The following is a 72,089-nucleotide window of genomic DNA, read 5'->3' as shown; positions in this document are numbered from 1 at the left end:
ATTCCAACGAGTTATAGAAGGCATGTTCAAAGTCTAACAGGGAGAAAGAGTCATGCTATGAGGCCTCTGTCAGGATGTGGTCAGGAATACATTTCCCACCCGAGCCAGCCTCCTCCCTTCCTGATGGTGGCTGTGAATGGTTTACCCCATGTCGCGTATCTGTCCCCACCATCTGTGATACTGTGTACTGGGTGTGCCCTTTACTTCTCTGAACCTCAATATTCTCATTTATAAAATTAGGACAATTTATTTGCAGTCCCAATTTCATAGTGTTTTGTAAGATGAAATGAAATCATCTATGCGTGGCTCAGCAAATGATTTGGCAATATTTTCTACTACAAATTTTTCTTTTTTTTTTTTTTTTTTAATTCCTAAAATTTTCTCCTCCTCTTGGATAGACAAATCTGCTCTCTCTTCATGCAGGCGGTCTATGTTGCATTCTTGCTCCTGTGATTTGCTCAGAGTATTTCTACTACCCAGTGTGTCCTCCCTTCTCTTAAGAGCACCATCTATCTTTACTGCCCAATTTAAATCCCAAGATCTTCATGAAACCTTCCTTGATTATTTCAGTCCACATACAGAGACTCACAGAGCAGTACTGAGGGTTGAAAGCGCTCAGGCCTCAGAGTGCACTCCCCTTCACAGCTCAGCAAATAGAGGCTGACAGAGCCTAACCCCTCTCTCTCTTTCCTCATCTCCTACTTACCACTCATCCGTAGCACCCATCATGACACTTAGTCATCCATTGCCTCTGTCCCTTCTGCTTCCCATTGAAAAAAAAAAAAAAAAAAAAGCTACTTGGCTTTCAGATCTCAGTTCAAGTAATTTCTTCCTCTCCCTAGAATGAACCAATTGTACCAGTTGTTCTTTCTCATAGCTACCTATTCCTCCCCTTGGCAGGATTCATGGAAAAAGCAATCAGGATTTTCCATCTCCCTTACTCTCTGGAATAAAAGCTGCTATTGTTTAAAAATCAAATGTTTAGCCCAGTCTGTTGGTGCATGTGTATAGTCCTAGCTATGCCAGAGGCTGAGGCAGGAGGACTAAGATCAGCCTGGGCAACTTAGTGGGAACATGTTTTAAAATTATAAAGGGGCAGGGGATGTTGCTCAGTGGTAGAGTACTTGCTTAGTATATGCACAAGGCTCTGGGTTCAACCCCCAGGACTCCCTACCCCACCAAAAAAAAAAAAAAATCAAATATTAACTGGGTGCTTAGATGCGTATTATGTGTACAGTAGGATGCTGACCATTGGTGATTTTTATGGTGAGCTGGATGGATTTGGTCCCTGCCTTCACAGATTTTATGTAAGGATATGGAATTGAGAAAATTGAGACTGAACTCCTAGAATTTTCAGGAACTCTCATAGACTGGAAGTTACTTAAAAAAAAAAAAAAAGAATAAAATTGGCACTCCCCCTACCCTCCCACCACCATATTGAAGCAAAATAATGATGGGTTTCTACAGTCAAACATAAGCTGATAGAAATATCTCAAGTGTTCCAGGAAGCATGCTTTTGAAAATGTTTTTGAAATGAAATACCACTTTCTTTAGGTGTGGTTCCTCTTTCAAAGCACAAGAGTCAACATTTGCTTTAGTCTTAGTTGTCTAAACTGCTCTAATGCTTTGTTTCACAAGGTAGAGCCTGGTTCTTTGGTATGAAGGTGCCCTCACCCCTGAGCACCTGAGCAGTTATCTTTCTTTGTTAACTAATCTGAGTATAAATAAAGCCCTATGTTGGAAGGTCAAAAGTTTCTTTTATTTAAAGAAGCCAAAATCTTGTGGAGTGGCACTAAATTATAAGCATTCAACCCATTTAGGGTGAGACTAGCAATTTTCTCAGCTTCTAATGGTCCACTTATGGGGACCTCCACCTCGGCTTGTCTGAAAATACTCTCTTTAGAGAATAGAATGTCACAGCATCCTGTCAATGTTCCCACGTTCCCATTGCCAATGGGCATTTCTGCTTAGCTAACTCTGCCGATTACTCCGTATCAATAGGTCCCAAATGGAATTATGATCTGTATGCTCTCTTTTTATTCCTAATATCTTTTAATGACACTTCAGAGTTAGAAATCTGAGATATACTCTTAACCCCTTATTCAAATACAAAGTCCTGCTGTTTTTAATCTAAATGTCTCTTGAATTGGCTTCCCAACTCCCTTCCTGCACCGTTCCTTCTCCTCCTGCCATCCCTTCTTCCTCTGCCCTGGCTCAGTCTTCATACCTTCATTACCCTTGTGTGTAATGTAGCTTCCTAATTTACCTCAAGCCTTCACGCTTGTCTTTCTGAATTCCACAGCTCCACCCCACCACAATAATCTGCTTGCAGTTCCTAGCTTGTCACTTCCCCTATTCAGACCCCTTCAGTGGTTTCCAATTATCACCCAGCAGTTTTTCTCAAGGAGAGGGGGTCGTTTGAAACGTTGGAAGGGACAGTTCATGGTAATGACTGTAGGACATTAAGCATTCCTGGCTGCAGGCTACTATATGCCAGTACCTACTCTCACCCCAGTCATTATGATAACCAAAAGGTGTACACATACATTTCCGCTTTGCCCTGGTACTGACCCTGTTGATAATTCGCTCTAGGAGAAAAGTCTGTTCTTCTTATGGAATACAAAGCCCACCAACACTGCCAACACCTGCCCTACCTAGATGTCTAGTCTTCTGTACCCAATCTCACACTTGATTCTCTATCACAGTGACCTGCTCTGCTGTTCCACAGGCCTGATGGCTCCTCCAAGTTCCTCAACCAGTTGACTCCTTCTTGTTCAAGACTCAATTCAGGGTCTACTTCTAGAAACCTTCCTTGAATGGCTTCCTTGCTCTCATCTCCCTGAGTGCCCTTGTTACAGATCATGGGCCTTCCAAGAAACTGAGGCAGCACAAAGGCTCCCCTTCACCCTGATTTTTTTTATTTTTTTGGTACAGGGATTGAACCCAGGGATGCTTAACCATTGAGCCACATGCCCAGCCCTTTTTATTTTTTATTTATTATTTTGGGGGGATATTGGGACACTGGTTCACTGAGCCACATCCCCAGCCCTATTTTATATTTTATTTAGAGACAGGGTCTCACTGCGTTGCTTACTGCCTCACTTTTGCTGAGATTGGCTTTGAACTTGTGATCTTCCTGCCTCAGCCTCCGGAGTTGCTGGGATTACAGATATGCGCCACCAAGCCTGGCTATCATCCTGATTCTTGAGATCAGGCCAGAAAGATTCTAGACATGTCACTCAGAGTAACAGGCATGAGTTTATTAGTAGGTATAGAAAAGGGGATAAAAGGACACTCTTAAGGGAGAGAGTGGGTCTTCTCAGAGAGGAGAGGGATGGTGTACCCATCCTGCCCTCCCTATTGGGAGTTCTAGGGAAGTTTCCAAGTCTGACTTTTGACTGACAGCATGGGCCACCTCCCAGAGGGAATGGCATGGTGCTCAGAGTTGGAGTTTTTAAGGAAATTAAGTCCCCTGTTGTTGCTTTAATTTTCTGCCCCTTTAATCCCATTTAGTTTTCTTTGTGAGGGTTTTGGTGTTTTGGCTATCAGGGAGATGAGGGGTTGTTGACATAGTTTCCATGATAATGGAGGACCCTAGAGACTTTGTTACATGAGAATATGATGACATGGACCAGAAATGGTAGTGTTTCCTAACTGAGACCACGGGAGATTTTGATATACCATTTCCCCATCTTCCAGGTGTTTGTTAGATAAAGCTACCTGTGGGCTTCCCCCGCCCCCCCCCCCCCAGTTCTCCTCATTGTCCTTCCCCTGCTCACCCATTCATGGCTAAGTATCTACCTAATAACCTTCCTCTTGTCCCTGTCCCCACTCCAACACTGAGTGGCCAAGTGCTTCTCTGGGTACACCCTGTTCCCCAGGAATACTATCAGAATACTGATCACATCAAGTCCCAATGGCCTGAGGGCTCTACTAGTGTTTCTGGGACACATGTACCTTCCAGCCACATCCCTCCACCCCCTCCCTGCCTCATGGAGGCATTTGTTGTCTGTATTCATATCCTAGAGCCATGACAAATTAAAATAATCCAAAGGTAGTCTCCCACAGTTCAGGAGACCGGAAGTTCAAATCATAGTTGTGGCAGGGCCTCTAAAATCTCTAAGGGAGAATCCTTTCTTATCTCTTCAGCTTCTGCTGGCTCAAGGGTTTTTGTTTCTCCTACTCCTTGTCTTGTGACTGCATAGTTCTAATATGTCTCATCTTCTGTGTGTCTCCTCTCCTGAATTTTTTAAGAACACTTGTCATTGGACTTAGGACCCATCCAGGTAATCCAGAATAATTTCATCTCAAGATCCTCAATTACATCAGCAAAGACACTCTCTCTCTCTCTCTCTCTCTCTCTCTCTCTCTCTCTCTATATATATATATATATATATATATATACACACACATACACACACACACACATACACACATACACTCACATTCACACACACACACACACACACACACACACACACAAGTTGTAGTTGGACACAATACCTTTATTTTATTTGTTGTTATTTTTATGTGGTGCCAGGAATCAAACACAGTGCCTCACGCATGCTAGGCTTGCTATCTACCACTGAGTCACACCCCCAGCCCCTGCAAAGAACCTTTTTCTAAAAAAAAGTCTCAATACATATTGGCGGTTAGGAGGTGAATTTATCTTTAGGAGTCCACTTCCCAACCCACCGAATTCTCCAACTGCAGAGACCCCTGAGGGATCATCTCCCCAGCATAGACATGTTAGACATGACATGATGGTTGAATGTCCAGATGAGTCACTGAGAATTTGTTATCTGGTCACGTGGCAATGATTAGGAATACCCATGGCTAAATTCGTTCTCTTTAATTTTCATTTTCCTGTGCTCACACGATTCCCTTTCTCTGGAGTTTTCTTATCTTTCTTTCAGTATGGGGGATGGAACCCTGGGGGCTTCGACCACTGAGCTACATTACCAACCCTTTTAATTTTTTATTTTGAGACGGACTCTCATTAAGTTGCACCAGGCTGGCCTCAAACTTGGGATCCTCCTGCCTCAACTTCCTGAGTAACTGGGATTACTACTGCGCCCAGATCTGAATTTCTTTAAATGTTAATTTTTTGGGAGCCTTTTAAACCGCTCACTGAGTGAAACGTTGAGGTTGATATGGAAGAAGCCTAATGGATTCCTTGTCCTCCTGGGGCCATCCTTCCTGATAGGGAAGACACAATTGCTTGTCATGATGAATGATAAAGGAAAGTGGTGGCTTCGGAAAGGGAGCAAGGTTAGGCTCTGTCAGGCTCAATTTCCTGAGCTGTAAAGAGAGAAAGGAAGGCTGTACTCTGAAGTCAAAGAGTTTTCAACACTAGCTACTTCTCTGTAAGTCTCTGGATGGAGGTCAAAATAATCAAGGAAAGTTTCACGAAGGCCTTGAATCCTAACCGGGCTGTTAAACTAGACAGAGCTTCAACAGGAGGAAGGAAAAGGGGAGGACAGTCCATCCAGAGCAGGGGGGCAAGAGGTGGGTGAGCATCATGAGGAAGAGGCACTTGCCTGCTCTCCAGGGAAGGAAGAACTGGCCTTGGAACGGAAGCTCAGGGTCTGGAGTTCTAAAGGGCAGGAGATCAGGATGGATAGGATCGCAGTTGTGCAGGGCCCAGGAGGCCAGTGTGCAGCCAGTGTGGAGGCAGAGAGCTATTGACAGAGCTTCCAAAGCCGGGAGGAGTAGGTGAGGCTACAAAAGAGCCACTTGTCTTTTAAGGAAAGTGTCAGGACACCAAGAGAAAAGGCTAAAGACCAGAAACCTGAAGCCAGTGAAAGAGGCAGCTGCAGGTGCCCAGGGTATGGAAGGGTGGCACCTGCATTTCAGGCAGCAGGGATATTAGAGACCTGGCGAATGTTTGAATTATTAACTGGTGTATACTTAAAAAAAAAGTCAAATAACAGCAAAGTAAAGAGAGTAGGAGACACCCCAGAAATATGAACCCATGGGAGTTAAGATTTAAAAAAAAAAAAAAAGATGAACTCACTTTGGGACATGTTGTGTTGTGGCAATGTCAGGAGATTCAAATAGAAGTGTCCAGCTGTTTGTTAGAGATGCCTCGTTGCCACCCTGTCACTGTGGAAGCATTGTCTTGTCACAGCCTGGCCTAATGGGCTGTCTCTCTATTGTTCCTGGGAAGGCAGCCTTCTGCTAAAACTTCACAAAGGCATCTTGCTCTTATCTTGAGTGTGACCTTTCCCTTAGTTTATAATATCTACTCCTGAATCTTTTGTTGTGTTAGCATCTATTTTCCACTCTCTAGTGACTGAAGAAGAGGCAGGAGGGGAGGTCAGGAAAGCTCCTGTTTATGTATTTGTTAACTAGATATTTATCAAGCACCTATTTTGTGCTAGGCACTGTGCTAGGCTCTGGGTATCTAAGAATGTGTAAAAGAAACCTGGTTACCTTCATGGCGGGCAGAGCAAGGGCAAACTAGGTGACATGCAAGAAAGGGAAGCTCAGGATTCTGAAGAGTATGAAACAGCGATTCCTCAAGAACTCAAATGCATGTTCATTTCAGCTCAGTTCTTACAGGGACCTCTGAACTGATGCGAGTTGAAATTGACTCATGTTAACTAAACTCATAAGGCATTAATAGATATAAACCTTGTTTGTTAATTTTCATGAGAAATTAGAGTATCTGTCACGTAGGCCAGAGATTGACAGCCCTGAGGTGCTGACTCATGCTAACTAAGCTCCCAAGACATGAATATATGCAAGCCGGCATGCGGGTGTGCTAATTTTCTATGAGAAACAGTCAATCTGTCAAATAGACCAGAGATTGGCAGCCCATCCTCTCTGTGTAGGGGGCTCCCTGGAAAGCTTGATTATCTCAGGGTTTCGTAGCGAGCCTGGGATCAGAGGAAAGAGCAGATAGTTACATGACCTGAAGATTTATGGACCTGAGTGTTCATCTCTTCTGGGGGTAGGCTCAGTGGGCTTGCTGGGGAAAGGGGCAACGAGGGGGCTGAGCCCATGGTAAACTTTATGCGTCTCTCTGCTCCAAAGCTCATTAACCCTTCCGATTCTTATCCTCTCCTGCTTAGGATTGACCTATTTACTGCTTAGCTTTATGAAATCGATCATTTGGGTTGATTTTAGTGATTTAACCCCAGGAATGCCACCCCCATTGTTCAGGTTCAGAGTGCCAACTTTCTGTTCTGCTGTCCTTAGGCCTCTCCACACTCACAAGCTGATTTAGTACCTTGATGTCATGGTCTTGGTGTTATGTGTCATGTTCTTGGTGTTCTGTGTCTCCCAGAGTTCACCTATTTGAAACCTAATCTCCGTTGCAAAGGTGTTGGGAGGTGGGTCTAATAGGAGGTATTTTGGTTAGGAGGGCTCATGAATAAATTAATGCTGTTACCGTATGTGTGGGTTAGTTGTTTCAGGAGTGGGTTCCTGGCAGAACCCTTCCTCTCTCTCATGAGATGATGCAGCAAGAAGGCCTCAATAGGTGTGGACCCCTCTACCTTGGACTCCCAGCTTCCAGAACTGTAAGAAGTAAACTTATATTCTTTATAAATTACCCTGTCTCCAGTGTTCTATTACAGCAGCACTTGTCAGTAACAGCTCTATGGTATTAGGAGAAGCTGAATGCAAATCAACCTTAGGAAGTGGGGTTTTTATGAGGTGATTATAAAAAGGTAAAAAGCATCATTTAAATCATCCTGCCAAGGTTAGAACTCCTGCCCCCCTCTGCTGGTGCAACATCTGCTGCTGGGGTGGGAATATGCTCAGGCTCTGGCCTTATCTACACTGAATACTGCTTAGTCTATATACTTGATGTTGTGGGCAGGTACTGATATGACAGAAACCACAAAGTAGATAAATTATAAACAAATATAAGTTTATTTGGCTCATGGTTCTGGAGGTTGGGGAGCCTAAGATCCAAGAGTCACATCTGTGAGGGCTTTCTTGCTGTGTCAGAACATAACAAAAGGCATCACATGGTGATAGAGCACATGCATGAAGGAGAACTTTATTAAAGGACTTAATTAAAACACTTTATTTAAAGGTAGTAAAGCCATCTATGAGGGCAGACCACTCATGGACTAATCACCTCATAAAAACTCCACTTCCCAAGACCATCGCATTGGCAATTCAATTTCTCTGAACTTTGGAGGGGACATTCAAACCATAGCACTGGCCAAAGACATCCATATCTCATCCCTGGAACATGGGCACATGGACCTTCAAGGCAAAGGGACCTTGCAGATGTGACTGAGGGTCTTGGAACTGGGAGACGACCATGGACTGTCTGGACTTGATGTAATCACAGGTCCACATAAAGGAAGGAAGGAGGCAGATGAATAAAAGAAGATGTGAGGATGGAGCAGAGGTAACACATTAAAGATGCTACTGTGCTGGCTTTGAAGCCGGAAGGAGGGATTTTGTGCCAAGGAAGGCGATGGTCGCTAGAAGCTGGAACAGGCAAGGAAACCAATTCTGTCTTGGAGCCTCCAGAGAAACAAGGTCTTGCTGGCATCTTGATTTCAGATACTGATAGATAGAACTATATGGAAAAAAATCATATTATTTTACACCACTAGATCTGGGGGATGTTAAAACAAGAAAGGCTTTCCCTGTCTCCAAGACCCACCTGATGGCACCTGCCTTTGAATGTCCCCTTGCTCTGCCCACATCGGAGAAACTCTTAGTGTGAGACAAGTCACCTCTGTGTGCAAAGCAGAGGGTCTTATTTCTCACAGAAAAGTGCAGCATTAAAATCCCCAGCTCATTGCTGCCTGTGCATAAGTGGTGATTCCAAACCTGGGACCAAAAATACATTTTCACTGTCCCTGTCACTGTCTGTGTCTGACACAGGCCTCCTGGGGCACTGATGAAGAGGCAGGCTTCCTTTGAAGCTAGTTGTGCAGATCATCTCTACAGGAGCCTAAAGCAAGATGAGAGCCAGGCCCAAGATTCTCATCATGATGCAGGTTTCGTATCAAAATGCACAATCAACCAACTGGAACAGGAAATAATTAATCAGGACATTACAGAGCAGTTAAGTATAATTAATTCATATAAAAGAATGTGAGTGTGCACTTTTCACTGCCAGAGTGATTTTATTTCCCTGCAAATTTAGTTCAAGATAAACAAACATCAGAATAATCTTCAGATTTTTCATGACTCATGGGTTATTTCCTCCCTTTTAGTTAACAAAAAAAAATTATTAAATTCATATACCAACACCTCTAAGTTGATTGTATTCTGGAAAAAGAGATTGTATTTTCTGTTTGTGGTTAAGTGGGAAATTAACTCTGTCATAGAAATCACTTTTCACGTGTGTGTGTGTGTGTGTGTGTGTGTAGGAAACTCAGCACTTGGCGCTGAATAAAACCTGGACAGGGAAATTTTGATGTCTGCCCAAACATCTTAAAAATCTAAGAAGAATACATAAAAAATTTATGTGGTGAAACACCACTGGAGAAAGTGGCTTGATCTCAAGGGTAAATTTACTGATATTGTGTGGGTTTTCCTTTCTTTTTTATCTTTTTAATTTTTCTTTTCTTCCCCTGGAGCAGGGAGCACTTTATAAGGAAAGAGGTGAAAAATCTAAGGCACCATGAGCTGGCTGTAGGAACAGCATTATTGGTCTTCAACCCAGTTCTCCTGTCGTAGACAGGATACTCAAAAAGCCAAAAGGACGTGCCCTGTGAGCAGGGCTTTATATGGATGTTAAAAAATTCATCCGTAGGAATGTTGGAGGGGATATTTTCTCCCCTTTGTGGCTCCAGAGAGCACAACGTGCACTGTCGAGCTGGAAAAATAGAATCAGGTTGGTGTGATGGATGGTTATTGTTTAGCACTGCAGATCTATCAAGGCCACAATAGGGGAGGCAGGTCTCCCCGACAGCTTTCAACAGACCACTGGGCTTCTCTCCCTCTGATGGATTGCTAGAGGGCATTGATTTACTTCCCTGGTTAACTCCATCACAAATTACATGCAAAGGGCTGCCTGATCACCTCAATCCTATAATAATGTCCTATCATGTGATAAATAAGGACCTGCTCTGATTTCTGATCCACTTCGCGGTATAATGATGCTCCAGTTTCTTTTGAGTCTTAATTCTTGCAGCTGGAATCAGTCTGGTTCCCAAGAACTTTACTTTGATGTCTTCAATCTCTACCTTCACTGTAGGACGTGGCTTTCAAGATGAAAGTTATGATCCACCTATGCATTTTGAAATAAATTTAGTGAGTCACAACCGGCATTTTAATGCTTTTTTTTTTTTAAACAAAGGAATAGAATAGAAAAGAAAGTACCAGAATATATCACACACAGCAAGGATAGTGTGTGAAACTTGAGTTTCAAATAATATGTGTGTTATCTGTATTTATATCACACCAAACACACTCGTCTACACACTTGCGGGTTTGTGTGTACTTGATGAAAACTTGTCAAATTGGACCAAAAACGTCAGGAAGCTTCTGCAGTATGTACTGGATCATTCTGAGCCCATGTCACCTCCAGGGTAATGTGGAAAATGGCTAGAGCCCCAAAGAAAGGGGCAGGTGGAGATGTGCTAATAGTGGCTGCACTGGTCCCTGCTGCCTCAGACCCAGTTGAGGTGTCCATGCTCAAACACTGGGTCTTCCTCTGGATGCCTGACACCACTTTCCTTTTTCACTATGTGTGTTCCTGGTGTGAGTTTCTATTCGCTAAATGGACATAACATGATTGACTAACTAGAAGACTGGCAGAATCTCTAAGGACTAATACAGAACAAGAGTGTGTGGGCAGAGGGGAAAACTTGTTGGTTAAGTGCCACAGCTTCTCCGTTGTGCTGGAGTAATGGATCTGCGTGGAAAGTGCTGCCCTGTGGTGTCCTAACACAACCTTGAGCAAGAACGAGATGCAACCACATGCTGCATTTTAAGGTGTCTGTTTCAGGGTTCCAGCTATACACAACTGAACTTGATGCTTTTGTTCTAGAAATTCCTGCAGTTCTCATTCCCCTACTTTGGTCCCCCTTTGGTTAACTGAAACATAAGTATGTATAATGCTTTTTTGTTTAGGTAAAGCTGTGTGGGCACACGGCTCTCACAACACCGGAGAGTGCTGTGGCTTCTCCTATTACTTGGACCAGCTCAAGGAAACTGCTCTTCCTTTAATCAAAGGCATCTAAGACTGAACAGATAGCAGAGTCAATATCTCAGGTTCATTATTTTTCATGTGTATTTGTGGGGGAGTTTTAGTAAATGGGACTTTCATTTCAAAAATGCTGGTTATGACCTGAGAAGTCATCATCAATAGCTCATGACATCCAGAAACAACCAGACATTGGTCATCTCTTGAGAGAATCAGGAAAAATCCATACTACATCTTCATAAACCTCCAGTACTAAGTACCAATGAATGGGAAAGAAAAGAGAAAAGGACACATGTTAAACAACGTCATGGGGATGTCATCAATGCCATGCCCAAGCACAGGAAACTGCCTGAAAAACAAGAAGACCTGCATCCTTTAACATCAATAGCAACAATAAGAACAAAATAAACAGGGAAAAAGACTATTGGACTTATTTAGATGCCAAAGCAAATAATCTTTCAAAAAAGAAAGGAGGGCTGGGCGCAGTGGCGCATGACTGTAATCCCAGCGGCTCAGGAGGCTGAGACAGAAGATTGCAAATGCAAAGCCAGCCTCAGCAATGGTGAGGTGCTAAGCAACTCGTGAGACCCTGACTCTAAATAAAATACAAAATAGGGCTGGGGATGTGGTTCAGTGGTCTAGTGTCCCTGAGTTCAATCCCTGTTACCAAAAAAAAAAAAAAAGATTAAAAATAATAAAGAAAAAAAGAAAGTAAGGGAATATAGTTTTTTTTAAATTATACAAGAATTATTAAATGGATATTTGAATGCTATTAAAAAATTTATCAATACATCATTTGGGGTAGCTGTGATGACTTTTAGGGAAGTGTGATGACGTTATCATAGCTGTTTTCAAAAAGGGTGTCCTTGTCCGATTACNGAAATCACGTTTGCAGTAGGTTTAAACTATTTCCCAGAAATCAAGGGGAATTCAAGCGTCTGAGAGCAGAAAAGCTTTCTCTAGCACAGCCTTCCTTGGCACAGCCATGGAGAATAGAGCTGAAACCTGCCTGTGTCTTTTACCAACTCTGTGACCTTGGGTGTGCTTCTTTTTCTCTGAGCCTCCTGTGCTTCACAAATAAAATATGTCTGAAGAAACCTGCTGTTGTGTGAATAACAGCATACCTAACATGCTTGGTGTAGTTTTTAGGATATAGTAGAAGCTTAAGTTTTTATTCTACTTCTTACAACATCCTGGATTCCAAAGTGAGGCTCCATTGGCATCTACTCTGTGTGGAAGATTTGGACCCAATCTTTTGACTGGTACTTACAGTTAACTGCTCATTTTTTCAAAGCAATCTTTGGTGGATTCATCGTCCAAGAATTCATGAGGGTGATATCTTAGCTCAAGCTGCTATAGCAATATCCAATAGACTGGGTGGTTCTGGAGGCTGGGAAGTCCAAGATGGAGGTGTGTCAGTTCCCATGTCTGCTGATGGCCTCCTTCAAATGGCTATCTTCTTGCTGTATCCTTACATGGTGGGAAGAGAGAGTTCATACCTCTTCCTCTTGTTGTTAGGGCATTAATCCCACCAAGAATGCCCCATCTTCCTTAATTACCTCCCAAAGGCCAAAGGCCCTATTTCCAAAATACCATCACATTGGGAATTAGGAACTTGACATGAATAGGCAGGTGGGAGGGGACATAGTTAGTCAGTCCACAGCAGGGGAACTTCTTGGTTCAGACACAGAAATCCTGGGACTTTCTCAGGATTTTCTCCAGATATGATTCATGCTCAGCAAACAAGCATCTCTGTGGCTCATGTGGCCTTAGCCTGGGAGGCAGGGGAAACTGTGTAGGTACCCAGTACATACAAGGTGCTCATCAAATAGGTTGAATGAGTGACTAAAAAGAAACATTCTAGAGTCCACGTTCTGGGCTATACTTTAATTCCACTAATCTCAATGATGTGAATTTTTTATTTTTCTAGGATGTTTATACAACACTCTCTCCTTAACGTCAGGGGACATGTTCCAATAGCTCTAGTGGATGCCTGAAACTAGATAGCACTAAATCCTACACATACCATGTTTTTTTTTTTTTCTATACATACACACCTATGGTAAAGTTTATAAATTAGGGACAGCAAGAGATTAACATTAATAATAAACTAGAACAATTATAAGAACACACTATAACAAAAGTTTTGTGAATGTGTTCTCTCTTGCTCTCTGAATATCTTTAATAGTGCTCACGCTGCTTCTTCTTGTGATGAAATGATACAATGCTTACATGATGATAGAGGTGATGTGAATGATGTAGGTATTGTGATATAGCATTAGGCTACTGCATAAGGGTTACTTGAATACCAGCACTGTAGAATCACAGTCAATTTGTTAACTGAGATGCCTACTACACAACTAATTTGTAGGTAGTATAGGTAGTTGTATATGCTGAACAAAGGGATGATTCACATTCTGGGTAGGATGGTGCAAGATTTCATCACATTCCTCAGAAAGCAGTAGGATTTAAAACTTATTAATTTTTAAATTTCTGGAATTTTCCATCTATTATTTTTAGATGGGGTTGATCATGAGTAACTAAAACCACATAAAGTAAAACCATGGATAATAGGGATACTAATATATACCCTGCATACATCATGATATTACTACCCCAGCAGAGTGGACTAAGTTCCACTTTAGAGCTAGGAAAGTATTTACCTTCTCCTCCAGCTCTCCTTCTTGGGAACTGGACCACACTTGAGGGCCAGAGGCAGAAAATGGGGGAATGTCTGGTCATCCTCATCCCCAAATAGCTGGTGCTCTCCTGAGGAATCCAGGACCCAGTTTTCACAATCAGCCTGCATTGGCAGAGGCCATTCTCTCAGGCTGGAGGCACCAGTTGGCTTCTCTTCCTGCTGTGCCCCATCTGCTAGATGAAGTGACACCTGAAGGAGCCCGTCAGCCAGCTGAAAACTGGAGACCTGGTGTACGTGTGCATATTGCTCTCATGCTGGGAGGACAGGGAAGGGGACTTGTGGAGGGTAACTTTGCCCTCCCCAGGGAAAAGAGCAAGAAAAAGCACCTTTCCCCTTTCTAGACCCTTTGGGCAAATTATTTACCTGCCTGAATCTGAATTTCCTCATCTCTATGAAAGATGGAGAAGACCATAACAGAAAAATATGTTATTTGTATTCCAAGCAAACTAAAGGTTAGTCTCTCAAACCCTAGCCTTTGAAGACTGATGGATGAGATTCGTTAAGTTTGCTGCAGGTGGTGAAACAAGCAAAAGCTAAAGACACAGAACTCTTGCCAAGGTAAGGCGCCAAAGCAATCCCATCGCAACCTGGGAAGGAAGAAGGTTTGGAAGAATAGTTGCAAACTATCTGCCGATTTCCATCCTCCAAGTTTTCCAGGGAAAGACAGCAAAATAAAATGAATGCCTTTAAGAGCCAGGTAGGTAATGTATATGAGTGGTGCGTGCTAGGGGGTTGTATAGTAAACCTTAGCAATAGTCCTCACTTTCAAAAAGATACTTTCTCCTTTTGTTGGTAAAATGCACAGTCCTCTGGGTATATGTTTTGTTTTCCAACTTTTTGTAGATTTAGGAGCACAGAAATAGTTTTATACTACAAGCAAAACACCAAAATACAGGTTCAAGAAGCAACTGTGGAAAGAGCCATGGAGAATTGGGGAGCATGTCCTCTTCCCAAAGGGGCGGTGTTGTGCAACTCCACCTAACCAACGGGGAAGGGGTAATGTGTGCCCAGTAAAGCCAGATCTTCTACTTTTCCATTTAATAGAAGATGAAAATCCAGATTTTAAAAAATGTAGAATTCCTGCTTTTATTTTCTTTTTTTCGTTTCTTTTAATGAACAGGTTTGTAAGAACAAAATAAAAACTTCCTGTACACGAAATAGAACCAAACTGCTGTGCCTCATTTATACACAAGGTCCCTGCTGAATTTTGCAAAGGCATTCTGGGCAACTCTCCTCATGCTTTGGAATCCTTATGACTGGGAGACCCAGGTCTTTGAACTTGATTTGGGCCTGGTGTCCTCAGGGGATGCCCGGGGCCTGGTTCAGGCTGGACAGAGGTATAATTTCCCTTTTTCACCAGAATTCCTTTCTGGGGTCTTTATATCACCTGGAGGTAGGAGCTAGGGTGCTGGCTTCTTCTGTAGGTCACTGCCTGACCTCTGCCTGGGTAGAGGGTAAAGAAGAAATGCAGTCATGGAGTTCTGACCACTTCATGTGGGAGGGGATGGATGATTGGCACTGGGATGAGCAGTTAAAGAATCTTGGCCAGCTCCTCATTTTATACAGAAATAAAGTGAGATGCACAAAGCTAAAGTGTACAGTCTGGGCCTACAGTTGATCAATGACAGCTGAGGGCTGAGATGCTCTGTCTGCTGTATGGTGTGGTTCCTGCCTCCACTATGCATGCCCAGCCTCTCTCAACCTTCTCCAAGGTTTTATCAGCATTGAATTAACTCAGTAAACTCCAGATCTGAGGCTGGGGCAACTGGGTAAGACCAGAGGAAAAATGAGGAATGTGGGGGAATTTGGACCACTGTTTTTTTTTTTTCCCCCCCTCTGGATATGAGCAGAATCCACACACAATCTATCCAGTGAAGAGTCTGTTGCTTGTTGATAGGCACCACAGGCACGCCCATGGTGCCTATCAGGGACCTACGATGGGTACCTGGGACCTAAAGGCAGATCTGGGGGGTTTTAGCACACATCTCCACAGGTTTACACAGTGCAGCTCTCTCTCTGGCTGCTAGGGAAGCCTGTGCCGTGGCTTTGGGCACTTTTAGCCCCACCTCCCAAGGCCTGCCCCTCCTGGAGACCAGAGGGTTTCTAGGTGCCTGAAACTCAAATAAGTGCACTTCTCATGCCAGAGATGGATCTGTGGGCTTGATGGAATGTGTCCTGGCTTGTCCTGTGATTTCTGACCTATAAACAGCTCATCTTTTTTTAAATCAACACCATTGGCTTCTACCCTTAAAAAAACAACCTCAAACCAAAAAACTTAAAAAATGGGGGAATGTAAGGATTTAATTTTTTTTTCTTTTCCAACTTATGAGTGGGGAAAAAAGGAGTAACATTTTTTGAAAATCTTAGTGATATTCCACTAGGCACTTATGTACTATAGAAGAAAAATCTTAGGCACAATAAAATTGTAGAGTTTATTTAAGAAGCAATTCATTTGGGGAATACCAGACAGAAAGAGGTGTAGCGTTCTTACAACAAAGCAGCAGAGTATTTATAGGGAAAATCCGGAAGCAAAAAATAAATTATTTGATTAGTTGTAGTTTAAAAATTCCCTTTTTTATTTTACACTGTTGGAAATTCCCTCATTACAAAATCATAAGTTAGTTAGTTGCTCATGACTAAGTTTCAGTTTTATTTCTAACATTTTTAAGCATTTACTAAAGATGACCCAAATTAAGTTTTGCAGTTAAAGTAAGGATAAGTTATTTTTAATGTCTTATTGATTTTATTTGCTCAGGAAATGTTCAGGCCCAGTTTGTCTTTTATTTTATTGATTTTTAAATTATCTTTTATTTTTTAGGTCCTGGGGATTAAACCCAGGGGCACTTAACCACTGAACTACATCCCCAGCTCCCCCCACCCCCACCTCCTCCCCCTCACCGTTTTTGGTTTTGAGACAGGGTCTCCCTAAGTTGCTGAGATTGGCCTTGAACTTGGGATCCTTTTGCCTCAGCCTCCAAGCTGCTGGGATTACATGCATGTGCCACTGCATCCAGCTGCCTTTAAATTTGGTTTAACAATACCTCATATTGTCCTGAAAACATTTCCAGAAGGAAATAAAAATGTTTTTAATTCTTATTTTTACTTTTTCATAGGAACAAGTGAAGGGATTGAGGTTCATAGAAAGTACGAAATGTTCCAAATTTCTATACTGTGTCTTGGAGAGCCTGTTGTCTGGTGGATCCTGTTTGGAGTGGCAGGCTCTTACATGGTGTATGGCCAGAACAAGGGCTCAAAAAGTAATTGCTGATAATGCTATTTCCAGGGCGAATGAACCAGTAAATGATCTTTCAGAGAGGGGGGAGGGGAAAACTTTGTGAGATGAAGAAGAAAAGAGAGAAGGCTGCATAATTAACAGTGAAATAAGAAATGACAGTGATTTATATATCATACCATCTTTCTTTCAAGGATTTTGCAGTATTTGACATGTTATCTCACTTGTCTTTTCACCAATCCCAGCAATATTCTTGACAAGTGAGGGGGAAATGAAGCAAGAAATTATTCAGTAAGGGCCAAGCACAACTCCAGGGCTGGGCTCCTGGAGCCTGCTCCTGGCCCGGGTCCTTCTTGTATCCCCTGGGCTCTAGGGAGAGGGCCTTATACCTCGTACCCCATCCTGTCAGCTCCTCTGAGCTTCTGTCATTAAATTCAGCATGGAGGATTGACTAAATTTGGGGGTTTTGGTTAATGGGTAGTTAGAAAGAAAACAACTTTGAAAACTGAGTGTGGGAAGGTATCTAGACAAAGCAGATGGGAAAAGCCCCCTAATGCTGTCTTTTCTACCAAACCAACCTTGAATGTATGCTGCAATGCCTTAGAATATTGCAAGAAATTTAGCCAAAAAGAAGCAAAATCTCAAGTAAATGCCTTGATGGGATTTGTGTATTGCTCTTATCAGAAAAAATAACATACTAATAATTTTAGCTGTAGATATGATATAGGCTTTGCTTATATTGGCCCAATATGGTATCTTTTCATTAGAACCATAGAATAGAAATCAGAATGGAAGTGGCATTAGTCACAATTCTTCTTAGGAGATTTCTATAACCAAACTGGGGAGCCCTATATGTATAAACTGAAAGCCAGTGGAAGTTTGTATGAGACTCTTAAATATAGTTTTGCCACTACCCATCTTAAGAACTCGTCTGAGACGCAGAAGTCTTGATTAAATGCAGACGACAAGATGTCCTGAGTTGATTTTTCTCATTTAACATTAGACTTTCTTGATTTAAGCAGCTCAGTAAGAAGCAAGACATAATTGGGTCTTGCTTTTAATTAAACATACACATATTTATTTATTTACTAGTTCCACTGAGATATTGCTTAATTTTCATTAATGCTGTTGACTTTTTCTTTCCGTAGAACATTCCAGTTAATCTTGCTTGGATGCAATTAGTTGTCCTGTGTTTATCTTGCTGGCTGTGTAGTTAATTCCAGTATAGAACAAAGTGACATATTTTTCACAGCTCAGAACATTTTTCCCACTGAAAATTCGTTGATAATGTCACTCTTCACAGTGCACTTTTATTTTCTGCGTGGAAGGAAGTAAGGAATTGATTTGGAGGAAGAAAGGAGAGGCAGGTATCTATAAAATAGATACATTTGTTAGATTAGAATGGCAATATTCTGAATGAAGGACACAAGTGTCCACTTTTTGATATAATTATAGTGCTGTGATTGACTTTCTGTATCACTTCCTCTTCCTCAGAGACAGATGATGGACTAAGAAAGAACTCTAGCATAGTTATTGCATTTCTAAACACTGAACAGACACAAACAGTGAAGCATCTTTTAATGCAATGTGACATATTGATTCACTACACATCTCTGGCCAAGATGGGAATCCAAGCTCAAATGCTGACAGATTAGGACAGTTCAGCCTCCCTCTCTATGAAAATACATAATACTGTAAGCATTCAGGGCTTAATAGAAAACCATGCCTTCAAATGAATTTGTGGCCCTTAACCAGGTACTCTCCAAATCAAGTTTCTGCACTCCACTCAAAGAATGCAGGCCAGTTAGCTGCATGGTGTTTTATTCCTGTTTGAACTGAGCACCATCCCTGGCCATATGAGTAGGCGGAGAAAAAGTAAATAGAAGCCACTTCCAACTCACAGCATGCAACCAGCTGCCTTTCTCCTTTATTTATTTATTTATTTTTTGGCATTCTACAGCCACTGAAAAGAACTAACAGAGCAAGGCCTGTAGTTATTTCAAAGAAGGGAGGAGGCTGATTATAGTATAACCTGGGATCAAGATACCCCCCAGCTCCATGAAAGGCTTCCATTTGCGAAATAATATTTATGGAGCCTCAATGTTTTCAATATTTTTTATCTGCACTAAATCTATATGCTTGGATTTCATTTCTGTTGGTTATTAGCCTAAAGACAGCTTTAAGTTCTTAATCACAGACTGTCTGGCATGATTGGAGGGCTTGCTCTTAACACATTTTCAGAAGTCTTGAGAATCAATCATTGGCATGAATGAATAAATGGATGAGCTGAGTAATGTTGGCAGGAGTGGGGTTCCAAAGACAGACAGGCTCCTTCCCTTTCACCTTCTTTGCATTCAGGGAAAGAGTAAATAGGCTTATCTGCTGCCTAATGTCATCTTCTGTCCTCCAGTTTCCCTAAGGCAAGTAGGGGGTATCCTAACAGGAATATTGAGGTTGGAACAAACATGTTTATATTTTAGCCATACTTGTTATTTTTACACTCTTGGTCATTTCATGTTCTATTTGCATCTCTGATCATAACTCAACATAGGAAAACATATATTTCAGTATATGTTATGCTCATCTCTATACCCCTTCATGCTAGTTTTTTCTACCTTGGCCTGTGTATAAGAAGAAAAAGAAGTAACTTGTGAGCCAAGTACTGAGCTACTTTATTTGCCTTTTCCCATTTGTCTTCACATTCTATCTCAATTTTTACAAATGAAGATGCTGAGGCACAGAGAAGTTAGCTAAGTTGTGCAAAGTCACCTAGCTGGTAGGGCTAGGGTTCTGGCACCTGCTGAGCACAGTGTCCTTAAGTGCCTGCAGGTAGAGTGGGTTCCGAGGTCTCCTATCAGGATCTAGCAGGGAAGAGATCTAGATGCAGAGGAAGCTACCTTTACTACTAGAAGAAGAACCTATTATCAGGAAACATTGAAGCCCCTGTGGCCTCCTTTCAAGGATAAGAGCAAATGTGTGGGACCGCCCTTTGGGGCACTAGTAACTGGGCTGCTGAACAACACTGTGGCTATTATTGTTTTCTGGGCTGACACTGGGCCCTTCTTTCTCTACTTTCAGGCTAATAATTAGATTTAAATCCCTGACAGGATTCTAACCATCACCCCAGGGGTTCTAGATTTCTTTACTATTGCTTACAAAGATTTCATTTTAAAAAAAAGCCCTTTGAAACTCTAAGTAAGTTACACTCAGCAATAGCTTTTTAAAAAATCTATTATCTTATTGAGTCTTTTGAAGAACACATGCTGCTCTCTCCCTCCTCACCTGGAGAGGCCATACCTTATTTTTAATCTTCAATTGGAAGAATAAAAATACCCTGGAGGAGGGGGGCAGGTATACTCATAAAATGTTTCATCAGCTCCTGTGCCACTGGCAGTTGGATCTGGAAAGAATCCAGGGTCTCCAATGTGTGGGTTCAGGAATTTTGGTTTCATTTTTAAATCTATATTGGTTTTCTGTGTATGGTGAAAATTATTGTGATGGCTTTGTTTCTCAAGGGAAACATGAAAAAAGAATCCTTTATATGAGTAAATGAATCTCTCAACCTCTGTGTCCTGATTGCTTTGAGCAAAGCAGTCAGAGACCAGGCTTTGCTTGAGCCGTTTACCCACACTGCTCTGCTCTCCTCCCACGCCCATGCCCTGGAGCCCACGAGCCTCAGAGTGCCTGTGATCCTGGGAAGCAGTTTCTCTCAGTGGCAAGCGTGACCCAAATGGAACTCTTTAAGTCCTTTGAGGAACAGGATGGAGCCACATAAATAAGCAACAAACTGGCTCAGGTGGGGGTGGAGTGGTAACACCAGCCTCATTAGCACATGTTAAAGCAAATGAGTGGCCTCCCTGGAGGCCCCTTCTCTCAGGAAGAATCTGTTCTGAGGCCTATCACTTCAGGACTCCTTTGTGTTAGGTAGAAAGTCAGCCTTCAGCAGATGGGTGGTGGGGAGATGACTTATTTTAAAATAAAGGGAGATAACTTACAGGAAGGACATCAAACATACATATCAAAGTGAGTCCATAAGTCAAAGGAATGAGAATCACAAGACAATTTTATCAGAGTGAACAAATATCTGAAAAAATGGGAATTGATATGTCAAACCTCCCCCAGCCATAATTATAACCCCCTCTTATGACCAGGTCATCAGGACCGACCCTCACAAAGAAAATTGCTGAGGGCTATACAAAATAACAAAGGACAATCACAAGCGGGATTATGAGAGAATAAGGCAAGAACAAAGGGATCTAAACCCCTTAAAAACCCATGCTCTTGTAAGAGCTGCTGCTGTTTCCCCCAGAGGTGGTCTCCTACTCTCACCCTCTCTAATATTCCTGCCTGTTACTCTGCACAAGTCATCTGAAATCCTTCCTGCAGGATTGCAAAGACCAGACCCTGTGGATTCCTGAGGTCACCTGGGCTCTGCAAACTGGCTCTACAGTGCTTTGGAGATTCCAGCTGCTTTGGAGGAGTGGCAAAAATCTTGTTGGTTTCTCTATTTTAAGTCTAGTCTATTCATAAAATAGAGAGAGACAATTCTACCCAGAACATCAAAAGATAAGATGTGGTGAACAAACTCCAGCCAAACCCTTTAGCCAAATGTTTTTCTTAAAGAAGGTATTTCATACTTTTCCAGAGACACAAAAAATAATACAAGAATATTTAATCTTACTAAATGTGATGCTTTTGAAAAAACTTAACTGGAATTGTTTTGGCTATGACTTCAAGTACAATTCTTTTAGACAAGTAATAAATGCCTCCACGATCTACCAATGGTCTTAAAGAATAAAGGTTCCATCATTTTTTAACCACTTTCTTTAATCAAGAGTAAGAAAAATTAATACTTGATGCTTTCAAATATATTCCTGCACAGGATCCAGGGTATTCTTTTCCATTCCATTTAGTCATAGTCATTACTAGAATAATTCCCATCGATAAGCTAGGCATATCTAAAGGTGTGAGGAGACATGGGTTCTATTGAGCCCAGGATTATAAAATATGAAAATTCAAGATATATGTCTAACCAATCCAACTATGAAGTACACTTGATTAACACTGCAATAAGGAAAGGTTTCTTCAGGTAACCAAATATATGCATCTGCTAACTTGCCAAAGTGAGGCTTATGAACATCACATTCTAAAAACGTCTGGTTGATCTGGGGGTGGAAATTCCTTGGAGAGTGAGAAACATTCCTAGAAAGAGCTGCCTAGGAGGTGGGGTTGGAGGTGAGCCACACAGGGCTCTCACCCAAGGCGGTGGGATAAGCTGTTCCTGCTAAGGGAGGAGGTGGCAGCTGTGGAGAGAGCAAGGGTTCTAGTACTTCCAGCTGCCCTGAACATGCCAAAATTATATTTCCCCACAAAAATCTATTGCATACATGATGATGTATGTACACGTAAGAGTTCACTCTAAATTTAGTGCAGCTTAACTGATACACCCCCCAAAATAGAGAGCTCCATGGAAAATATATACCGTATTTTAAGCAACACGCTTAATTTTTTAAAACAATCCATTTGTTTAAAAGGCTAACAGCTTACAGGATGTTGCTTTAGCATGCTTTAACATGGAGAAATTTCTCTGGCAACCCAAATAAAATCTGGAAACAAAACTATAAGATTTTTTCTTTTTTTAAAGACAGATCTCTGATCAAATATTATTATTTTTTTTTTCCAGTAGAGACTTCCAGAAAGCCTAGTACTACTATGGTACAGGTGATGTAATAGCTGCTCATTAAAAGAGCTGGCAATGTTGTTGCCATTCTGTCATCAAGACTGACAGCAGACTGCAGTTTTCAGACTTAGAAAACATTTATCTCCAAATTAGAAGAAATGCTTACCCGGAGTTTCTCATCATCCAAATTGGGGAACTATACCTGTTTTTTCCCACTCTCAGAGGTGAGAAGTTGCTGCCTGCTAACTACATGACTAAATAAGTACTTGCTAAGTAAGTAGTAGAGTTCTGATCACTTCTATGCGATCCATAGTGCTGTCTTCAACATTAACTAATCAGTCAAATTATCCATAATTTAGGGTTAAATACTTCATTTCCCACTGATTTGATGGATGGATATGTGAGCTTAAAGCTTATGAAAAATAAAGACTGGGTGTGTGAGTTCTGAAATAGCCAAACACTGCCACTCAAATCCCCAAGCTACTGCCAAAATCATGTCCTACCTGGATGATGTTACCATAACCTATTGTTTACCAAAGTTGTCAAACCTGATGCCTTGGGATGGAAAGGGGACACACAAAAGTGAAATCCAGCTGCATTTGGAAGCCTACAGCTCTGTGGGAGTTCTAATCAGGCTGAGTACAGTTCTGTGCAAGAGAGAGCAGTTTTCAGTGCAGGAGGTAGGTCATTAAATGCTTTCTGAACCCCATTAGTTACTCCTGCTGAGAATGAAAACGTCCTCGTAAATGCATAAAAAATTAAATTGCCTATGAGGTAAGGAAAGAGATGGTACTCTGCTGCCGAATGTTATTTTCCATTCACATGGTCTACAATCACACATAAAATGCAGAATCATAGAATATAAATCTGAAGGGATGCAGCACTGATTAGGAATCCTGTGCCTCAAATCTAATGACATCTCAGCACCTAGGAACCATCCCCTATCTTTGCTTCAGGTGAACTTGTCCTTGCCTTCCACCCCCACTCAGCACTGTGTGGGTGCTGCAGATACAGCCTCTACTGAAGGCTAGATCTGGAAGTTAGGCTGGTCCAGTCACAGCAAGTCTCAGTGATCCAGAGATGGCATTGATACAGTCAGAGGCCCTAGGTGCAATCTTGGGTGGACAGGACCCCTTTGTTTTCCTTTCACCCTCTATTCTCCTTGACTAGGAAAAGGTGGGTCTGGGACTACAGTTAGTCATTTACCACTGCAGAAACCTGGGAAGGAAGGCCATATGGAGGTGAGAAAAGTGGGAGGCTGATGAGATACTGGTTCCCTATGATTTGGTTTGGAGGTCCAGAATCCAGTTGTGCATCTGAATTTTTTGGCTACATTAGAGTGTGTGTGTGTGTGTGTGTGTATTTTCTTTCACTTGCAGTAAAAATAATCCTAACAACCAATTAAAATGGATAACATAATAGTTCAGTCCTGGCAGAGGCTTATCTTATTCCATAGGCAATCACAGTCACTGTGGCACAGGCAAGAGGCTTGCCCAGGTCCTCTGCTAGTTAGTAGTATTGCCAGGACTAGAATCCAGGTCTCTTTCTTTCTCATGTGATGTTTTCACTATACCATGGGGAAAATTAATTAAAAATTATCAAATACATTTGACTTCTTACAACTTCTAATTAGAACTTTGCTCCAGCTAAAAGTTTATGTATTGGGTACTACATTAAAAAAAAAAATCTTTGCATTGTTACATAGAATATGGACAAACTGAAGGTATATTAATGAACTAAATTTCTCAGAAATGTTCATGTGGTCTGCTGTCGGAATAGAAACAGCCCAACAAAATAGCTTAAAATGTTTTATTAAGTATATATAATATTACAGGGTAATATTTACAAAGTTATGTCTTTTTTTAAATAAAAAAAGAACCTTGGCAAAGGTTGCAGATATTCAAAGCTTCAAACAGTGATAAATTGATTTAATACATATAAAAAAAAAAAAGAAAAAACCTTTAACAGTAACACAGCTGTAAAACAACTTTGGTCTTTAAATCACTGCAAAAAAATGGCTACTGACAAAGAGCACAACTTTAATTGCTATGCAAAAAAGCCCCCAAGAGAGCATCTAACACATAGCAACACCGGAGTTCTCTTTATTGAGAATGGTTAATGGATATTTATATGATGCAGGATCTACTTCTTAACAATGGCTTTTTGCAAATAATGCTTCATTTAATAAAAACAAAAATGTTTCCCTCTCTCAACAATCTTGATAACAACACTTTGAAGATTCCACTGCTGTTGTCTTACAGAGAAGCTTATTACAAAGGATTGCTTTATTTTTTTCCTTAAAAGACTGGATTTATGGAAAAGCTGGTCTTACAGGATCATAATTAAGAGCTATCAAAGTTAAAGGCAGGAAAACTTCCTGGTCACTGCTCATCTCTTCAAAGTTAACTTGGATTATCCCTATTAAACTAAAAGGACCCCCAGTGGGTGATGGCAGTTAGTGATTTTGAATATAAGACACACATGCAAAACTAATATTTCTAAATAAACCCTCAATCAAATAAAACACAAAGAAAATGTAAAGAGTAGCCAGACAATTATTTCTCCAGTTTCCAACAAGAGGTAAATAAAGGTATGTATTTCCAGACATAAACCACCTATCGCCACTTTTGAACACCCTTTGTAAGATGAGAGACATCTAGAAGGTGATGTAGCCTTTTTTAAATTAATGAGATGAAGGAGCAAACTTATCACTTTTTGAGCTTTATTAGATCACAATTCGGTCGGACACTTACTAAATTGGCAAGAGAAGTCTGAAAAGAGCAATACTCCCAATTATGGGATAGCCAAATTAACTCTGATATTCTCAAGAATTTTTAACAGAATGGACCTGAAATTTCCAGGTTAAAAAAAAAATCATTTCCCTTTAAGGTTTTCCGAGCATGTGCAATTTGTCAAAAAAGAAAAGTCTCTAGCTCACCCTATTAAAAATAGTGAGAAATCGAAATACAGCCAATCATCAAACTTATGTACGGAGTATCTAATGTCCGCAGAACACCGCACACAGCTGCAAGAGAGAAAGGAAGAGAGAGAAGCTCTTGCTATGGAAGCAATTTTAAAATCCAGTGAGAAAAGCAAGACAAAAAACCCCAATATAACTAAAGCCAAGATAAATGAAGTACTAAGGAAGGGTAAGAAAGAGATGAAAGAGGGTGCTAGACAGATGAGGACAGACTGCAAAGGACAGCCAGTGGGGGAGGAAGGGCTGGAGCAGTATGTATTGAAGGAAAAGAAAAATGTGATTTGGCCAAAAAGGCTGAAAAGGTTGTTGCAGAAAATGACAAATGGTGTCACTTTGAGAATGTAGAATAAATAAAACCGAATGGAGAAGATGATGGCAAAAATTGGGATCAGGGAGTAAAAAGCATCTTATGGGGCAAAACAATCTATGATGCTCAAAACACTGTTAGCAAGTTATATCTGATGTGACAGAATTGGGAGCCATTACAAGTCTGATTTAAAGAGAATAAACTGTCCCAATGATGCCCAGGCAGAAGGACTGCTGCTGCTGTGGTCCCTTAGCTGGAGAAGAGGATGGTTAGGAGCAAGAGTTGATTGCATCTGGCATTTCCCCTGCTACCTCGAGTGGCATTGTCTGGGGCAGTGAACACCTCAAAAGGCAGGTAGCATCAAAGAGAACACAACAGATGGTTAGACTCGAGACTGAACCCCAAATAAAGGAGAGTTTACAACATATTAAAAGGTACAACTTTAGTTCATTAAAAAATTTGACTATAAAGATTTTCATACCTGATTTTCTTAATGGAGAATAAGAATTTGGATCTTTTTCAAGTCCATCTGCTTTTTCTGCTCTTTTCATCAAAACTAATTTCTAAAGTAACAAACGATATTAGCAAAGTGCAAATATTTTCAGGAGAAGAGCAGCAGGAGCCATTAGATTTGTATAAAGAAATACAGCTCCCTCTCCATAGACTAATATTTTGGACAGCTACTCAATCAGGGAAGAACTGTTTTGATAGTATGTTCAATTTTCTGAGGGGCCTCAGCAGGTTATAAGTTTAAGTCTGCCATGGGCAAACCACTTGGTCCCAACGTGAAATATGACAATAAATTTGGCATAAAAGAGGCACATGGAAACATCCAGGAGACTAAGAAATAACTATCAGTGATGGCACTACGAATATGAAAGTCTCATTACACAAACAGGAAGAATCACTAGTATTTTTAGAGGGCATTGGTGAGCAGTCAAAAAGCTTGGCGAATTACCTAGAAGTTTTTAAAGTTTTAAGTGATCAAATATTTGCATCAAATATAATTCCACCTGATAAGGACCTTTTGTTTTTAAATGTTTTTACTAAAAGCACAAAGTCAGCACTGGCTCTCCTGTAGGTACGGCACTTCTGTCCCTACAGAAGCAGCAGGAGCCTACCTTACACATGTGCACATACAAACACACATCCACAAACGAGGTAAAAAACGAGTGCTAAGAATCTAAAAGTACTCCAGGCGATCACACTGTCAGAACGTTATTTTTTTCTTCTAACTGGGGTAGGAAATGTGGTTCTGTTTTACTTTTCAATCTCAGGGGAGGGGGAGCAGGAGGCAGGACTACAGGAGGAAGCAGATGAGTGGTTATCATGCAACAGAGACACAACAGGAGGAGCGCCCCCCTCGAGGGCTGGCCCACGGCCTGATGGAGACACACAGAAGGTTGCCATGCAGGAGACTCATAGTTCAGATTTCAGTCTTGCTTTTGTCATGCCTCCAATCAGAAAATAAGTGAAGAAACACCGTAGAGTTTTGCCTTCAAACCAGAGGAAGGGAATACATATGTTACAACCATAGCTATTTTTGCCGAAAAGTGTGAACACAGTGCTCTGAAAACAAGTCTGGCTCCTTTCTGCAACTGATGCTACTGCGTCACTGGACCACGTTCAGAGAGGAGTAAAGGTGCTACAGTATGGGGTACAGCAGAAGCGAGTCAGAGGAGGGCAAGGAAGGGTCCCAAGGGTTGTGTAAATTAAAGAAAAACACACCCGTCAATAAAAGCAACCCACATCTGGGAAGTATCTGTCACACTGTAGGCTGAAGGGACACTGTGCGAATGGCAACCCCCAAGAATGAAGACCCCTATATCCAGTGACGTCATAGCACAGGTAAGTGGCATACAAGATGTTCCCAACCAAATTCCTGTCTCCACTTAAGTCACTATTCCCGACCCAGAAGTGGCAGACACCTTATTCAGCTAACAGCCTAACTGCCATGGATGCTGGGAACCTGAGTTTACTAAGCTTGGATGGAAGCCACTGATTTTCACAGATGTTTCTGGGTGACCATCAGGTTAGTGTTAGGTCATTCTCACCCTGAACCAATTTAAACCCAGAGTCTAGAGGCCCGAGGATATGGAAAGTATCATCCTTGGAAGTTGCTCCCTCTACTTTTGTCCCCAATTAAATAGAAATAACAGAAAATTAGATCTCAACCGGGCACACGACACAGATCATAAATCTTTTATTAACTAAATTACAGGTTGTTTTGAATAAAAACTGTGATAATCATTTACGGGTCAATGACTTATTTTCTCTTACAGACGAGTACCAGTTACTTTTCTTTTTTTTTTTTTTTTCTTCTTCCCAAGAGTGAATCATCAAGGCCGGGGTCTTTAAATACAAGTGTAACTCCTTCAGGTTCCATGACTCTCCAAACCAGAGTCCTTCACTTCACTTCAGTTACTCTGGAAAATTGAAACACGAACATATGGTCACTGCTCATGTCTATTTCCTGTGCATTAAGAAGTTGATGCATTTTTAAAATTTGGAACTGTTTTTTAGATACACAGTATCTTCAAAATAAAGAAAATATGTCTACAAAGGCCATAGACAGAAACCAGGCAAATCATTAGCCTTTTCAGTTTTGGTAAATAAAATGCAGTCAATGCTAAATGAAAATAAAAATCAATAGTCTGATGATCTCCCTTTGTTGGCTGAGTTAAAGAAGCCAAAATATTGATATTTCAAAGAAAAGAATACTAATCCTAGAATAATATTCCATTACATTCACTTTAAATCTACACAATTTGTCTAATGTAAGTGAAATAAACATGATAGGTACAGGTAGGAGGAACACCCTAGGCAGGGATGGCATATCTACCCTTTCCAGAAGGGTAGATATGCTAGGAGCATCAATCAGGCGGGTGTCAGCAGACAGAACCCGCCAGAGAGACATCCAGAAAACAAACTCTGACCAGCTAATATTAACAAAATTAAGCACATTTCAAAGGCCATCATAGATTTCATCTGCTATGAACAAACAAAAATTCAAGGCAAAAGTTATATTTTAAGGGAAAGTTCACAAAGAAAGATGCCACTCAAGGATCTTATACTGGTTTTCTGAAAATGGAGAAAAGTTTAGTTTCTTCCTACAGAATGACACCACAGTAGGAGAGAACAAAGGAGTTGAGAAGCCAGAATTTAAGCATGAATAAAGATGCCATAATTCCAGATACGGATCTTTTCAAATGTCTTTTAATTTCTTCCTACTAACTATAATTGTTTTAGGAGCTAGGGACTTGCATAACAAAACCTGATTTAAAGGCTGTGGTACAAACCTACAGAAATGGGATCATTCAGTGGCTCCTGGGTGAACAGAAGCCTAAACATTGTTTTAAATTTGGTTCAACAATGACTGGAGTGTTTGAATCTTATGCAAAAGTTTATTGTAACCAGGGGAACAAACCCTCCTGTGTTAAATGCTGTGCTGTTTAGAGGTGAGCGGGCAGGTCATAGGCTTTTGAAACTGTAAAGCAAATCACTGACATAATCAGGGAATGATTGCAAATATCGAAGATGTGAAGACATTTTTGGAAATAAGGAAAAAATATAAACACAGTTACTAAATGCCAGTGGACCTGAAGATTGCAGCATATGCAGGGAAAACCAAAATGAATGCTAGCAGCACTTGATGTTTCAGATTTGGTTATCTTTAAAATTTAACAAATCCAGGTCTTTGAAGTATTCCATGAAGATTAGAGGTTATATTAGTCTAGAGTTCCAAAAATAGAAGTGAAAGTGGGAGTGACTAAACATTGTTCTTTGCCTTTCTCTGTAACCCTCTACCAAAAGGTCAGAACCAGCTCCTGCTTGGAAAAATAGAGATATTAAGTCCCCATGGTTGAGATGCCACAAAATCACCAACACAAGCATAAAAGAGACTCTGTCAAAAATGATAAAGATTTGTGCCAGATTATGTCTGTGCCTTATAAAAAGCATTTTTAAAGTTAGATACCAGGTGCTGAATCTGAAACATGTCTTACAAAAAGGGGCGATTTCACTTTGCTCTGAGCCATGTGACTGTGGACTCTGATTTTTGAGGCCCTACAACTCTTATAAGTTTTTTAGCAAAATAGATTTAAGTTTTATCCATCAAGAAAGGTGGACTTTTATGATTTGACAGTGTCCCTTTTATTTAAGAAAGTCATATTTTCAAGAAGTATTTTTATTTCTTTTCAATATCCACATTTCAGTCAATCTATAATTACAGGAATATTTTATACTTACCATCATTCATCATTCCTTTTGATTCTTTAAACGCTAAGGGTTAGTAACAAGCCAAAGAGGCAGTTAGTAAGGATCCACAATTAGAAATCATTTCAAAACAAACATGCAGCAACAGCATGCCAACTATTCTACAATTACACAGCCAAATGAACTTTAAGACTATCATTTTTATTGCAAAGCATTTCTGTGGTTCACACCTACAGTATCCACTAGGGAAACAGATTCAGTTGGGAATACAGTTTCAGATCTACATAGACAACAAAATGTTCTGGTCTGGTCTCACTACATAGTGATGACCTGCATTTTTCTGAAGTTTACAAATTAGAAATTGGGAATAAGATTCTCCTCTAAGGGGGTGCCATGGCACTTTTCATTTTGGCCCCACATAAAAGGGCAATGGTGTTCTTGCCCAAATACCATTTGGCTAAGGTAAACCAACTCCTTGAGGGACAAAGCATGATCCTTTTTTTCCCAGAGGTGAGAATATTACAAAAGCAATACTCCTGATTCTTAATGAATAAGCAAAGAAAAAGAGGACAATGCAAGGGAAAAACCAAACCAAACCAAACCCTAGACCCCTCTCAAGAAATAGATGGGCATTCTAACTTTTTCAAGGGCCATTTCAAATTATGATCTGATAATAGATCAAGAATATACAAGTTTGTAATAACTACATACCATTAAGTGGTTCCTCTACAGCTTTCTGTAAAATATTTAAAATATATTTACATAAAATATAATTTGTTTCATGTCCTTATATACTAAAACTTACATATTCTAACATTAAACTATACAGTAAACAGTGAATCCTTTCATCTAAAACCAAAATAAGGCAGTAAGGGCTGAAGCAAAGCTCGCCAAGTTGAGCTGGTAGTTTGGTAATAATTGTATTATTCTCTTAATATGCTTTTCCTATGCAGAATTTCCTACCACACCCACCTTACTCAGTTCAGAAAATCCTAACTTCTCACAAAAATATTGAAGTGCAAGTATGTACACAGAAATAGCAGAACAAATAATACAGTTAAGCAAGAGAATGGAGCAAATCAGAATCATTTTCAAGTTGGCAAAATGAACTCAGCAATGGGAGAAAGAAAACTGTTAGGATTTAAAGGTACAGCGGTTGGGTTTTTTATTAAGAGGCACTTTAGAAACCGCTGGCTGCTTGTGACCGGGTAGCTATGGCAGTGATCTTTTTAGAATAAACAGCCGAGGTGAAACAAACACACCCTGAGCCAGCCTGCCCCTTTGGCATGCCTGCGGAGGCTCCTCAGACTCAGGAGCACTTCCTGCCACAGACAGGAGACTCTCTCTGGGATTCCAAGTAGATCCATCATCAGTCTTTATAGGAAGCTGAGTATAATATAGTCCTCTCTAGATCTTATTTCCATAAAAGAGCTCTGGGTCTGTCATTGTGATGAGTCTATATTTATCAAGATAGTTTTCTCCTCATTCATCCCCTCCTAAATTTGTTCCTTTTTTTTTGGAATTTTCTCAGAGAGCTTATTAAAATATCCAAAGTACGGTGAAACCTGCAGTATAGTTTTCAGGAAGAAAAATGTTTATAAAATGGTGTGGGGTAGATAGTAACTCAGATTTTTCAGCAATATTTACATTCATTTTATAAATTATGATTTTAATGATGTCAATTTAATATAAATTTCTCTTCCTCATTAAGCCTGAAACTATCGTTTTGTGTATTTACATCAAATGGATCCAAAAGGTGAGGTAATATATTGGAATCAGCTTCCTTCTGATGGAAGAGATAATGACCATTATTCCTACTCATAAACTTTCCAATTCTGGATATGAGAAGTCAGTACAATTTTATATAATAATTTATTCCACCCCATTAATACTTAAATGAGCAAACATATGTTTTAAAATAGAATTGGACCCGTTCACACAAAGGTCATGAAACGACTTCAACATTTTCTTAATTTGATGTTACATGAAACAGAGAGCAAAATAGTTCAATATTCCAATTATCACTCCTCAGTCTAACCCACCAAGAGATCATTCCCAATTCATTTAATAAACTTTAACTTACCCTAGGAGCTTGTATAGTCCTCTGATTAGAAGCTGATATAAATAAAAAAATAAGAATATTAATTTAATAAATGAAACAAATTAAGGCAATGAAATGTTTATTTTTAAGATAAAATGTTCAGGGCTAAAACTAGAGGGTGCCAGAGACTCCAATGAAGGAGTTCCAGCTGTGATAGTCTATTCAAAAATACAGAATATTCTTGATTATATGCATTGAGAGAAGAAAATGAAGCGTTGACCCACCTATATCGGATAATAAACACACATGTTCTCTCATTTGTGCATGCCATCTCGCCCCCCAAATCAGCCATTTGCTACACTTCTTGGTGGAAAAATGCTGTCATCCATCATCCCTACCATGGGCTCGCCATCTCTTCCTATTCCACCCAGGCAGGACATGTCAGAATGTGGCAATGACTGGTGTCCCCTCTACTCCACGTTCTTTGGCTCCTTGCTCTCATTCCCCGTAGCCCAATCTTCCCACCTCCTTCAAAACCTTCTCAGCTTTCAAAGCTTCAAATGGCTAATAAAATAAACATTCATACTCCTCTATGCTTAAAAATTTATTCTAGGCAGCTAGAGGCAGCCACACTCAAGCCCTCCCCTATATAACTCCTTCTTAGCTTTTGAGTTGCCCTTTTCAGTTTCCTACTGGAGAATTAAGAAAGATGAAGGAATACAAGGCAGGAAGAAAAGGACAAAAGAGAAAGGAGGTACTTTAGTTGGGTAGGGGAGAGAGAGAACTGCCTTGAAAAACCAAAGAGGATGCCCAAGAGCAGCTAAGTCCTTCATACCAAGCACGGTCCCACAGTTTCAAAATGTCAGCTAGCAACATTGCCGGGTCATCCAGGAGTAGGGTTTTCCTACTGTATTGTATTCTCTTACTGTTCTTTCTTTCTTTCTTAATAGAATTTCTCATTTCTCTCTCAGTTTAAGAAATTCTGATTTCTCACAAAAAATATTAAACATGGAAGTAGAAACACAATAAATCATACCACTAAACAAGAGATGGGAGCGAAACAGAATCATTTTCAAGCCATGTGAACTCAACTCAGTAATGGAAAGAAAATGTGTTGGGACTGACAGGACTCCACTGTGACCTGGACTGGATGACAGCACTGGACTTGCTCATCAGCAGACAGGCAGCCCCAGTACAGCTTTCCTTCTCCATGCTATTTATCTCCTACCACTCCTCACCCCAAACCTATCAAGCTTCTACAGCTGATGGGAAATGGGGTGGGTTCTGACCCAAGGTCAGCCAATCTAGAGGCTAGCCGACAAGGCTCACTCAAATAGGAAAATGGTACCTGACTGGCCAGGTAAGATTCTCACTCCCCCTGGAATCCAAAGGGAAAACAGAAGAAAAGACTAGAAAGCTGGTGATGGGAAGGGAAAATGGAAAAGAAACAAAGTAAATGAGAACTCAAAGCTCAGAGTGATAGGTAAGAAAAGCTATCACTGGGAAGACGTGATTAGGATAAAAAAACGGGGACACAATGGAGAGGCTGAGCTACCTGGCTAACAGGAGAAGAGCCAAAGGCAGAGGAACTCAGGAACCATAACTGACAGAAAAGACACCAACTAACTCTTGTTGCTAAGGGGGGAGTGATGAACCAGTAAGAGGAAAGGTGCTGGAGCTGTCTAGCTGCCGAACTGAACACCCCCCCACCCTGTGAGGCCTATTATCTGTCTGCACTCTGGACATCCTCTGCTAGTGCGACATGTGGGTCGACACTGACCTCCCTCACTGTGGCAGCACTTGTGTCCCAACATGAAAGCAGCCTCTTTAAAGGATATAGAATGAAATGGTTTCGATACATTCCATTTAGCAGCTTCCCAAATAAATAAGCAGAATTTCATAATTTTGTTGGGGATATCAGGAGAGTGTCATGAATAGACAGCTTACTTCAACTAAACCATGCCTTATTTCTAAGGATTTTTTGTTTGTTTGTTTCTTTCCCACTGAGCCACATCCCCAGCCCCCCCCCCCCCAAAAAAAAAAGTCTAAATGTTAGTANGCCCCCCCCCCCCCTTTTTTTTTACATTGAGACAGGGTCTTACTAAGTTGCATAGAGCCTTGCTAAGTTGATGAGGCTGGCCTCAAACTTGCAATCCTCCTGCTTCAGCTTCCTGAGCTGCTGGGATTACAGGCATGTGCCAATGTACCCAGCTTACATCTAAGTTTTATAAAGGACAATAGAACTAAACAGCTATCTAAATTTTTGATTGGTAACAAACATGAGGGGGTGGTCAGAGACAATATTTTAGAGTTCTATTTTTGGGCTCATCAGAATTAGTATTAAGAATAGCTAAGAACTCCCCCCCCCATTACATATAAAGAATAGTCTAAAATTCTAATTCCCATGAGCAAGAAATGTCACATTTGTCTAGACCATTCTGAAAATAGAAATCTATGAATAACAGTGATTCAAAAGGACAGCAATCAGTTGTGATACCTCTAAGAGTATAAAAGTAAACAATGCAGGTGTTAACTTCACCTGAGTTAATACCGTCCAATGGGGCTACAACACATGAGCCAAAAGAATGATCATGACTAATCTGCTATCATGAGCAAAGGCCAGATTTTTTTTTTTTTTAAATTAAAAGCCTTAAACATTCTATCTGGGCTGACTTGATTAAATCTTCTGCATTAATTGTTATCTAAAACACCTGATCACTTGACATAAACATATTTCCATGTTTCAAATTTTTCAGAAACACTTTTTATAGTGATACCATAAACACTTTTCCTCAACAATGGCCAGAAAATACATCTGAATATTTAAACAAACACAAATATCTATTGACTGACAGATATTGTGCTTCTGTAGCATTCTAAAATATCTGAGATGTGTGGTAAATATGTTTCTGACTTTAATGAGGCTAATTGTTCAAAACAAATTATATGACCTCATATTAAACTAAGTGGTAATGGCTTTAAAAACAAACAAGTGCTTTTACTCTTACATATAACAGACATAAGCATCCATTATACTAACAAGTTCAACTTTAGTGAGTTTAGCTGGCTCCTTTTAATCTTTTCATATTATTGTTCACAGTGTCTTATCTCACTTTAAAAAACTAAAATGCTTTCAGTAATAAGAAAAAAATGCAATAAAAAGAAGGACTTAGTGAAAGTCAAAATCCTATTCTTCAAAATAACAAGGCTATAAAATTTACATTTGTGAATAATGAAAAATAAAAAAAATTAAAATTCTCACTTTTAACTCACTCTTATAGGGCTTGTTTTTTTTTTTAATGATCTGAGGCTTTTATTACATTTAAATCAAGATGCATTCATTTCTAAAACAGTGCATCTGCAATGAGTAAAAATTATTTTTGAAATATTTACAATTTTTACTTCCTGATACCAATTTGCAACATTAATGCTATATATATTCAGATTTAAACAAATTTATATAAGCAAAACACATTAATCTTCCTAGTCTACCACATTATCCAAAAAGCAACTTTCCTGTACCTTTTCTCTTCTTGCCTTTCAACTGACCGAAGGTCTCTCTCTGCACTCTGGCATCAGACAAGTTGATTTGAAAAGTTAATTTAGGATATTCTCAAAATATCAACAAAATTGAACTAAATTCTTAAAATCAATATAGTATATTTATACAATAAAGTATGATAAAGAAAAATAACCTGGGGTCCGTCTAGGGACTTTCATTTTAATTTAGAACAGTGACATTTTTAATGATAGTGGTTTCACAGGCTTCTTAGGGATGTAAGCAATGGAAAGAGCGGGAGAGCAAGGCCAAAAGGTGGCAGCTAAGCAGTGTCCACTAAACTTGAGGCAGCATCTCCAGACCTGATGGCAACTGTGCTGAACACCTGCCAGAGATGGAAGGCAAGGGCAAGCAAGGGAACAAGAGGGGGCAATACAGATAGTGAGGGAAAAGCAAGAACACGGAGCCGAGAGTCAGTCAGTGACACCTGTGAGTACTGCAGGTTGCATGCTGCGTGAGGCAACGAAATCAGAAGGGCCACCCCTTAAGAATCAGACACATGGTGACTGGAAGATTTAACCAGGGTAGACTAGCATCACCAATAAGACATTCACCATAGCAACCACGCAAATGCCAGTCTGCTTTAGGTGTCTTTCTTATTTATTTATTTAGAGGTTGGGGGTCTTTTTAAGTTGCCCAGGCTGGCCTCAAACTTACAATCCTATCTTAGCCTCCTAAATAGCTGGGATTACAGGTATGCACCACTATACCTGGCCTTTTAGATGTTTTGTGTTTTATAAACTTATGTGGCATGAAATTGGGAAATTTCATTGAGGTACAACTAAGACTCAAGAACAAATAAACTAAAAATAGGTAGATTTTGATAATGTATTTTAGTTGTTTATCTAATAAGCATTAATTAAAGGGGACAGACAATATATAACAGAACCAAATTAATTATAGGTCATCAGAAGCTGAAATTCAGAAAGAAAGGTAAATTATTTTTTTAAAGTATTATGCAAGCTATATGGGAAGCTTCTTGACTCTATCAATTCTATTAATTTAAAAACAAACAGTAAGTTTCACCTATTGAAAAGCAGAAATACTGACTTTTCTATACTATTAATTTGCAACTATTGATTCTTTTGATAGGTGGTGAAGAGTTTGCTTTACTTTATAAATAAAAATCAGATTTTTTTTTTTAAAATGGAAGCTGCTACAAACCAGATTGAAGGCAACATCACTAGCTTAGATAAAAACAATCCTAGTGTTAGACACCATTAAAAGCGAATGACCACTTTCTCTCTCTCTCTCTCTCTCTCTCTCTCTCTCTCTCTGTGTGTGTGTGTTTAAAATAAGAATGTATGCAGAAACCTGTTGTTTGAAAACTGGCAGATTAAATACCAAGGTTAGAAAAAAATTGAAGCTGATTCCATATACATATTATGAATTTATTTTAAGAGTGGTAAAATCCTAAGTTTAAAAAGTTACTGCTTTTATTATATTGGTTTTTACCAAAAATATTTTAAATGTGTGCATTGGAGGTCATCACATTATTAAATACAAAAGTAAAAGACTTTGATTTTCAGTTCCTGACACATTAGGGGAGTCCCTGTGTATACACAGTACACAAGAAGAATGGCAAGTGACATACAGGTTTCTGCAAAAGAGCTAAATCACAGGAATAATGAACAATTAAAAACCCTGTTCTATTAATTAAAATGGATCCTTCAGAGATCTCTCCCTTAGGATACACACACACACAAAAAAATCTATACATTCTAATACAGAAAGAAAGCCATTTTCTTTTAAAGTAGTTCACAATCCAAACTCTTCATTAATTCATATGCCTTCCACCCTCTTTAATGAGCCTCATTTTAACTGTATTTTCTCATTTTTGGAGTTATCAATACATTTCTGGAAGAACCAACTAAAAGCATTTTTCAAGGTATATATCTGAAATTATTGACATAAGCTAATAAAAATAGGACTAACTTACCCACAAATTTCATATAAACTAGTCCAAGTAATTCTGCTAGAGCTATGATACCCAAACCTGAAATCAGAAGAGGGCCATGCACTGGTATACACGCTGTAAAAACAAATGAAAATTTCTATTAGAAATGCCTATAAAATAACTGAATTTTAAAAAGAAATCAACAAGAACTAATAATGTCAAATTTTAGGAGAGTAATTCTTGTTCTAATAATCAATAAAAATTATCTACATATATACAGAATAAAATTATTTTCATTATTATTAACTCGGTCACTGAAATAACTCCAAATTATAATAAGAAAAGCCCTCTTTTGCACAACACACATCTTATCTTATCATATGAAGACTAATGTAAAATAGCATGTAAAGTCTAAGACTTCAGTCAACTAGAGCCTGGTTATTTTAAAAGTTCTTCCATAATTACAGGTATAAAAGTTTGTCTGCTGAAACAATCAGCCCATAAGCCACATATAGCCAACATTCATAGCAATAAAAAAAAAAATATTTTTTCCTCCAGTATTTCCTTGGAGGAAAAATAGGAGTTAAAAAAGAAATGTTCACAATACCAAATATTGGCAAATATGTGGAGAAACAGTAAGTCTTTTTCATTGTTTCTATGAGAGTGTAAAATGGTGAGTTGAGAAGTTTATTAAAAAATTAACCATAACTTAACATATAATCCAGGAATTGCACTCCTTGGTATTTACCCAAATGGAGTTGAATTATGCCACACAAAACATGCATCTGGATATTTGTAGTAGCTTTATTCATAGTCCCCCCAAAATGGAATGCAACCCAGATGTTCTTTCACACATAAACAATGGTATATCCACACAATGGACTAGTAGTTAGTGTTAAAAAGAAATAAGCTATCAAGCTATGAAAAGACATGAAGGGAATGTAAATTCATGTTTCTAAGTTAAAGCAGCCCATATGAAAAGGCTATATACTATGAGATTCCAACTCTAAGATATTCTAGAAAATGTAAAACTATGGAGATAGTAACAAAGTCAGTGTCGCCAGGGATTTGCAGGGAGAGAGAGATGAACAAATGGAGCACAAGGGATTTTTAGAGCATTGAAAATATTCTGTATGACACTACATTGGGGGATGCATGTCATTACACATTTGTAATAGCCATAGAATGTGCAACACCAAGAGTGATCTGCAATGTAAGCTATGAACTTTGGGTGATAATGATGTGTCAACATTGGTTCATCAGTTGTAACAAACGTGCCACTCTAGTATGGGACGTGGAGGGAAACTGTGACTGTGTGGAGCATGCCAAAGGGGCAGGGAGTACCCAGAAACCCTATGGCACTTTCCACTCAGTTTTTCTGTGGATCTAAAAACCGCTCTTAAAAAAAAAAAAAAAAAAAGAAAAATAAAGAAAGAAGAGCTCTGTTCAAGAAAAATTCAAACTGGGAATACAGGAGAATGAGACTCTTACCCATGATACAGAGACATAGTCCAACCACAGCGAGCACATAGCCCAACACCTGAGTGATCAATATGGCAATGGTAAAGGAGGTCATCCCAAAAGCTAGAGGAAGGAAAGGGATAGAGAGAAGTACCTTGAGGATACCGATGAAGCAATCACTCCTGCCTGCGTCTGGTGAAACCAAGAGCAACATCCTATGCCCAATGACTGACTGCACTTGTTAGATGGTGGACTCTTTTCCAGAGCCTAACCTTCCACACAAGTCAGCTCCAGACCCACACATTCAGCAGCCCTTTACTGTCGCAGGAGTCTGAGCAGGACTGGTGGTTTTTACCCTAAATCCTAGATCAATCCTGCTTTGACCACACTTGTACGCTTTTATCCATAAATGGCTATCTGGCATGGCTTCTCCACATGCACAGAAATTTCTCTAGCGGAGCGAACCACTCTGCAAACATGACTGCAAGCATCGTGACCTCTATCTTGTGCATCTTGACCTGTGGTTTTATAGTGAATGGATGCATTTACTATGTACAGTGAGCCAGAGAGAGGCCCTAAGGTCCAGTGTTAAATGTGACTCTTTAATTATAACCAAAATAGGTTAGCAATTTGCTTTTAAAATGCAGAGAGAACAATGCTGATTATAGTTGTGCCATGGTTTACCTGTAAGTAAAAGGAACATGTTTCTACCATTTGCAATTTATAACTTCATCTTGTAATATTAGTCTTTTTTAATGTATAGGGTTAGCAAATAAAGAATGTGTTGAACACCTACTTATAACTATAAAAATCTGAAATCAGAGTATGCAGATAATCATTAAAAACTATGCAGCATAATTTAAATTATAAAAACTGGCATCAAATAATACAAAAATCAGTATTCACAAAATAATTAACTGCCTTAATGATCTAAGATAGTCTTAAATCAATCTGCGCAGGGAAATCACTAAGAATGTAATGGAAGTTCTTTTAATAAACCACTTCAATTGAACTGTTAAAAAATATAAGAAAAATTTCACCAAAAGTACCGTTTTTTAATGAAAAAAAGAGACAAAAATCATTCTGTAAGAACAAATACCTACCTGTCATAAACACATTGTACTGAAGTAATATTAATACCCCTGTAGAAATTACGATGAAACCAAGTCCTGAAGCATTCTTTACTGAATATTCTCCTGTTAATAAATAAAAACATTTAAAATATTCTCATATATACTTCCTATTCTTCACAAGTTAAAGTACTTCATTTTATTAAATATTTTAACCTCAATAATACTCTTACAAACTGAAATGTTTTCCCCAAAATTCATTCAAATGAGTAATTTTTTGAGACAAAGAATATAAATCTCACATGCAAAATCCTTGAATTGGCTCTATCTCCTCCTCAACTATCTAACAGATTTCCAATGAGATATTCTGTAGTCATCTCTTGTCATTCCCTTCCTTTGCTATTTTCCATCTGTCCCAAAGTCAAATCAACTGCTCTTTCAGGCTCTTTTCTGAACTTATCTCCTTCTCCCCATGCCCTCAGTACCTCTGTAAGTAAATACAGGTGCTGATTTATGTTTTTAAACATCACACCTACACTACCATCTCCTGTAGAAACCACAATAGTGTGCTGAATCCACCACTTGGAGTCCCAGCCTGTCTCTGCTTTTCTTCATGTGCTCCCTGCCCTTCTTTCCCACTCCCACTCCCATCCCTCCACACACAACTGTCACTTTAGACAGACATGGTTCCCACGTTCTTTCCCACTTCCACATCTTGGTCAATACAAGATGGTGGCCCTGAGGCTATTTCCACTTTCCAATCCCTAGAACCTGTGAATATCCCCTTATATGGCAAAAATAAAAGCAAGTTCCATTATATGGCCAAAGATACAATTAAGTTAAGGATCTTGAAGGAGCTTATCTTGAATTATACCAGTGGGCCCAGATTCCAATGACAAGTGTCCTTGAGGGAGTGAGACAGAGGGAAGTTTGCCACAGACACAGAGCAGAAGACAGGAGAAAGAGGAACTGCAACCATGAGGGAAGAAACAAGCTAAGGAATGCCAAGCACTGCCAGCAAATGCAGAAGCTAGAAGAGGCAGGAAATGGACTCTCCCCTAGAGCCTGGGGAGGGAATGCAGCCCCCGTGACACCCTGACTTACAGCCAGACTTATGGCCTCCGGAGTGGTGAGAGAACTTCTACTGTTTGAAGCCACTCTGTGTGCCATAATCCGCTACGACAGCACTAGGAAACGTATACACCCTGACCCCCATGTTCCCCTTACATCGACCCTGCATTTCCTCATAGCAACTGTACATCTTACCTGGGACAAAGAGAATGGCTCCAACAATGACAATTGTAGTGAGCAGTAGTCCAGCGATAAGTAAAAGGATGATTTTCTTATTTGTACAGTTGGATTTATATTTAAGTGCTGAAAAATAAAACGAAACAGAATTCAATCAATCAATAAACTCAATCACATGTGAAGCCATTTCTGTAACCTATAAGGCACAGAGACAAACTGATAACTCACTGTAACTGAAGAACCTCTGAGCAACAACTCCTTTAAGTCACCTCACATCTTTTCAAAAGCCAATGGATAATTAGGGTAATGGCAGTACACATGTGGATGCTTAATACACAGGTGACACTTTATTCCCTACACTTTAAAAGAATGAAGTTACATACGCTAACTTTCTCAACTGAGGCATCATTAACTTTGGGGGCTAGTAAGTTTTTGTGTGGGGGATGCTTTGTGCATTATAGAATGTTATGCAGAATCCCTGGACTCTATATTATGAGATGTTAGTAACAGTCCCCTAGTTATGTCAATCAAAATGTGTTTAGACATTGTCAATGTCCCTTGATGAGCAAAATCACCCCAGATGGACAACACAACACTGATACACATAATGCTGATGGGACAAAACTGGCTAATTAGCAATATTGAGAAAAAGAGAACTAAGTTCCACCTTACATAAAATTAGTAAAACATCTGGAAATATGGACCCATCATTCTGAAAAACAGGATAGAATAAACATTGAACAAATAACACCCTTGCAAAATCCTGATGGAAAAAAATGCTTAAAATTTTAAACTATTTTAATAAAAATAAACTACAAAGACTCAATGGGATTTATCATATAAATTATTGTTTCTAATGTTAGGTTTATTGTCAAGTATCCAGTACCTTCTCTGAAACAACAATGTAATGAATAACCTTAACAGTATTTCCTTTTAGTCTCTATTGACTTTTTTATGCATATGTTAACATTGAAATTAACTTTTCACCAAGAAATTGTTAAAGTTAAACTAAAATCAGACTGAGTAGCAGACAGCAAAAGGATATGTGACTGAAATTTTGCTGTGTGTCATACACATAGATTGATGTGTCAATAATCAATGGGTAATTGTTGCAAAGGGGAAAATACTTTAAATGTTGTATTTTGCATTTAATTTTCCTCCACCAAAATGATGAATAGATGAAACATGGTAAAATTAACAATAATAATAATCATGAAAAAATCTATGTTTAAGGTATACTGCAGGTACCTGAAGAGTTTTTGAATCTCTAGCTACCTACACTTTAGATTAGAACCCCAAGACTATTCTGTTTAGGGGGAGACAGAGCCTAAGCAGACATCATTCGTCAAGCTGAGTAACAAATCCACATGAATCAGAAAAGAGAAATCACAGTAATATTTAGAAAGCATCATGTGGCAAGTTCCCCAAATATTTATTTGACCTGTTATTCCCACCCAGCCCTAGAAGACACGTGACTACTACTCAATCACAACCCTGCCTCCTTATCAAGCTCAGTTCTCACAGCTTCTCTGTCTTCTAGGCTCAAATACCAGCTAGAATAAAATTGAGTGCACAGGTCACAAAAGGCCCAGATACAGAGAAAGAAATTTTCTCTAGATATGTGTCATGCTTTCCATTTGAATCCCATGCATATTGTTATCTGAACAGAGCTTCAAAGTTCTGCAAAGGGTTATAAAATAGAAGCTGCTTCAAATGTCCTCTACAATCAAACAGTCATAAGAGATTCTTGTAGGTTAATTTGTTAAAGGAGCCACTAAGCAACAAGCATTTAAAACTTGACTTTGTAGGATAATTTCATGCAAAAAGGCTGACTTCTGTCATTCTTAAAATAAGATTTTGAACGTCACATAGAATTCAATACCTTTACGCTTAGGAGAAAAATAATACCAACAAAACTCAAACCACAAAATACTATTGTTAGTGTTTTATCATAAAATGGCCTTTTCTTTTTGAGCAGAAGTACACTGTACATTGGTGGTAGCTTTAATTCCTGTTGATTGGTTCAATTACTAATCATTTTCAAGGCTACCTTAAACTTTTCTCCAATAAAAGCAGCCGTTTCCAAAAAATATATTACTGCAGTCTACTTAAGTAACCACAGGCAATGAAAGAATGTCTCCATATTTCTTCAATGGCCCTTTATAAAAAGTGTCTTCTGGCTCCTTTTCTTTGCTCACAATGACCACATTTTAGCAGGTCCCACGGTAACTGTGCGGAAGATATCTTGCCGTTAGCACAGTTGTCAGTTTCTCAGCTACACTGAGATGCTATAAAACCCAACAATCTTCAGGCCCTCTTATTAGTTATCTTTTCCAGTCCTTTAATAAGTAGATATACCCTTAGTTATAAAATGTATCAAAACATTAGATGTGACAAATAAAATAAATTCAAGAGATTCCCCAAACACTTAGCATTAAGATAAAAATAATTTAATGTATTCTTAACAGCAGGCTTTTATCAAACTTTCTGGTATGATTTTCTGGCTGCTTAGCAAGACAATCTATGTCATTTAAAAAATCTGCATCCTTTTAAAGATTCCCCTCAGCTAAAACTACTGAGCTCAATACATAAAATGAAATACATGAGAAATGATAATCCTATGTACATTTTTAACAAAAACTTACAACCTAGGCTCTGCCTGATACAGGGTTACCAAATACTAGAGGAAACAATGTAATATTTTAACCAACAAATGAGAAATTCTAAAATTTTCCTTTTTCTATTTCAGAATAGATGTTGCTTAATTTCAATATAATTCCAGAGCATATGTGAAATAAAATAGTTAAATCCAGCAGGCTATATCTCGAAAAAATGTCAGGTTGGTTCATTCACTTTTTCTTTTCTTTTTTTTTTAAATATTTTTTTTAGTTATAGGTGGATGCAATACCTTTATTTTATTTGTTTGTTTTTATGTGATGCTGGGGATCGAACCCAGTGCCTCACGCATGCTAGGCAAGCGCTCTGCCACTGAACCACAACCCCAGCCCCTCATTCACTTTTTCTACAAATGTTGACTATGTACCTACAATGTACCAGGCCCTTTTATTAGTCCAAATCAGGGAACAAGTGGATTACATTATTAAACAAGAACTTATTGAGCACTATCAACCCATGTGACAATCACTATTCTACTCACTGACAGTGTACATAAAAACAACCACAAGGCAGGCCTCGAGGCCCTCAGATTCTAATGGGTGAGAGTGTGTTTGGGGATGTAAATGACCGGGGCTTTGTTCTCATGTCTTCCTCCCAGTTAAATAAAAGGTAAAGGTCTCCTCTAGTCTAAGAAAGTTCCTTTAGGCATTAAATCCTTCACTTTCACGTGGATGAAGCAAGTCCCTCTAGCCATTTAAAGACAGTGCTAATGTTATGAATTGAGGAGATTTTCTGGTCTCTTTGTGAGTGATAGGGAGCGCATCTAAGATAGAATGCAGGCTGAGGCTCGAAAAATCTAGTATAATTACCAAGTGAATTGGAGATAAAATTAAATCTATCATGTTACGTTTTCATGATACTCTAAAGACTGAATTGATACACTCATATAGGTCCAGAGAAAGTACAGTCTACCTAACAAGATCTAAAAATCCAAGAAGCCATGCCTGCTCAAAGATGTGATATTTAGTCCCCAGCCAAGTGATCGGTGAGTAAGCAGAGACACAAAAGCTTACCAGTGTGATAAAAATACATATTAGATGAAGAATGAATCATAAAGGGAGACAAGTGTTTGATTTAATTATTATACAGTTTCTGATACTCCAGGAAAGTACCTTAGAATCCTTTTGGTATCTGTTGAGTTATAAACCAATGCTGTCTTCAATGTAGGATAAAGTACATCTAATAACTTTTAAAATCAGATTACAATTTCAATTTTTTTTAATTATTTAAATTTGAATTACTATTTTAAAAATATTTAACACATTCATGTAGAACACACACACAAATGAAGGCTTTGCGAAACTGGTGCTAGAGAAAAATGAATTGCCATTTATAAATTGGTGACTTGCCAGAAGGCAAACAAAATAATTTTATTATAAACTCCATGTACTATCCAGCTTGCTCTGGTGAAGCAATTCTGTCAAACTGAATAATGACTGAACACCACATTCCCCTTCTATGGGACCCAGAGATGAAAGAGCTCAGGCTTTGTGCAGAAAGTACTTTGAGTGTAAACGAAGGGGATGTGCTATAGACAAATCTCCTTCTCCTGGTTCTAAATGTGCCCTGGTTTTGTGGAAAGTTTCACAGTTTCAGAGTATATGCAGGAAGCTGGGATGGAATGGTTAGGAAAGGGTCAAGAAAGCTGCAACTATATGTCTAAAACAGAGTGAAATGTTAAAACTATAGTTGTGTTCAGTTGCTCTTACAATAAAATCAGTGCATAAGCAAGACTTAATTCAGAGGTGACTGTAATGTAGACAGGACCAAGGAAAAACACTGTGAGTTCAAGATTTTTGAATAGAATTCACATCAAACTTCATTATTAAGTCCTATTATCAGGGGACAGCAATCAGGTTACAGAATAATTCTTTATAACCTATTGGAAAACTTTACCTTCTTGCATAGATACTTTCAGTACACTTCAATACATGTCCTCACCTCTCTAGAATGATCTTTTCTAACCAATGGAGAAATTCCCTGCTCTATTACTTCTCTTAAATGTGCCCTCATGGCCTAAATACTTTCATTAGTAAACTAGTCCTCAAATCTGGACTTGAAGACTTAGTAGGACCTCAAGGCTGCTGTGTGGGAGAATTTTTTCCTTGAATATCCCTACAATTATTTCCATAGGTACACCTACCTAAATACCTCTGAGCCAGTAGCCAAAATCCTTGTGGAATAATCTTGAGGAAGGGTGAGAAAATTAGAAAAAAAAAAAAAGGAAGATGTCTAGGAAATAAGATTTGAACTACAGCAGTCCTCACCATGAATGGTTCTGATGTGAATGAATTCCAGTTACCATCATTTAATTAAAAAACACAAGCCCCCCAAAGTATAGTTCTAATTTTAATTACCACAATATGTTAACCAAGTAACTAGATAAAGTACAGACTTCACCGCTATCTCTTCAGTCCACAAGTCCCTCCATAAATAGCAGATGTCCATTGTGATCAGTCACGTCACTTTTTTTGAAGACTGGTTGCTGACTGGTCACTGGTCACTGCCCATCTGTTCTTCATTCCGTTCAAGTGTATACTTGTACTATCTTCTGGTCTCCCAGTGATAAACCCACATGCTACTTTATAATGGATTATCAAAAGAGAAAACTGAGCAAGAAAGAAGAAAGAGCAAAGAAATGAAAAATAAGGATGCTAGATTTGAATTTCAATTGGGCCATCAGTGGAAAAGCAGAAGAAAACAGTGGATTGTGGGAATGCAGACACTCAAGATGTGGCCAGAGCAACTCAGTGAAGGAAACTCACTGGCAAGAATGAGGAAGGTGAGGAGGACAGACAAAAGAGAAAGAAGATGTCCTGGAGGAAGAGACTCTGGCAAAAGCAAAAACAAAAACCATGTCACACTGAAGGGACTGCCAGATATATTTCACGACTTTGAAACTACAAAGAACAAAATTTTGAAACCCTGATCCAAATGGGAGGCTGACAATTCACCAAGGCACAGAAAGGATGTGTGTTCTGTATTCAGTTACACAAAAAGAATACAAGAGTTGTTCAAATAGTGCTTAACAAAACATTTCAATCCTCAAAGTTTTTAAAATATCATGTGCTAAATATTAATTTGACTTTTGTTCCATGTTCCAATGCAATTGTTACTGATAATACAAACACTTTTAATGCTTTGAAAAAAGATTTTTAAGGCCATTATATAGCAGTAATTTTATCATTCTTTATTAAGATTTCTATGCAGAATTTCAGCTTACATGGTTGTGTTTATGGTTTCACAGATCTGTGCAAAGCAAAGACACACTATACATGACAAAAGTTCAAGGAACAGGAAAAAGAAGAACAGATAGGCCTACTTCAAAGACTTTCAAAATGTCAGCCAGTTCTTTGAATACAGTGGCATCTCAATCCTGCAGGAACTAGAGGACTAGGTGGGCAGTCCTAGTAATCATACATCAACCAGCTAAATGATGGAAAGAAGCTGTTCTGAGATCAAAGACTAAGGAAGAAGAACCGCGAAAAGTCAGCCAGGAACTTAATCGTCAGCAGAGTAACAAACTGTGAGTTGGTATAGTTTTCAGAACAAAAACCAAGTGTCTGAAAGCAATATTATTGGTTAAGGTTCAGTGCTTAATTCTAGGGAATTGAGAATGTATGTTAATACAGTGTCAAGAATTATGCAGTGGAACACAGAAACTCCTTCTCCTCAAAGTGACAGCATAACCCACTGTCTTTCCAGGAAGTTCAGCCTCACAAAGGTCTGGGTTTCATCTTGGACCACAAAAGACTCACAGGCAGAGCTGGATAAACCACTTAGAGAAATCTCCTGTAGTCAAGTACAGACCATAAATGGTCATCAGGAAAGTTAAGGACAACTAAAAATGTAGAAAATAAAAGCCATGGAGCTGAGTGACTGTTAACACCCCAGGGGCTGTGACATCCTGGATTCCAGGAAATGCACAAGCATTCAGGTGGAAAACACAGGGGCTCCCCTCTTTGGTGGGATGCCCAGGCCATAACCTGGAGGCCTCTTACAATGGGCTCCAAAAGAAAAGCTGGTTCAAATCTAGGGGCAGCACAGTCAGACACACCCACCCCTCTACTGGAATGACTGACATGCAGGTCTACAAGCCAGGGGCGATGTGCGCTCACTTCCACATCTCAGTCATGTAGCCCAGTGCCCAGCAGTCAGCAGGCACCCTGTCATGGGTATTCACAGAACAAACAAAATAGGTCAACAGTCTGCTTATCAATCAGTTAACATCTACTCAGAGTGTGTACCTACACATGGTGTTAGCCTTCACAGAAAGAAAATTCTCAAATTCAAGATGGGGAAGCAGTAGAGAGTAACAGCAAACCAACAGCACAGTTCAAATCCCAGGGCTACCAGGAAACAGCTGGGTGGCTGTGGGCAAACTGCCCAACTGATCAGTGCCTCAGTTTCTCATCTACAAGATGGGAATGACCACAGTATGTATACCCAAAGTCCCTGGAGAAATCAACATGATTTCAGGTGCAGCACACTTGGCACAGTGCCTGCCCTACAGGGCAAGGGCTCCACACTTAGTCACTATATGATCAACGCCTCTAAATGGAGGGCAGGCTGGATGAACCCAGTGTGGAAATGCCTCTTCCACACACGCACAGTCACCACATTTACTTGTTTAAGATGTGCCAAAATAATAAACCTCCACAAATAGTTCTTTAGGCTCATAAACATGTTCCTTAAAATACAGCAGTAGAAAAAATATAAAAATGAACAGCCAACCTCATAAACACAAACATGAAAATGAAAATAGGATAGTTTTTACTTTATAATCCATCAAATTAGCAGAGATTTTACAATTATAATAATGTCAGGACTGTGAGGTGAAAGACAGGTATTCTCCGTTGCAATGGTAGGAACTGATGAGATGGTTCTGGAAAACATTTTGGCAGTGTGAATCAGGAGGCTTAAAATATCTTTGCCACCTCCTGGCTTACATATTGTTAGCAGAGTTATTTTCATAGTATCAAAAAACTTGGAAACATCCCTAATATCCATCAAGATAAGAGTTAAGTAAATGATTGTCCATCCGTAGAAGGGGAGAAGAATTCTAACAAGAGTTATAAAGACACATCCTGAACATTAGGGTGTATAAGAACATAAACAGCACGAGTCCTTTCCTGGTTTTTGTTTTTAAAACAATGATAACGAAAATAAATAGACAGGGAAGGAAATAGGCAATTCTCTAGAAAGCACCAATAGCATATTATTAGGTTGTGACACTGCAGATGACTTTTATTTTTCCCTAAAAATTCCTATATTGTACAAAGTGTTCTAAAGTAATGTAACAGCCAACCTTCCATAGCCGTGAGTTCCACATTCACACACTCAGTCCACTGTGAACCAAAAATATTGATAATAAAATTATATCTGCACTGATTTTGTATAGACTTTTTCCCAGTCATCATTCTCTAAAAAAACTATACAACAACTATTTACATAGCATCTACTTTGCATGTAGTACTATAAATAATCTAGTGATCTAGGGATGATTGAAAGTATACAGGAGGATGTGTGGAGGTTAAATGCAAATACTTGGCCATTTAATAAGACAGGCCGGTGTCAGTGCATCAGTGGATTTGGGTATATAGTGTTCCCAGAACCAGTCCCCCATGGATACTAAGACAACTGTATTACTTTTTAAAGTCAGAACAACAACAACAAAACAATTAAGTTTATTTTGTAAAAATTTGGCTGACAGTGAACAGATTTACCTTGGCGTAATTCCACTAAATGTAATTTCACTAAGGATAATGCCATGATCAGCAAATTTCTAACAATCCAAACTCAACAAATCCCACTAATGTGAAATAATTTTATAATCATAAAAATAGTTTGTTCCCAGCCCAAATCATATGACTTGGCCCTTAAAGCTAGGTCTGCCAATATGGTGGAATGCTTTCCCTAACATCACTGATGACACAATAGGCCCTGATGCTGTACCAGTTTTTTTTTTTTCCTGAGATAAAAGATTTATTGAAATTTCAAGATAATTTCCAAAAGAGGTCTAGACACCTCTTGAAGGTAAGAGCTGTGAGATGTTTTGACAGTTGCCACTGTCAGTCCTTTGTTTCCCTCTTTTTTTTCTTTTAGACAAAAAGTTGAGAACATCTCTGAAATCATTAGCATTTCCAGAGGGCTATACATTGGGAAAAGCTCTTAAAATATATCATCAGTCCCCTCTCTTACATTTTTTACATATCACTGAGGATACACACAGCTTAAACTTCTGAGGAAAAATAAAATCCATAACATACGCAGAGGCCAATCTACTGCAACATTTTACCATATTTTACTTTTCTTAAGATTGGACAATAAATTACATTAGCACTGTTTACTCCTTCTGTATAGATGCTTACTGGTCTTCAGTGACTATTTGGGTGCTACAGGGAGAGTAGGAATCTTATGTCTTCAAAGTTTAAAGTAAGTTTAGAATGTCACCTCAGAAATTCACTAATTTAGTAAATTTCCTTTACCAACCTGGTGCAGCCATATGGTTGAGTGTGAACATTAACCATACTGCATATTAACCATTAACCATACTACTTACCTTGTAATGAAAGTTCTAGACTGTTGATGCTGAATCTGACACAGCATTAAGATTTTCCCTGAGGTTTGGTTACATGACTATCACAGTAAAGTGAGCTCAAAGAATATGGCTTTCCCGTGGCTGCTTCCTTAAGGGCTATGAGGCTGCACATTGAAGGTGACAAAACATGGTTCAATGGGACTTCTCCACGAGTGAACATGTGTCTACAGAGAAGTTCAAACGGGGAAAATGAAGAGAGGGGAATCCTAAGGCTCCAGAGGATCACATCACGCTGTCTCAACATTAATGAGGCCTGTGACCATCTGTTTATCAAATAAAATGTAGGTAAATGTTCTGTAAATATAAAAATGCTACATGAGTGTAAAGTGCTGCTATTACTAGTAGTCCCTCTATTTGTTCTTTAAAGATTTAGAAAACAACAACAAATAAATAAAAAAAAGAGACACCTTCTTAGGAATTAAAGGTGAACTGTAGCACAATATGGGGGACAATATGTACTTCAAGGAGACTGTGAGTATTGAAACTGCATTACTTCTTTACTCAAATAACACTCTTCCTAATACAACTTAAACAAAATATTTTACTAGTATAACCTCCTAGAAATAACAATTTCATCACTAAACCATAAAAGAAAAGTAGAAATAAATACTTACTTAAAATGCCAAATTGTCCCCAGAAGAGAAGTATAGCCAAAATTGGGAAAATAACGACGAGAATATTTTCATTTGGAGAAAACCATGACACTGAGAAGAAAGAAACCAAAAAAACAATAAATATTTCTTATAATTACTTTAAATCCCACTAGTAATCTCAAATATATCTTACGTAGGGGGAACCATAAAAATAATCAACTATGGCCTTAATCCATACACACATAAGAGACAAATTTGTAAAACAGACTTTGTTTAGGAAACAAAAGCTGCAGCGGTTTGAGTGTCTCTGGCCACACTTTCTCCAGCCTGAGCTCTATGGAAGGAGTCAGCCCAGCACAGCAGCTGAGCACAGAGCTCTGAGCCATATTGCTGGGGTTTGAAACCCAACCGGACAATCTGTAACCTTAGACAACGTCTCAACCAATGCCTCTGTTCAGCGTCCTTGACTGTTACACAGGTATGACAGGATCTACCCCTTGAAGGACTGCTGTGACTATTAACAAAGCTAATATAGATGAAGGAATTAAAGCAGTGGTTGGTACTTACCAAGTGCTCAGCAAATGTTAACTACCACTCTCATGTGTTGGATCTCTGTATGCATAAAGAGCCTAGAATTTACCTTCAAGCAACAGTGAAGTGCTCCTGTACAGACTGGCTCAGGGGACCCAGGTGAGGGAGCTGGCTCTACCACTATGTCCTTCCCCTTAGTGTGACTAAGACAAGACAGATGAGCCCTGCCTTTCCTCAAACTGACTGTGGAATAGAAGCCTTATTCATGAATAATTAGATTTCAAAAGGATCATTTACACATAAACACAAGAAGCTTTGGGCTATTAAGGAAGCTGTTATTAAGTGGGTCACATGTTACTTACATGGTGAAAATGTATCACACATCCTATATAAAGGGAATTGAGATATTAAGACTTCAAATAAGATTTGTTGAGAACTTTTTAAAAATTAAGTTTAATTGCATCTCATAAACCCTTAAGACTGTAATTTAGCTATGAGATTTCTTCTGTAACAATAAAGCCAAGTAAATGCACTGACAGCATTTCAAAGTTTACCAGTACAGAGGGGACGTGCTGTCTGAAGGACTCCTTTCAATACAGTCCCCAGCAAGTGCTGGCATTCCAGTGAAATCAACACTAGGCATTCAAATCCTCCCCTGCTCTGCCCTCAGTATCAGCATGTGAGGAACTTCATGGGCTTTCACTCCACAATGACAGCCATGTACTTCTATCAAGCTTATAATGTTAAACCTTGATAAAATGCTTACATTAATCCCCAGAATATAACAACATTATAAATTCTATCTTGGCCCTATTAGCTTTTCAGTATCTAGCATATTTTCCTGTCCATATTAGAGACTCAATACATGTGCTGTTGAAGGTTACAAGGCAGTATAGTGAGTGAATGGAATATAAATTTTTGATGCTCCTTGGTTGCAGTATACTACCAGGAGAGATGTTTTCAGATACTGAGTCAATACCTTGATTTTCAACTGTATAACTGAACATCGTCCTACACCAAAGAAAACACTTCTATACAGCATAAAATCCTACTGGGAAAAAATTTTGTGCAGTATACTTAGGTTTTCCTATCTCATGCCCAAGGGATTTTGTAAAAGCTCTATGACCTAATAACTATGCTTAAACAATTTACTTTTCTTAACGCACTTTCTCTATTATTTTCCCTTGAGTTATGTACATTAACTATTTAAAAACTCACAACTATCATGAGAAATTATTAACTCTCACTTAAACCTGAGGAGACTAACACAGAGCAAAATTAAGGATTATAAGCATTTTTACCTTTCCATGTCTCAACTTCACTTCTGATGGGCCCCTTGCATACCCAAACTCCCCTCTCAGTTTTCCTCATTTCAATAGTGATGACTCCATTTATTCAGATCCACAGGGTGAAAAATCTTGGAGTTCTACCTGACTCCTTGGTTTCTCACATACCCACATCTAGTTGGGCAGCAAATCCTGCTGGCTCTACCTTCAAATAGTATCTCTGTAGGATGTGTTGATAATGAAATGCTCATTTTCCTGGTGTCCCCTGCCCCCACCCACAATCTTAAGATATATTAACAGATATCTATTACTAAAAATAAGAGGTGCATCCAGCCCTGCTCAACTACTAACTATTCACTTATTCCACAGCAGCATTTATTGGAAGCCCATCATAGCACTCCTTCCTCTAGGCTCTTGAAGGTCCAACGGTAAAAGGTACAAAGGTTCTGAGCTTGAGGAGGAGGACCAGTGGAAGACAGACTCTTGGGGGCAGTAAGAAAAGGTCTCTTTGGTGAAGAACTGGAAGTGAGCCTTGCATGGGCAGAAGCCTGCCATGTGAAGACAGGAAAGAGGAGATGTCAAAGGAACTGCAAGTTCAAGGAGCCAAATATGGAATTTAGTGATAGAAGATCAGATTCAAAGGGTTTGTGGGGCAAGATCATGCTGGGTCTTATCGGCTTGTTAAAGGAGGTTGTATGCTATTCTGAGAGCAAAGACAAGTGGCTGGAAGGTACAACTACAGAAGAAAAAGGATCTTATTTAAAATCTCCTTTGTCAGTCATGTGCAGAATGTATCCCAGAGAAGCTGGACCTGTCTGAAAGCTATAGTAGCAGTCATTCTTAGGAGATAAAGAGATATGACCAACAAACCCTTTCCTGAGTTCAGTTTTACTCATCACATTAAAGATGTAACAGAACTGCTCCAAAGGAAGGTGACTAGAATGGAGATCCTGAAACCTTCAGTAATATTAGCCTAAAAGAATCAGGGATCTTAATTCCAGGCAAGAATAAAATTTGGAGAAATGCCACAGCCTTCCCAGTCAGTGACAACTTACAAGGGACCAAGTTCTTGCCTGAGTCAAGGAAAATCAGGAACTGCCTGATAATAGCCAAAGATCTCTGGAAAACAACAGTGCCTCGTCATGCCACAGCTCTAGGTAACAAGTCAGAATGGCCAACTGCCTGCATGGAACAGAAGTAACTTACGAATTAGATGCTGAGATAGACTAGATGATTCTTTGATGACACCAAGATTGTATGCAGAAATAATAAGAAAAATAAAAGGACATTTCAATGATAGAGATAATAAAACAAAAGCTACTACTATCTAAGTGACTCAACTGGAGCTCTTCAGAATCACCTAGGAGGTTACTCCAGCCTCATATACTCTCCCCTCTCACCGCTAACCCAAGATTTTCAATGTTCCCTGATAGTAACTATGAGAGGTCTGGGGGATGCTCATGATTCTCAGCTTAAAGTCACTTCTGCAGATTTCTGCTGGAGTTTAGCTTCAGTCACTGACATAAATGTGCTACCTTTCTCTCTAATTCGTTATGGCGGGGAAAAAATTGAGAATCACTGAATTGGATGTTTAAGAAGCAATTAAGAAACTGTTGGGAAAAAAAAAAAAACCAATGTTTTCTATAAAACCATTTATATGTCCATTAAGTTATTGATTTGTTATGGTACTACTGTCAGATGATCTTTTTCCCCAAAGGGAGAATGAGACAAGATATTTCTCTAAGATCCCTTACAGCTCTGAATTTCTATGGCACTAAGAAAATAAATTAAGCATAAAATGAACTAAGAACAGTATCAGATATCTTTCCATCTCGTGATTACAAAAGATACTCCAAGGGCATTCGTACTGTTATTCTGCCCAAACTCTGGCTGACATCTCTGTCCATTACCCTCCCCCAAGCTCCCATTCCTGCTCAGGAAAAGTGGCTCTCAGGAAAAAGAACTTTCTACCAGTGGAAAGGCAAAGAAATGATATTAAGAGGGTGTGGTCTGGGATGAGCATTTAACTTTTGCTTCTCTGCCTAGTGTTATTAAAACCCAGGGCCTCACTTTTCTTATCTTTATGTACAAAAGTGGGATAACTTGAAAAGATAAAGGGATCACACTCTGATCAACTAAGTGTGTGTCTCCTTCAAATACAGACATGCAAACCTCCACAAACAGAGAACACCAGTTCTACAAAAGAAGATCATAATAAAATTTACAACACAAAATTCAAACCAAATTTTTACGTGATATTTCAGAACTATATTGCTTTTTTTGGTGTGTCAACTTGGCTGAGCTATAGTTCTCAGTTATTTGATCCAACCCAGAATTCTAAGGTGGCCTCCCAAATCTCTGCCCCTAACACCCACACCTGTTTACTTCCTTCCTCTTGTGCATAAGACTGTAAATATGTTCATTTCCATGAGTATGTTGTGTCACCTGGAAGAGGGATTTTGCTGATGTAATTAAGGTCTCTAATCAGTTGACATTAAAAAAGGGAGATTATCATTGAGGAACTAAAGAATGGCTTAATCAAGTGATTCCTCAAAGATTCTCAGCTTTTCTTGGAACAATAATTCACATCTGAGAGGAATCTGACAAGAGGAAGAGTCTCTTTCCCTGACTTTAACTATGCAAGAACACATGTGGCAGACAATGGGACCAACCTCCAGGAGCTGGGAGAAGTCCCTGGTGGATATCCAGCAAAGAAGCAGGGACCTCAGCCCTGCAATGATGAGAAACTGAATTCTGCCAGTTATATGAGTTTGGAACAGGCCTCAAACTCCAGATAAAAATACAACTTGAATCAAAGACATTATTCACAGAACTATTAAAAAAAAAAACAACTGTCTAAAATTCATTTGGAAGAATAAAAGACCCAGAATAGCCAAAGTAATTTTAAACCAAAGGAAGAATATTGAATGCACTAGAACATGTGCTTTCTAATTACACTACAGAGCTATGGTAACAAAAACTGCATGGTACTTGCATAAAAACAGACAGACCAATGGCAGAGAATAGAAGACACAAAGACAAGCTCACACAGACATAGTCATCTGACCCTTGACAACGGTGCCAAAAACACATATTGGAGAAAGATTGCTTTTTAAACAAATTGTGTTGGGAAAACCGGTTATCCATATGTAAAAGGATGAAACTAGACCCTAATCCTTCACCCTGCATAAGAATCAACTCAAAATGGATCAAAGACCTAGGAATTAGACCAGAAACCATGCAACTCCTTCAAGAAAATGTAGGGTTAGTATTCCAGCTTCTAGGCACAGGCAATGACTTTCTCAATAGCATTCCTAAAGTTCAGGAAATAATGCCAAGGATTAATAAATGAGATAGAATCAAATTAAAAAGTTTCTGCACAACAAAGGAAACAATAAGGAATATGAAAAGAACCTGTTGAATGGAGGAAAATCTTTGCTAGCTACTCTTCTGACATGGGATTCATATCTTGAATATCTGAAGAGCTCAAAAAAACCTCACACCAAAAAAATCAAATAACTCAATTAATAAATGGGCAAAACAGACACTTCTCAAAAGAAGAAATACAAATGGCCAACAAATACATGAAAAATGTTCAACATCATTAGCAATTAGGGAAATGCAAATCAAAACTACACTGAGATTTCATCTCATCCCAGTCAGAATGGCAGTCATCAAGAATACATACAATAAATGCTGTATAGGATGTGGAGAAAAGGACTCTTTTACACTGTTGGTGGGACTGTAAATTAGTACACCACTATGGAAATCAGTATGGAGGTTCCTCAAAACACTAGGCATGGAACTATCATATGACCCAACTGTACCATTCTTCAGTATTTATCCTGAAGAATTAAAGTTATCTATCTTAGTACAGTGTTACATGCATACCCATGTTTATAGCAGCACCGTTCACAATAGTCAAACTAGGTGTTCATCAACAGATGAATGGATAAAGAAAACATAGTATATTTACACAATGGAATTTTATTCAACCATAAATAAAATGAAATTATGTCATTTGCAGGAAAACGAATGGAATTAGAGACCATGTTAAGCAAAACAGGTCAAACTCAGAAAGTCAAAGATAATATGTTTTCTCTCATATGGAGAAGATAGAGAGGGAAAAGGAAGAGAAAAGTGGGGGTGATTCTCATGAAAATCAAAGGGAGATCAGTAGAGGAAGGGGACTAGAGGTTGAGAGGCAGGGAGGGAAGCGGGAAGTGCTGGGGAGTGACGTTGGCCAAATTATATTGTTAAATTGTGCTCATATACGAATAGGCAACAAATCCCATCAAGATGTACAACTATAAAAAATGTGCACTAATAAAAAAACGTGGGGAATAAAAGAATATTAACTTGGCCAACATCTGAATTTTAGCTTTATAGGACTTTGAGCAGATGACCCAGTCACACCATGAATAGAGCTGTGAGTTAAAAAATTGAATGAATAAATGTATATTGTTTTAAACTGCTATTCTGCGGTTATTTATTGCACAGCACTAGAAAACTAATATGAGGACCTTAGAGTGTCTTCATCATTATGAATAAAGTGTATATCATATTCACAATGATGGAACTGGAAACTCTGTTGAACTTGAATGACCTTAATAGCTTACATAGAGTAAAATAAAATTTAAGCTCTCAATGTTTTTTGTCTTATTAATCGAAATAGAAATATTATTAGCAATTATTTTTTTGGGGTGGGGGTGGTTCTGGGATGGAACTCTGGGACACTCAACTACTGAGCCACATCCCCAACCCTTTTTTGTATTTTATTTAGAGACAGGGTCTTTCAGTTGCTTAGGGCCTTGCTAAGTTGCTGAGGCTGGCTTTGAACTTGCGATCCTCCTGCCTCAGCCTCCCCAGCTGTTAAGATTACAGGCACAGTTTCACTCTGCCTGGCTTATTATTAATAATTAATCATATAAGTACTAATATTTACAGTTAGTATTTGGTTATTTACAAGGTATTTTCACACAGGAAACACACAATATGGTGATTTAGAAGTCAAAGAGATCCAGGCTACAATTCTGGCAGTGACTCTGGCCTTGAATAAGTATCTTGAGTCTCTTTTACCCCTGATGCATTAAATGGTGAGACCTGCATCCATGTCCTAGAGTTCTTGAGAAACTCAAAAAACATGACATACATAAAGTATCTAGGATGGGCCCAAATAAGTAAATAAATGTCAGGTCATTTTGCGCTTTTTCCATGATCTTAGTGGTAACATGTTAGTCATCACTAAATCAACAGCGTCTAGCACAGTGCCTGTAACATAGTAGGCACTCAAGTCTTTATTAAGCAAGAGAGATATTATCTTATTTTTTATAGACATTCCTGTAATTGAGATAGTATCCTCACTGTACTAATAGAAAACTGAGGGACAGATAGGTTGAACTTCTCTTGAGTTCTGTAAGCTAGAAAAATGAACTATAGAAAAGAGCTTTCTAAATTCAAGAACTGTGCTCCTTCCATAGTGTTGTACTGTCCACTGGCACCGGAGGTCTACAAAACCATGTCTTATAGACCATGCTTGCACATATTCTATTCTCATGATCCAGAAAAGGGAACACTGAACAGTCTCCATTACCTGCATTCTATTAAGTGGGATTCAATTCTCATTGAGTGATTTCTATTCCTCATTTATACCTATTTTTTTGCACATACAAAAGCACATTATAGTAAAAATAGTGTCTAATGCCTAAGTTCCTGAAGTCTACATGATGGGTATCATTATTACAACAAATGTGCATTCCCAATTAAGAGTACTGCCCTACTTATCCTTTTGGTGCAGAGTAATATTTTACTTTTCCAAAGAAAAACTGTTGCAAAATAGTGGCACCAAATCATGGCTAAGATGTGGAGAAACTAGGTCACTCACGTTGCTGATAATGTAAAATGAATGTAAAATGGAACAGCCATTCTTGGAAACTATGCATACACTTACCATATGACCCAGTAATCATACTTCTATGAATGGATCAGCAAAACCAAATGTATATCTAAACAAGCACCTGTACACAATTGTTCACAGCAGCTTCATTTGTAATAACTCATACCTAGAAATAACCAAATGTCCTGAAATAGGTGAATGGCTAGACAAGCTCTGATAAATCCATACCAATGAATACTACTCAGTTAAAAAAAAAAAAGGCAGGGGGTGGGGAGCAAACAAAAAATAAAACAAAGCAACAAAGGAACCTAAGCAATGATGCATGTAGCAACGTGGATGGATTTCAAGGGCACTGTGCTCCGTGATAAAGCCAAAATATTGGAAAGTCATCTATCAAATGATTGCATTTATATAACACTGACCAATTAGTGCTTGTCAGATTAGGGGTAATGGAAGTAGGGGTGTGACCATAAAAGGTTTGATGAGAGAGATGTCTGTTAATGAAATAGCTCTCTCCATTCCAACGACTGTGATAGTTACACAAGAACAATGTGTAGAAATGACAGAGAAACACTCAAACACACTGAACTTCCTGCTTTTGATATTATGCCATAGTTACACAAGATGTAACCATTAGGGAAGACTGGAAGAGGGGGACACAGCACCTTTCTCTGACTCTTTCTGTGAATCAATAATTATTTTAAAAAATAAAAATGGGCGTCAAATGTTTCAGTCCTTTGGTAAATTGTTCTATATTCTCTATAATAAAATAATACTTTCTCATCTAAATATAAATAAGTTTTTTACATGGTATTTTAAAAACAAAGAAAAATAAAACAATGACATGCAAAATGTAACCTTGTCTTCATCTCAGATACTGGTATTCCCTTACCATTCATTTTCATTCTATCTTCTGACCTTTTAGGTCTTGGTTCTTACCAGTTTTCAATTTTCCTCTCAGTGAACTACCTTGCCTCCGAAGTTACTGTCCCTCAGAATTTGTTCTTTCACTCCCATGAAACTCTTAATTACTCCAGACAAATTTCAATCAGGTATTAGATCATCTCCCTCCAGGCACTCACAATGTATGTGACTGACTGACTAGCTCCCTTCTGAAATGTGTACATTTAAAAAAAAAATCTCCTTTGCCCATATTAATATCAGTAGTAAAAATTACAAGGTAGGCAAGATTTCTGAGCAGGAAAGCCTTCCAAAATCTTGTCTGCTCTAAGCCATTCCCTGCCGGTTTCTCCTGCGCAAAATCCCTCTCACACTATTCCGTGCTGGCTTCAGCAACCTGATACCTTTATAATATGAACATCCCAGGAAAACAAGTAACACTTGTAATACACATTAGTTTTCAGAGAACTTCTAACACATAGGCTTCATTAGATCCTGGAGAACACATAAAAGTAAGTCTCTACGTATTTTCATTCCCATTTTAGAGATGAAGCAACTTGGACTCAATGAAGCAACTTCTCAAGAACATATAGTAAATAGTAAGATGCTGATTCCCAATCCTGAGCGATGTCAAATACTTCATGAAGCTAAACACTCCATTCCCAGTGGGGTAAAGAGACATAACAGTAAAGGCTAGAAGAATAGAAAGAACCTAGTTGATCCAATGAACTGTTCTGATCCCATCTCAAAGTATGGTCAACCCCAAGATCAGCAATATGTTGGGTGATGCAAAATAAAGCTTTAAAAATGTAAAGCCAAAAAAACCCCCCTCTCTTGTGGATGAAGAAATAAGCTAGCATAGCAAGTAATAGCAAAAAGACTGTATACTCCAGCTAACTTCATGGCCTCACACAACCCAGTTTGGCGAAGAGGGCAGAATTGTGCTATAAACAAAACACAAATTCAATTAAGTTAGATCCCTGTTCCCCCACATCTTGGCCAAATATTATTCTAAGTAAGGCTCAGCACTGAGAACCTTAAGGAAAGGAATCACCCATGATAACCTCACCTTTAATATCTAGATTCTCATCCTCTGTAGAGGAAGCACAGCTTCCTGTGTTGTTTTTGTCAACCTCTGGTCAAAGTGAAAAGTTACAAAACAAAATTAATAACTGAAACTAATAATTGTAAAGAGACTAAAAAACTAATCAAATGAAACAAAGTACTTCTGATGGCAGTAAACAGAAATGCAGAGTAGATGTCTCAGGACTGATTAACCAAATAGAACAACAGTCCTCAGACCAAAAGTTTGAGAGCCACACAACAAATAAATGAATGATCAGTTGATGAGTTTTAAAACTTCGGAAAATTTTAAAGCAGAGCAAATAAGATAGAAACTATGATCTTAAGCTGGTAAACATTATACTAACATTCATTATTAATGGCTTGCTTTCTGGTTCAAAGGAGTTCCTAGTCCCAGGGTGCTCCATTTCTAATAGGATCACAGTTGTAGCAGGACAAAGAGGAAGCTATTATAGAGGTCTTACTGTCTTAGTCTGTTTACAGTTGCTGTAAGAGAGTGCCTGAGACTGGGTGATTTATAAGGAACAGAGCTTTATTTTGGTTCATACTTCTGAGACTGAGAAGTCCAAGAGCATGGTATAGGCATCTACTCTGCTTTTGGTATTGCACTACGACATGGTGGAAGGGTGGAATGTGTATTAGAGAGCAAAAGAACAAGGGAGGGACTTCTTTTGTCATATCTCATTTTCTCAAGAAAGGCCTTAATCCCTCTCAATGACCTAATCAATCACGTCTTAGAGGCCCTACCACCCCAACAGTCACAACGGCAATCCAGTTTTGACATGAGTTTCAAAGGGGAAAAACCATATTCAAACTATATTACTTACCAACATGATATTTGAGTTCTATAACGGTTTCACCTTCTCTGGTTAATTCTGTTACTTCACATGTGTAGTTTCCTACTTTCGCATCACGCTTATCCATCTTCAAAGAAGCATCTCCTTTAAGTAATTCTGAGACTGCGATTTTTGCACTTGAAAAGTTACTGTCCATAGTAGCGTTGTCTTGGCCTCCATCATAGATGAAAATGTATTTTCCTTTAAATTTCCACTTCACATACATTTCGTTAGTGTTTTGTGCCCCCACATTAATAACAAAACATGGGATGACAACAGTTTCATTGCAAAAGGTGAATTCTACTGATTTGGTTTTATTAAATAGTAGCTGGGCTGAACCTGGAAAAGAAAAAGAAAAAGATTTCATTAATTATACAATTCTATACTATAAATCTTAGGTATGTTACAAATCCTTAAAATAAACTGCAAAGCTTCCAGGGTTCATTTAAGCAAGTAGTGCAGCAATAGGGAAGAACAGTAAAGTGAAAAACAGATTATTTCGATATTAACTTGCACAGCTGATAGATGACACTGTAACTTTTCTTTATCCAGACTCAATAATGCAAAGTATACATTACCATGCATCTTGGGAATAAATTCAGCAACTGTGTTGGAACATGCAGGTATAGTCATCTGGCTTTTAAAGCTTTGAGGTAATCATTTCTGCCTATTGATATATGTAGAAAAGTATTGTCCTTACCATGGGAAAATTTTGAAGAGAAAAATCAACCCAAATACTATATTCACTCTCAACTGCTATACACTTCTTCTACATATAACTTGCTAAACTGATATAAAATTTATCTCTACCTTTATGCTACATTCCTAAAAGAAAAAGGAGAGGGGCAGTTCTACTGTACTTTAATATACAAAGTAAATTGGATACATCAAATCACATCTTTCCACAAAGATGGAAAGTCTTAGAATACTAACGAGAAAAAAATTCTCTGTGGCAATTTTCCCATTGCAAATCTAGACAGCAATAGACATTTTGTATGCAAGCCTTACAAAGGATTAGATACAATTGAATGGCATTTTCCCACTTCTATATTTCACTGAATCTACAGAACAACAATTTCCAAATGTATATTATAGGTATTTCTTCCTTTTAGAAACCATAAACCACTCTAAAAGCCAAGAAACAAGTTGAAACCAAGAGCGAATATTGTTAATGATCAGGGTGTATTCCATCAACTCTTCCTAATGGCACAAATTGCCAGTAGCTGCAGTATACAACTAAAATGTATAACAATGTGGAGAAACTAGTTATCTTCCATGTTCTTCAGCCTCTTATCAACTCTTTTATCTAAGTGGTAATTTTTTTTTCCTCAGCAAAACACTAACGAATACAAATGAAGTGTAAATAGTTTGTCCTTAAGATGTCTTTCATCTCTATAAACTAGAATCAAAATTCATGGGCTTAGGTTGTTATTATTCTAAGAACATACTTATTATCCAATGAAAAAATTGAACGTAAGGATGCAGAATTGAATATGACCTGGATGGTGTTCATAAACTGAGCACAAACCCTATGTCTGTCATTTTTTTTTCTTTGGTATGTAATCTTAAGTAACTCATTTTTCTATGCCTTGGTTCACTCTATAAGTAAGAGGATAAAAAGATCTGGCATGGTGGTAGATGCCTATAATCCCAGAGACTAGGAAGGCTGAGGCAGAAGGACTGCAAGGTGGAGGTCAACCTCAGCAACTTAGTGAATCCCTAAGCAACTTAGCAAGACCCTGTCTCTAAAAAGGGCTGGGGATGTAGTTCAGTGTTACAGTACCCCTAGGTTCAATCCTAATCACATAAAAAAAAAAAAAAAGATTAAAAAAAAAAAAGAACATTGGGGACTGGGGATATAGAGGATGTAACTCAGTGACAGAGCACTTGTGAAACATGCTATAGGCCCTGGGTTCAATCTCTAGCACTGTAAAACAAAACAAAACAAAACAAAAACTTCACAGCAACTTCATAAAACTATGGTGAACATCAAAGGAAAAAATATATAGGCTAATGCTCTCTAAACAATACTGTGCTGTAAAAATAAAGGGCAACACTATAAAAACTAGACAGTGTGGCATTTTAATGTAATGATCTTGACTCTCTCTTACTGGTCCAAACTGTTGTACTTTGGGGAACTTGCCCTCTGAAGGAGCCCTGTGGGTGTCCACAGCTCACTTCTTTCTAGTTCTGTTTCTAGCCACCCAGATATTAGGAAGCTCCAGGCAAAATCTGGACTTCAAATTGCATTCTTCAAAAACCTCAGAGTTGTGAATTATTTCCCATGAGAGAGAAGAAAGGAGGGGAAGAATCCACAGTGTATAAAGGGGCGATGATGTTGGAATTACAAAAGATGGCAAGTGTCAAAAAATATGTGAAAGAATCTGAAATGGACAGAAAGATTACTGGGTGTCCTTTTGGTGGAGTGCTGAGCACTGTCTATCAGACCCTTTGGAATTATCTGACTCTATAAGGACCAGTGTCTTTCACTGACTTTGGGCTCTTTTACAATTCCAGAAGTTGTTGAAAATGGATTGTAATGCACATTACTGGTGTCCTAAGAGATACAAATAAATTTTGTTTTGCAACTGATTTCCACCTGGTGGAAAAGAACATTCCAAAAATTATGTTTTACTGATAAGGATACTGACGAAGTTTGCATCTATTAGCAACTTTATTTCAGCATTCCTTCCTGCTTATAAATCTTTTCACTCTCCCAACTCTCTTTCAAATGTGTTTTGCATCCTTGCTAGTTTGCTTTTTAATTAATGAGTGAAATAAAAAAAATTTGACATGTCCACTGTACACTTTTGAATCACTTAAAAGATTTAAAAATGATATTTTAAATAATTTTAAAATATTAAAATTTAATAATTTTAAAAATTATTCTTTAGTAGAAGAAATGAAAGTGAAGAGTTCTGTTATCCTATCAAACTTCTTGAGAAAACTCTAGGTGAGAAGTGGTTGTTAAACACAACATAATTGCACAACTATGTTTAGAAAATAACTTTGGTAAAGAACACAGAAAGCACTGATTTCACTGCATTACTTCTTTCACAGCTAAAGTAACTTAAGTAGAAAAAATGCTGTCAGTAATATTTAAAATAAAATTGACCAGAATAAACCAAACCATGTTTTGAGTAACCTTTTACATTAATAAGTAATAAATGAGAGTAGTGTAAAAATGTCACTCCAGACCTTAATTATAACTTCATCCTTTAGAAACACATATCAAGAACTACTAAGTAGGAAAAATGATCTAATCTGGGGTTTTTCTCCTTTGCTTGTTGCCTTCTGATGAGACAGCAAAGTGAAGAAAAGATAGAAAATACAGGGGGCAAATAAAGGAAAATAATTATCATGAGTAAGGAAATTCTGAATAAACAAGATGTGCTTACAGAAATCTGAAAGCAGACAAATTGCACCAAAAGTGATGCAGAGTACAAGAAAATTAGCAAATCAAGAGGAAAAATTGCTTTATATCAAATGCCAAAAGCACTGGACCTTACGACTTTCACCAACACACTCCACCAACACAAACCATCTCAGATCACAGTCCTGAAAGCAGGTTAAAAGCTTCAGTGAAGCTCTAATCTATGGTAGTCAGAGCAGAGTTCAGCTCAAAAATTTTTAAAATGCAAGAAGCTTCTATTGAGAATTACCTGATATGATCACTGTGACAGGAGAGGGGATGATACAGTGATGACAATAATATAGGAATTATATCAGTTAGGAGCTTACAGTTCTCATATGGGGCATGGTAAGTACTTCTTACCATGAAAGGTCATACTGCTGTCCTTTCTGCATGGATAGAGTGCTGTGGATGGACAGAGGGGACTCTGTATCACAGACTTTTCAGAAAATTTGTGTTGCAAAAATATTTTTAAAAAGAAAAGGAAGAAAGAGAGGGAGGGAAGAAAAGGGAAAGGAAATTAGTGTTGCCTTTAGGGAATAGCAAAAGATTATCTTAGACCCCACCTGTCTAGGCCCTTAATCTTTTACCTATTCTTGTGTTCCATGTACATTTTTTCTCCTTCTTAACAACTTTTAAACCCTTCTCCTTTTCTCTCTCATCCCACACACTCTAAAGGAACCCTCTTTCCCTGCTTAATTCAAATTAAATCCTTTAGAGAAGCCAGAATCTACCACCAGTACCCCTCTATAAACTTACCTGCAATCCCAACTATCCATACCTCTTCTCCAACTTCCTACTTTTCAGACAATATGAATTAATTTCATGTGAGAGCTGGCTTCCACTTCTGCCTCCAACCCATCTATCTCAAGGACTTTCACAAAGTAATTATCAGCCTCCCTATCCCCCTCCTCCATTTACAAGATGTACATGTTTCAAAAAATGCTTGAATAACCACCAATTTTTAAAAATCCCACATGCTTGTCTTTCCTAGTATCCTAAAATTATAATCCGTGCACATCTCTTCACTTCCAGCAACTCCTTAAGTCTGTCGCCTGCCTCCACACCTACTGCACCCTACTGCTTCACTACTCAAGCTCTTGCCAACATCACCAAGGATCCCAGGTGAAAAGACAAATGTGCACAGTTCCCTTTCTGTCTTGACTTCATGGTTCTTGAGCCAGTGGGCAGCTCCTTGTCTTGTCCTCTATGGTATCTCTTCATTGGGCCTTTTCCTCCTGCTTGTCCACCCCATCCTACCTTTCTCTCTAGAAATATATTCCTTGGCTCCCACAAATGTCAGTGTTCCTAAGGGACAGTGCCCCCTCACCAAGTATTATCCCTCACTTTCAGGCATATCTACCTGAACACTTTTACTTCTGAGTAAAGTCCCGTCTTTCATCTAAACTGCAGACCTCGGACAATCAACTGTCTGTTGTGCATTTCCACTTGGATATACTACAGTAACTTCAAAGTCAACATGTCCACTAACCTACTGAGCTCCTCTTTCCTCTCCTCTCAAATCCTCACCTCTCTAAAGTATTTTCTTCCAGTCAACCAGACTTGGACTTAGGACTCATGCTAGATTCTTCCCTTTCCTTAGTCATAGAGAATTCTAGATAGGTCCAACCTATTTAATAGTTCCTAAATGCAATGTCTGTTGAATGAATGAATTAGACACTTGTCTCTTCTTCCTTGAAATGATGCCATAACCTCCTAACTACTTCCTAACTCCATCTTCAAACATTTCTCTATCCGAGTCCCAATGTGTTTCCCACAGCTCCCCAAATAACTCTTCTAAAGGCAAATGCACACTCTTTTGCTTAATATACATTAATAACACCCTCCCCCCTCTCAGGATAAGTCCTAACTGCATTATCATGGAATACAGACAAGGTCCTTCAAGATCCTTTCCAGCCTAACCTGTATTCCCTCAATTCCCAACTATGCTCTATTGTCAGGATATTCTTGCAAACCCATGAATATGCAGATGCACTCTCATCTCTAGGCCTGAGTATGAGCTGCTTTCCAGACTACAGAGGTGCATGTCCTCCCCTAGGTGCAGAGTATGTAGTAGAGACCACATACTTGGGAGCGGGAGCCTGGTTCAAGATGCAGCTCAAGTATTTTATGACTGTAGAATCTTAAGCAAATTTCTTAACCTGTGTACCTCTGTGTCCTCATCTGTAAAATGCAAATAGTGATGCCATCTACTTAAATCAGAGAGATTTTTCAGATTTAATGAGACAATGAACATGAAGTTCTCACTATAGTGCCTTTCACATACACAGCAAATGCTCGAGAGTGGCAGCTGTAGTTTGCTTTTGTCCTTCCTGCCAAAGCACCATTGAGATGTTCACTCCTGTCCCCTTTCCCTACCACTACTCAACTGTTTTTGTCCCCTTCTGACTGCTCCCACTGTCCCTGTTCAAGTGCTTCACTGTACTTACCATCAAATATTACTGCTGTGCTATTTAACTAATTTCTTCACTAGTCTCAGAAGGTAGGACAATGTCTTCATGTGGCATCCTAAGAATCTTACTCAGGATACAGACAGTAGGATTCAGTGCATTCTTTATGAATGCACAAAGTATGAAGTATAAATTTCAAGAAAAGAGATACAAAAGTCTTCTGGGAAAGGGTTTACTCATCCACATTTCAAGAGAAACCCCCATGCTACTCACTCCTATTGAATCGTGAAGATATATATTTTAAGGAAGAAATCTCAAGTCAGTTGCAGGCTTAGATATAAAAGTTCCTAAAGAAAAATTACAAGAATGTGCCTAAGAATGATCTTAGAGGGTGATGTTAAAATTGCATCTTGAAGGATGAGTAGGAACGTGGGAAAGAAAGGACTTTCTTGGGAGCAGAAATTACATGTACTCAGAGGAATGAAGATCTCACCATTCAAGTGAGATCTTGGAAAGTTAGTCAACTAAATTTGTAAAGGCATCCTTGAATGTCATGCTGAGAAGTTTGGACTTAATAATATTAGCAACAGGGAACCACACAGATTTATTTTCATTAAAACAACAACAACAACAGTGCAGCCAGCAGTATGAAAGATGTGTAAGGGCAGGAAAGGAGAGGAAAGAGGAAGATCCATTAGGAGCCTTCTGCAACAGTCCAGGTAAGTGAAACTGGAGAGAAGGCTTAAAATGACAAGAAAAATCAAAAAGCAAACAGAAGTCAGCTGTGGGAGGTAAAGAAGATGAAAAGGGAAAAATTAAAAATGGTTAACTAAAACAGTATGTGAAACTACTATTCGCTTATGGATTAGCTATAGAGAAAAAAAGTTTGAAGATCAGGGAGAATATTCTTTCAATATTTGAAAGTCTGGGCATTAAAATGCCTGTGGTAGAATGAAGTAGAGATGCCTGGTATGTCCCTAGGCATATGAATTTGAATTTAAGAAGAAAGGTCAGAGCCATAAAGACTTGGGAATAACCAAGGACATAGCTGGTAATCGAAGTCATGAGCATAAAGAAGACTGACCAGAGAGTCCTTCTGATGCAAAAGAGAAGGTGACAGAGAATAAAATCTTGGGCCACACCAATATTTATGTAGCAAATTGTGAAAGGGAAACAAAACAAGGAAGTGAGAAAAATGAGAGAAAATAGAAGTAAAAAGAATGCCTTTGCAAATACCAAAGAAGGGTCTCTATTAGCTCCTTGACTGACAGCAATGTCAATGGACTGGTGGATTCAGATGCAGATTGATTTGGGAAGAGAATGTGAGCAGAAAAAGCGACAGTGATTCTCTTTCAATAATTTGGTACAATGATAAGGCACAGAGAATAAGGCAACAATTGACAGTGTGGAAAGAGGGCAAGAATTTTTTTGTGTCTTCTTGGATTTTCTGTTTTCTTTTTTAAATATGGGATAAAACTTGATCATGGTTGCAAGCTAAGGGTAAGCTGTCACTGGAGAGGACAAGATCTGGGATACGAGACAGAAGAATTAAGCTCATTGAGCAGGTTTCCAACATGGTGGAAATCAAAGAGTGGTAGACAGGCTGTCCTTCTCTTAGAAAGGTGAATAGGTATTCTTCTGAAACTAGGTAAAGGAGGAGAATGAGATGAAGGTTGTCTAAGATATTATGGATCAGTTTAGTAAATGGTGGGTGGGTAGATGCGCGAGTCCGAACCACTCACCACTATTTTCTGCAGTTGAGTAGGAAGTTAATTATCTGCTGGGAATGAATGTTCAGGAATGGGTGAGAAGTCCCAGCTGCTGCTAAGTTAAATGAAGCAAAGCCCTTGAGTAAAGATATCTGCCATAAATGAATCCTATAAATTTTGCCCTCAGAACTCGCCCCTGGCATGAAGAACTGGAATCTCAGACTGAATCAGGATAAGTACAGGAGAGATCTAGTCAGATCTCTCCTCAGTGAAAATTTAAAATAAGTCTGGGGTATAGTGAGGTGTCCACAGTTTTTTAGTTCTGACTCAAAGCAATCCCCCTCCCCCACACTGAATTTAAAAGTGCCCTTTAAAGAGTAGAGTGGTCAACCCAGAATTACAGGAACCAGAGCAATTTATAGTCAGTAGCATCCAGAATTATGTCCTTATGAAGAACTTCAAGTACATTAAGTTACCAATGAGGGATTAAAAAATATATATATATATATGCTCTCTATAAATTACATTGTAAGTTATTAAGAAGAGTACAGTCTGAAATTCATGCATATGCCCAAGAGGGCTTTGCAAAGTGCTTAGAGTATAATGTGTGTTTATACTTGCTTAAAATGAAGCACTTTTGCCAGACCATGCACTTGCCAAACCCCTTGCTTTGCCTTTTAACCCGTGTGACATGTATTTTAAAATGCATATTAATTATCCTGTTCTACATCTGAAACCTTGGGTTGACCAGATTCCGAATCTTATGCAACAGTTCCATGGATTAGGAGTAAACTATTCAGAGGAGGGAGAAGCTTCTAATTCCTGTTTGGACTCCACATAATCACAAAGAAGGAAAATCCAGGTTCTGTAGTCTTAGTCTAGGCATATTAGAATCAGATTTCCTGGGTGCTCTGTATTTTTTCCTCTCATACTACCATGAGTTAAGCAAAACTGAACCTATGCTATTCTTTTTCTTTTACCATAGAATAAACATCTATGCTAGTATATAAAGCGAAAGTAATTTTATGATAACCCAACTGTGCATTATATTAGGCTAAAACATAAAATATATAGAAATTTTTATCACATATAAAAAGCTATGACAGCCAAAATCTAAGAGAAAAAGACAGATAAAATGGTTGCCTGAAAATTATGTCACAAAAAGAATATTACTATATTAAAAACAATATCTGTACTAGCTATAGCTGAATGCACATTAAGGTATCCAAACTTAGTTTTGATAAAATAAGGCATTATTTTGGATTTAGAATAGTTATCAATGGGGGAGCAGGTAGGATACCTACTTTTCATCTTTCAAACCTGGCCTTTCAAATCTCCATTAACACCTCAGTGGCAAGGACGACACATCTGCTAAAACACATGTGACAGCATGAACAAGTGTTCTAACGCTAGGCATCTAGTGAAATGCTTTAACACACAGCCTCTAGACTGCTGGGATGGCCCCATAAATAAGGATGTTTGCTTCCTTAAAACAGCAACCATGTTTAAAAATGATATGTTCATCAGGAAAAAAAGAAAGTATTTTAACTTAAACAAGCCAAATGACTACTAGACTTGGACAAAAAAATGGATTTAAAAAAATGTAATCATGTGTACCCTTTATGTATTTTATATATATATATATATATATATATATATATATATATATATGTTTTGAACAAAGAAAAATCATTCAGCCACTAAAAAGACAGTTCATATACATCACTGCCATTATTTAGTTAAGGTTGTATTCAGTAGTTAGTGAATATCACTGAAGCTGTTGATGCACTTTTAAGCAAAGTATAATTGGACATATGGGGAAAACATACTAATTCATTCTCTATCTTGTAAACCATTACAGTGAGTTTCATTCTGCCTTTAATTGGCTGAAATAGGTATCTGAGAAAACTTCCTTTACCACAAAGGTCACTGAAACGGTAGAGGTTACCAAGAAGTAGCCTCTGATTACAAGTGCTTTATAAATGAAACTGAAAGCAAAAATCAAGCTTCAGTACAAATGAATGTATAAAGCTATGTTTCTTCTTTACTCTAGATTCTAAATTCAGTCTTCCAAATCCCTTGAATTATAACTATTTGTGTTTTGAGAGTGTTAACACAGTACACATTCTCTTGAAGCTACTTAAGAAACACACAAAAATCCATTCTATCTTATAACAAACACTATCACTTCCTGTTTTATATCTAGCACTTAAATTCAAATGCATAATGCCTGTACTTGTTTTTCTTTTCCAGGTTAATATTAACAAGTACAATAAAATACTACAAATTCTGAATTCTTCAGGGATTTAATTGCATTAAAATTGTATGAAAACGAATGTTAATTAAATGGGATCTTAACTATAACTAAGGAAGGCCTATTCCCCAAAGTACATTTGCAACAGTCCTTTTTCATTTACATGAAAATAGGACCCCTGCTTTAAAAATAATACATGGTTTACACTTTTTACTCTCAAATAAGCTTTGATAACAATGGTATGAATTGGTGATATTTTATTATGAATTTATATCTGGTTCAATATGAAGGCTCTCTGATTACACAACAGGTATTTGAAAGCAGCATCATTTTAGCTCTAATGATAGTAATGACAACAAGCATACTAAAGATGATGACAGAA

General features: G+C 38.6%; 1 protein-coding gene across 1 annotated transcript; it reads right to left on the bottom strand.

Moving 5' to 3' along the window:
* Positions 1 to 28,215: 28,215 nt before the first annotated feature.
* Cd47 (CD47 molecule) lies at positions 28,216 to 62,554 on the bottom strand. The gene is made up of 11 exons (XM_015478548.2): positions 62,500 to 62,554; positions 61,913 to 62,260; positions 51,411 to 51,500; positions 41,538 to 41,645; positions 40,305 to 40,397; positions 39,232 to 39,324; positions 37,783 to 37,875; positions 32,327 to 32,358; positions 30,955 to 30,979; positions 30,277 to 30,309; positions 28,216 to 28,454 (listed from the first exon to the last, which is right to left on the bottom strand). The coding sequence occupies exons 1-11, from the start codon at positions 62,552 to 62,554 to the stop codon at positions 28,450 to 28,452; spliced, it is 975 nt and encodes a 324-aa protein (XP_015334034.2). The 3' UTR covers positions 28,216 to 28,449.
* Between the last annotated feature and the right edge of the window lie 9,535 nt (positions 62,555 to 72,089).

Source organism: Marmota marmota, unplaced genomic scaffold, assembly GCF_001458135.2.
Source record: "Marmota marmota marmota unplaced genomic scaffold, marMar, whole genome shotgun sequence".
NCBI lineage: Eukaryota > Metazoa > Chordata > Mammalia > Rodentia > Sciuridae > Marmota > Marmota marmota.
This window is presented reverse-complemented; position numbering and strand designations above follow the sequence as displayed.

Excerpts from the sequence above, each read along its gene's own strand:
- Cd47 (XM_015478548.2), bottom strand. The coding sequence starts at position 62,554 with ATGACTATACCTGCATGTTCCAACACAGTTGCTGAATTTATTCCCAAG. Across the intron at positions 62,261-62,499 it reads ATTTATTCCCAAGATGCATG|GTTCAGCCCAGCTACTATTT; the intron begins GTAATGTATACT and ends TTTCTTTTCCAG. Across the intron at positions 32,359-37,782 it reads AGTTTATATGAAATTTGTGG|CTTCTAATCAGAGGACTATA; the intron begins GTAAGTTAGTCC and ends TATTTATATCAG.